Source organism: Python bivittatus, unplaced genomic scaffold (assembly GCF_059951505.1).
Source record: "Python bivittatus isolate LINGU-HERP-01145 unplaced genomic scaffold, Pbiv_v1 ctg000980_np1212, whole genome shotgun sequence".
In the NCBI taxonomy this organism is placed as follows: domain Eukaryota; kingdom Metazoa; phylum Chordata; class Lepidosauria; order Squamata; family Pythonidae; genus Python; species Python bivittatus.
Window position 1 is genome coordinate 19279074 of NW_028277125.1, and position 72089 is coordinate 19351162.

General features: G+C 37.4%; 1 protein-coding gene across 2 annotated transcripts; it reads left to right on the forward strand.

Annotated features, from left to right (window-relative positions):
• Positions 1-308: 308 nt before the first annotated feature.
• Positions 309-33944, forward strand: NMD3 (NMD3 ribosome export adaptor). Of its 2 annotated transcripts, none has more exons than XM_007437673.3 (16): positions 309-402; positions 2548-2635; positions 3730-3864; positions 6009-6105; positions 11141-11221; positions 14366-14494; positions 15021-15111; positions 16003-16081; positions 17764-17860; positions 18832-18949; positions 21415-21560; positions 22543-22655; positions 24000-24072; positions 25268-25374; positions 27584-27654; positions 29780-33944. In XM_007437673.3, the coding sequence occupies exons 2-16, from the start codon at positions 2592-2594 to the stop codon at positions 29911-29913; spliced, it is 1515 nt and encodes a 504-aa protein (XP_007437735.1). In that variant the 5' UTR covers positions 309-402; positions 2548-2591; the 3' UTR covers positions 29914-33944. The 2 variants fall into 2 exon arrangements, with proteins under 2 accessions (XP_007437735.1, XP_007437736.1); XM_007437674.4 differs by having other exon boundaries at positions 323-466.
• Positions 33945-72089: the final 38145 nt, after the last annotated feature.

Below are 72089 nucleotides of genomic sequence, written 5' to 3' on the forward strand. Positions count from 1 at the left end.
TCAAACGTGAAGCAGACAGACCCCAAGAGAGAAAGCCGTGTTTCTTTGCCGTTTCATCATTTTTACGTAACGCTTTTGCCCACGCATTGCGTTTTCACAAGCTTTCTTTTTAAACTCGGTAAAAGCTATCTCACGGAAAACAACCCAACCCAACACTTTCGGTTCCCCAGTGAACAATGAGATAGAACCCGCGAGTTCTGTGCGTGGCGATAAAGGTCTGCCTGCCTAGAAAGGACGCTGTCCCACCATGCTACGAGTCAAAAGAAACCGGAAGTGACGATACTCCTACCCTTTTACTTCCTCTTTTTGAGGCGAGGAAATAGAATGACAGGCGTTCTCGCGAGAGTTGCGTCGTTTTTCTCGGACCTGGAGTGAGCGGTGGGCCGCTGCTCGTGAAAGAGAGTGAGTAAGACCGAGGACGCGAGAGCGCGACCGGTTGGTCTGCGGGCTGCGACGGAACGCGCGGGTGAGCAGGGCAGGGATTGGAGAGGGCTCCTGCCAGCTTGGCCGTTGGCTGGCGTCCCCTCGACAGCTCAGCTGCCACGTGCCGTTGGAGGTGACTTCTGCAGGCTGGCTTCGACCCCTTCCCCTCGTCCAGCCCCCGGTGGCGTCGGAGCTGAACCCAGAGTCTGTGCCCAGGAGAAGATGGAGAGGGTGGGCGTAGCAAGAGCGCTCTCTGAGAGGATCATCTCTATGCCTTACAACAGTGTTTGTCCACCTCGGCCGTTTTAAGATGGGCGGACTTCAACTCCCAGAATTCCTCAGCCAGCATGCTGGGGAATTCTGGAAGTTGAAGTCCGCCCATCTTAAAATAGCCACGGTGGAGAAACGCTGCTTAACAGTTTAAAAACCCCAGCCTCACATCTGGGTTTTTTGTTTTTTGCCCCATAGATATGAGAAATGGCCTTGTTATACAGAGGGAAAAACTATTTCTGCCTGCTTTGCCATTGAGCTAAAAAAAACCCGAATCCCGAATTAATGACCACCCGACTGTGGCACTTAGGTTGGGTTCTGCTTGTGCATAACTTTGGGCAGTTATGAGCCAGGTGAAATGAGTAATCTTGGGGGGAAAGCTGCTTCATAGAACTGACGGCCTCAGATAGCTGGGCTCAGTTCCAGGCATCTCTAGGTAGTGCTAAAAAAGTCTGAAAAACTATCTGCTGTTTCCAGTCATCTGGCACTAGAGGGTATACAATTTAGGGTATGATATATAAACCCCTTAATGGAAGGAAAGCCAGTTTGGTGTAGTGTTTAAGGCACCAGGCTAGAAACCGGGAGACCGTGAGTTCTAGTCCCGCCTTGAGCACAAAGCCAGATGGGTGACCTTGTGCCAGTCACTCTCAACCCTAGGAAGGAGGCAGTGGCAAACCGCTTCCAAAACCTTGCCAAGAAAATTGTAGGTACTAGTCCAGGCAGACACCAGGAGTCAAAACTGACTAGAAGGGACCCCCCCCCCAAAAAGGCATCAATATGAGATCTAGTGCACCATCATGGAATTTTGCAAATAATAGCACTTGGATTACTATGCTTTGCTTATGCCTTGTATTTTTGTATGTGTTTCATATAACATCGAAAACCCTAAGCCTGATTAACAAAAAAACTTCCTGGTTCATTTAAGTTCACTTAATACAGTATGTCCAAACAAATAACATTCTGGCCAGGTTTCCACCATGTGCTAACGCAGTGGCCTGAGTTCCCACAACATGCTAAATATTATAGTATGTTCTGTGAATCAAGCTTAATTCTGCAGATTTTATTCTAGTATCTCCATGTTTTCCATGCCAAATATTGTGATGTTTTTCCTCTTTAACCTTAATTCCTCTCTCTTAATATTGAACTCCTGTCTTGGTTTTTTCTTCTAACTAGCAGTCCTTGTCTTGTATGCCAAAAAAACTTGTCTAGTGCAACAGATTAGCAATTTGTTGCTTTATGTAACTGCAGTAGAACATTCTGTTAGAACTGACTATTGCACTGCAGCTGCTTATCAGGCCGTGCACTTGTGCTCCAATATATGTGCCCTATTATACAATCCAATATTGCTTCTTCCTATAAATATTTTGCAACAGAGGACATGTTTGAAATTCTACGGACAAATTTTAGGTGGTTCTCAAAAAATGGCTGCTGGGGCAAGTTTGCTGTTCACATAATGACTGCTATGGAGTATGTGAAAAATTACTAGATTTACTAGAATGCTAGCTTGCCACTTCAAAAAAGAAAAAAAATGGGGCATTTCTGTAAGCACACTAGTGTCCAACATCCCTTCCCCAGCAGTGGTATCTGTTTCTGAATTGTGATATTTTGTGACATTTGATTCTGTACCTCAATTTCTTCCTTTAATTTTAACTTCTAATTGGTTGGCTGAAACTAGCCCTGTAATTACTGTTGTTTTAAATCTTTCTTTTGGCACTTGGTATTTCATGGAATCATTGAATCCCCATCTCTTGGTTAAAATTGGAGCACATTTCTTCCCACCTTATGAATTTCAGATTGTGACAGATTTAGCCCTCATCATTCTCAATTTACCAAGGTCTGGCCTTCTTCCACTAGGTGTCAGTGTTTGTATCTTTGGAGAATCACATGTGGAACAGAAAATGGAATATATGAGAGAGCACACTACACTTCACCAGGGGAACATGTGAGTAACATGACTTTGAAAGCCAAACTAAACACATAGAAAAATACGAAGTCCTAGGAGTAAATGTATGCAAGGAACTACCTATTTGAAACAGTGTAATCAGCCTACCCTTGCATATGGAAACATAAGTTGTCAGGTGAGAAACTTGCTTCTGCCATTATATGTCAGTTTTCTGTTATTTCAAGGTGTTATACTGATTTCAAAAAGCTAAGCAGTGTCATGCCTGGTTAGTATAGGATAGAAGACAATCACAAAATCCAAGAGCTGTAGACTAGACTGCAAAATTGAAAAAAATATCTTAGAAGAAGGAAGTGACAAATTATCTTTGTATTGGTGCCAAGAAAATTGCATTGACATATCAAAGTCACCAGGAGTCAATGTTGACTTAAAGAAGCCCTTACTTTAATCCTTTGATGGGGGGTGGGGGGCAGGGGGTACAGTTTCACAAAATCTATCAAATGTCTATCTGCATGAATGGTTTGGCTTTATATTCTGAATATCCTTTCTGTTATTTCCATTCTTGAATTGGGACTCTATTATCAAATGATTGGGAATATAAGCTGTTTGGAAATTAGTACAGTATTAGTAGAAACAAATTCTGTGGCATAAACATTTGTGGGACAAAGCCAAAATATTCTGGAAGTGAGTTTTGAAATATGAGAACAGATTTAAACCTCAGAATACTGTTGTTTATTTATACATAGATTTTTATGTTGCCTACTCACTCAGTTTTATTTTCAATGTCAAGGTGCTTAAGTATTCCAGCACTATTCTAGTATTTGTCCTAAAAAAAAATGACAAAATGATAAAACAGCTGTTTCCAGTAAGAGTGTACTAATCGGTTGTGATTCAGAGAATCTGGTTTAATTCAGTGATTCAGCTGGACTTCTATCTTGATTCAGAAACATGATTTGATTTAGGGCTTCAGTCAAATCAGCCTTGAACTTGAATCTCTGAATCAAAATTACGTAGTCTTAATATTAGTCTAGCACTCTTGACACTAGACAATAAAGTTATGTGTTGTTTTCCATTATTTCCTTTTTCTAATAAAGAAACTGTGTGTTTTATTTTAATGATAATTTTATTTGTGATAGCTTATGCTGCCAGTGTGGCATTGCAATCCCGCCAAACCCAGCCAACATGTGTGTAGCCTGTTTAAGGACTCAAGTGGATATCACAGAGGGAATCCCTAAACAAGTCACTATTCATTTCTGCAAACAATGTGAAAGGTACCATCTGCTTTCTAGATTTTAAGACAACAGCTATGCTTGGATGTTATGGTAGGTAGATTTTTTTTTAATTAATTTTTATTAAAGGAGTTTTTTGGTAGGCTGGAATTGCAAATAATTCTATTATATATTACTCAAGCATTCCCACTTGCCAGCATGTAACAAACTTAGAAAACTACAGAGTCTGTTTAATTTTATGTGCAGATGAAGAATTATAGCTTATTTCTGCTTTGCCTCTGCTTAGATGTAGATTTGAAATTTACTAAATGTAACTACTACTACAACAGTACCTGTACTTGGTCAAGCAATAAAACAGCAGTCATTTTTTACTGCTTGTGAGCTCAAATTCTAAAATGTTTCACTGTTTATACCTGTTATGTAGATCAGTTAAGTTAGTAGCTGTATTGTGCACAAACTGTTCTATGCATGGAAGAGCTAGTTTCAGGATGCCTGAGTCCAAATTGAAAATGCTTGTTTTTTAGTTCAGTTTTTTTAGGGTAAAACATCAATATTTGGTCTGGTTAGAAGACCGAAACTCATGTTCTGGCAGAAGTGTTCATTTGGAAGCAGAAAAAGTCACAGTAGTGTGTGGTTGTAAAGAAAGGAAGACACTGGAAATACTGACAGAGGAGAGAATAAGCTGGTCGGAATGGTAACTCTGCTTGAAGCCAACTTTGGCAGCAGCTTAGGAGAGATAGGGAAAGAAATGGGCTGGGAAAATAGGAGAGCAGGTTGGACTTTCTAGGACATGTAGAAGAGGAAGGGTGAGCCTTGTGCCCATAATACTCTTGCAGATTTTGTTTCAACCAAAATCTGGAACAACCAATGTGTTTTTGGTTTCGCTTTTGCTGAATCATAGCACACTTGGCAGAGTTTGGCAGTACTTCTGAAACAGTAAAGGCAGTCCTCACTTAGCTACCACAATTGGGACTTGCAATTCTGTGGCTAAGTGCAACAACACATGTCCACAACAGGGTCACTTCTGCTTCCATCATTAAGCAAGTCACCTCAGGTCATTACGTGAGACATCACATGACCACAACTTGCTATTTTACTGCTGGCTTCTCCATTGACTTTGCTTGTTGGAAGCTGGCTGTGAAGCACACAAACAGCAATCATGTGACTGCTGGATGCTGTGCCAGTCGTAAATGCCTGCTGGTTGCAAAGCGCCCAAATTTCGATCACATGACCTTGGGGACACTGCATCAGTTGTAAGTGCAAGAACTGGTCATAAAGTTACTTTTTCAGCACCATCGTAACTTTGAACAGTCACTAAACAGAGCAGTCATTAAGCAAAGACTACCTGTATTTTTGTGTATAACCTTAGAATATATTTATGCATACATCAATTACAAACTCATATCTACTTATTCTAAGAATGTTTTGATCTTTAAAAGAGCAGCAAAGATGTCTCTCTTTCACCAGGCTTCTAATTGTTAGTCAATATTTACATTGGCTTTGATTAGAAACTGCATTCAAAACATCACAAATTATTTCTGCTGTAGAAGATACATTTCCATAAATGGACAAGCACCCCTGGAATAGTTTTTCCAGGAATAGTTTTTTATATAACTAGTTTTAATTTACGTCCAGAATTTTTGGTTTTTGACATTTGCATTTCTTGATTGCCTGACTTTGTCTTATTTGCTCAAACCAAGTAGAAAGATGGGATGATGATGACGATGATGACAATCATTACCATCATTATCACTATCTTCATCTAGAGTGAATTAAACTCAATTCTGTGTGTTTTTAGATAAAAACATAAGGTATTGGGTATATTGCTCATAGAAAAATATCTTGATTTTCAAGATCATAGGTTGGATTCAAATTCAAATAATATAGTTAATTTCCTGAAACAAGTTTATTGAATTCAGTGGAACTTTTAAGATTGTACTATAAGTTATGCTTTAGTGCCATTGAAATTAATTAAACAAATTAGTCATAGCTACATTTTAAAAATCCTGCTGACTTCTATGACCCTGAAACATAACACATTTATTCTTCATATTGTTTCATAAAAGTATCATGAGCCTGTGTTATCAGTACTGAAGCTGGGAGGGGATTGCCTTAAAACCCCACCCTTCACCCCCCAATATTGGGATTATGGTTCAGTTGATTTTTTTTCCTTCTTTAAATTTCAGATATCTTCAGCCACCAGCAGCTTGGCTACAGTGTGCTTTGGAATCAAGAGAACTTCTTTCATTATGCCTTAAAAAAATTAAAGCTTCTCTTAGTAAGGTTAGTCTTATATACGTCTATTATTGTATGAATTTTACTTACACTAGATACTGTAGTCACTCTTTATAAAATTCAAGTTTCAGTACCTAGAAGCATCTCTCAGCCTTTTTCCACCTTACTACTTTCAGAGTTCAGAATTCCTAGTCACTGTGTACCAACACGGTTGAAAAAGAATAAAACAGAAACAATGTAGTTGGATATGTGCACAGAAACCTTAACTGCATGAAAAGTGTCAGTTATACATCAGAATAATTCTTCAGCCATAATTTTTAGAGGTGTGCAGTGTGCAAGGGTGGTTCAGAATCTAACACAGAATCTGAACCTGTCAGCTGCTCCATAAAGGACTCTGCCTTTTCCTGGGAGGCCTACAGGCTCATGAAGTTATACCTTTGAATTAGGATGCAAATATGTGGTGGCACTTGGTTGCACCGTGATGCAGCCCCTTAACTGATTTTTTTTTCCTTTTTCCTTTTTTTGTATTTTGTATTTTTTCTTCTTTCTTCCAGCAATCTTTAAGTCCCACAAATAAAGTTCTAACATCTGCTTTCCCATACTCTTCGTCTGTTCTCTCGAAATTCTTGTCATCTTTATCAAAGTCGTTTTGTAATTCCAGTGTAGTAACTCCAGTAGATCCCTTATATTCCAATATAAGAAAATAATCCACATCGCTCTTTTGATTTATTATTTGTATATCTTTTTTAATTTTTAAGTCATCATCCAATTCCATTTGTAGATCCAATATTTCCATCTCTTTCTTGTGAGTTGTAATTTTTAAATCCACCTTAAAGTCCATTTCAATTTTATTCAGTGGGGCTTGTTCCTCTTCAGTAACACCTTTTAGTCCATTATAGAGTTAAATAGCTCAAAAACCTCTTGGACCCAAAGATCAAACATTTCCTTTAAAGTAGCTATCTGGTGCCCTCTAGTGTCCAACCTTCAAAGTCTTCTTATCAGCTCAAAATAGGAACAAAAACTCTGAGTCCATAAAAGGCTACATTAACAGCTCTGAGCAGGATGGAATCCCGCAACTCCCAACTGATCTCAAGAGACCACAAAAACATCAGTTTTTGCCATCTGTTCACTAAAAAAAGCTGTCCAGAGTACATATGTGTGATCTCAAGATCTCTCCTTAATCCAGAGAGAATTTTCAGCAGTCTGGATCCAGCATCCATCTGCCTTTTTGGCCATAATGTTCCCTGCAATCTGCGGAGCATCAGTTTGCCATTCTTCACCCGAAGTGACCCAGTTGCCTTTGGAGTTTCTCATATTAACTTTATTTGATCAAACTTGTAATTAATTCCATATATAACATGTACAGTCGTGTGAAAAAGGAAGTACACCCTCTTTGAGTTCTGTGGTTTTATGTATCAGGACATAATAAAAATCATCTGGTCCTTAGCAGTTCTCAAAAGTAGGTAAATACAACCTCAGATGAACAACAACACGTGAGATATTTCACCATGTCATCATTTATTTTACAAAAAGAAAGCCAAAATGGAGAAGCCATGTGTGAAAAACTAAGCACACCCTAACTGCTTCCATAGGTATGAAGAGGCTAAGTGGCAGCCAGGTGCTGCTAATCAAATGCTCTTGATCAACTGATCATCAGCAAATGTGACTACCTCTATAAAAGCTAAAGTTTTAGGAGTTTGCTGGTCTTGAGCATTGAGGTGTGTGAGAACACAATGCCAAAGAGTAAAGACATCAGCAGTGATCTTAGAGAAGCAATCATTGCTGCCCATCAATCTGGGAAGGGTTATAAGGCCATTTCCAAACAATTTAGAGTCCATCATTCTACAGTGAGGGAGATTATTCACAAGTGGAAAACATTCAAGACAGTTGCCAATCTTCCCACGAGTGGATGTCCCAGCAAATTCACCCCAAGGTCAAAACATGCAGTGCTCAGAGAAATTGCAAAAAATCCAAGAGTTACATCTCAGACTCTACAAGCCTCAGCATGGGGGGGGAAACGTTAAAGTTCATGGCAGTACAATTAGAAAAAGACTGAACAAGTATGGTTTGTATGGAGGGGTTGCCAGGAGAAAGCCTCTTCTCTCTAAAAAGAACATGGCAGCATGGCTTAGGTTTGCAAGTTGCATCTGAACAAATCACAAGACTTCTGGAACACTCCTTTGGAAAGACAAGACCAAAATGGAGATGTTTGGCCATAATGCACAGCGCCACGTATCAGCACAAACATCTCATACCAGCTGTCAAGCACGGTGGTGGAGGGGTGATGATTTGGGCTTGTTTTGCAGCCACAGGACCTGGGCATCTTGTAGTCATTGAGTCGACCATGAACTCCTCTGTATACCAAAGTATTCTAGAGTCAAATATGAGGCCGCCTGTCCAACAGCTAAAGTTTGGCCAACATTGGGTCATGCAACAGGACAATGATCCCAAGCACACCAGCAAATCTATAACAGAATGGCTGAAAAAGAAAAGAATCAAGGTGTTGCAATGGCCCAGTCAAAGTCCAGACCTCAACCCGATTGAAATGCTGTAGCGGGACCTCAAGAGAGCTGTGCATAAACAAATGCCCGCAAACCTCAATTAACTGAAGCAATGTTGTAAAGAAGAGTGAGCCAAAATTCCTCCACAATGACGTGAGAGACTGATAAAGTCATACAGAAAACGATTACTTCAGTTCTTACTGCTAAAGGTGGTTCTACAAGCTATTGAATCATAAGGTGTACTTAGTTTTTCACACATGGCTTCTCCATTTTGGCTTTCTTTTTGTAAAATAAATGATGACATGGTGTAATATCTCATGTGTTGTTGTTCATCTGAGGTGGTATTCACCTACTTTTGGGAACTGCTAAGGACCAGATGATTTTTATTATGTCCTGATACGTAAAACCACAGAACTCAAAGAGGGTATACTTTCTTTTTCACATGACTGTATCTAGTTTATTTTGAGTATTTGGGATAGGACAGAATAGATATTTATATAAATAAGCAAACTTTAATATTTTGAGTTATTCATTACAATCTATTACATTCCTAGGCAGAAGTGCAAATTTCATAAAGCACTTTTGTGAAGGTTTGTGATGTATTTGTTGTTGACTTAATGGTTAGAGTTAGGGCAGACATTTACAACAGTGCATATTAGTTGCTTCTGTCCTACATGACTGTAAGGTTTACCCTGTTCATCTCAGAGAAACTCTCGTGACACGTGTGTTCAGCAAAGAAGTTTACTCAAGCGTAACATAAGTAAATACAGACAAAGCCAGGGTTGGCTTGGCATAGCTTACATGGTATTTTATAGCTTCTCCGTTCCGCGCTTTTACCCGTTGCTTAGTTACAGATTAACTGCAGTAATCCCCCTTCGCCCAAATGGCAGATTCAGTCCGGTGCTTTTGTCTTTCTGATTGCAGTCTATGGGTTGTGCTGTTGTTGCCTTTGTTGGGTTTGCCTGCTTGCCTGCAAAGCCGGGAGTTCATTGATTGCTTCCCTTCTGAGCCTCTGCACTTTCCTTTGTTTGCAGCCCCCAAAGTATCCGCTTGCGGTTTTGAGTTAAGCGCTGCCACCTGTTGCCAATCAGCAGAGCATCCGCTTGCGGTTTCACTTCCCCTTTTTCTCTGCTTGCGCCTGGCCGGCGGAATTGACTTAGGCGAAGCTGAGTGGTGCCTTCGCCGGGCCGGCTGAATCTGACACATGAGTTTGTTTATTTATTCAAATTTATTAGCCGCCCAACTCCAATTGGCTCTGGGCAGCACACAAAACTGAAAAATCCATAAAAACAGATAAACCATTAAACCACACAGACAGCCCAGACCACAACAATCTTATAAACAACACAAATCAAGCAAAATGGAGGCCCCAGAAATACAATAATACATTGATACATCAACCTCAGGCCTGAGACCAACGCCAGTTTTTCAAAGCTTCCTGGAACCCCAGAAGGACCACCAAGTTGCTCACCAGTCTTGAATGGGAAGTGCAGTCCCATCCAAGACCAACAATGGTAACAATCCCCAACGCTTGAGGCCCAGACATCCACAGCCACTTAGTCTTGTCAGGATTGAGCTGAAGTCTGCCCTACCTATCCAGACCTAAACAACTTCCAGACATGGTTAATACATCAACAGCTTTACCTGTGCATATGTGCACTGATGTGTAATGGTATGTGGGAATAACCTTGAGGAATGAGGGGAAGAGATGCTGCCTAGGTAACAATCAGATAAAAGGGGGAGAAGCCTGCCACTGCTTAACAGACAAAGAAAGAAACTTAACAAGGACCCACCCTAATGTATCAGGCTGTTAAAAGTGATGGCGGGAGATTTGTATTTTTAGACTTACAGGATTCTGCTAATGTAGCCTTACAATAAAGTAGAATTAGTTCATCTGGTTGTGTTTCCTGTCTGGTTTACCTGGGAGGGGTGACAGCAGCTCAGGGCTGAAATGTAGAGCTATGTATCATCAGCTACTGATGATACTGAACCCTAAACCAGTGGATGACCTCACCCAGTGGTTTTATGTAGATGCGCAACAGGAGAGGGAAGAGCATCCAGCCCTGAAGCACCCCACATGTGCAGGGCTATGGACACAGTCTCTCCACCCAATCAACATCAGCTGGAACCAACCACTGAGGAAGGATGTGAACTACTGGAACACAGTGCCTCCTGCTCCTAACCCTCAGCCAGTCCAGAAGAACTGTGGTTAACAGTATTGAAAGCCACTGAGAGATCAAGGAGCACTAGGAAGGATGCACCACACCCATCCCAGCTCTGCCAGAGGTCATCAACAAGCATGACCAGCGCTGTCTCTGTACTGTATTGTTTGTCCATTTGTGACAGAGATGGGGAGATGATCCTCAAAGAAAAAGCCATTATGGACAAAACCAACAATAAATGATTTAGGATAGGTTAATGTAACATGCTGTCATGTGTTTTCTAAATTCACAAAAACTTAATTTCATGTACTTTCACTCATGTTAACATTAATTAAAAGCTAACACTGCTGAATCAATATGTTTCTGTCTCTGTTGTTAGTGTTGCCTTTTGAGCATTCATACACTATTTCTTCCTAACAGGTTCGGTTGATTGATGCAGGATTTGTATGGACTGAACCTCACTCCAAAAGACTTAAAGTCAAACTGACTATACAAAAAGAGGCAAGTAAACTTAAAATACTGCAAATGATAGAATTAGTGAAGAAATACAGGAATGCCTTAGCAGAAATCTAAATTATATTAGCCAGGGGAATTTGAGGATGTTCTTGTTCATGACTTGTTAAGTTTCTAATAATGATATAGCTGTGCTAAATACATTTTCTTCGGGCATATAACCTTTGAGGTTGGACTACTATAATGCTGCCTACATCAGGCTGCCTTTAAACATGACTCAGAAGTGCAGTTGGTTCTAGACAGAGCAGCCCAGCTGCTAATTGGGCAGGTAGGTTCAGTAGTGGGATGTGTATGTTGAGGTTTCTGCATTGGTTACTAATAAGCTTCCAAGCCCAATTCAAGATGCTGGTTTTAACCTTTAAAGTCGTATATGGCTTGGCATGCATATGCTCTCAGGATTGTCTCTCCTGACCAGAATTAGCCCACTCTGTGCATTCATTCTTAGAGAGGCTTGTCATTTCACATGAGATTAAGTGTATAAGAGCCCAGAAATGTGTCTTTTTGGTAGAAGGCCCTGCAATTTAGAACACTTTGCCTGTGAGGTAGAATGAGTCCCCATCTTGTCAATGTTTCACAAAGCTCTGAAAGCCAGATTGTTCTGATGAGATTTTTACAGTGGGGCAAAAAAGTATTTAGTCAGCCACCAATTGTGCAAGTTCTCCCACTTAAAAAGATGAGAGAGGCCTGTAATTTTCATCATAGGTATACCTCAACTATGAGAGACAAAATGGGGGAAAAAATCCAGAAAATCACACTGTCTGATTTTTAAAGAATTTATTTGCAAATCATGGTGGAAAATAAGTATTTGGTCAATATCAAAAGTTCATCTCAATACCTTGTTATATATCCTTTGTTGGCAATGACAGAGGTCAAATGTTTTCTGTAAGTCTTCACAAGGTTTTCACACACTGTTGCTGGTATTTTGGCCCATTCCTCCATGTAGAACTCCTCTAGAGCAGTGATGTTTTGGGGCTGTCGCTGGGCAACACGGACTTTCAACTCCCTCCAAAGGTTTTCCATGGGGTTGAGATCTGGAGATTGGCTAGGCCACTCCAGGACCTTGAAATGCTTCTTACGAAGCCACTCCTTCGTTGCCCGGGCAGTGTGTTTGGGATCATTGTCATGCTGAAAGACCCAGCCACATTTCATCTTCAATGCCCTTGCTGATGGAAAGAGGTGTTAACTCAAAATCTCACGATACATGGCCCCATTCATTCTTTCCTTTACACGGATCAGTCGTCCTGGTCCCTTTGCAGAAAAACAGCCCCAAAGCATGATGTTTCCACCCCCATGCTTCACAGTAGGTATGGTGCTCTTTGGATGCAACTCAGCATTCGCTTTCCTCCAAACACAACGAGTTGAGTTTAGACCAAAACGTTCTACTTTGGTTTCATCTGACCATGTGACATTCTCCCAATCCTCTTCTGGATCATCCAAATGCTCTCTAGCAAACTTCAGACGGGACCAGACATGTACTGGCTTAAGCAGGGGGACACGCCTGGCACTGCAGGATTTGAGTCCCTGGCGGCGTAGTGCGTTACTGATGGTAGCCTTTGTTACTTTGGTCCCAGCTCTCTGCAGGTCATTCACTAGGTCCCCCCGTGTGGTTCTGGGATTTTTGCTCACTGTTCTTGTGATCATTTTGACCCCACAGGGTGAGATCTTGCATGGAGCCCCAGATCAAGGGAGATTATCAGGGGTCTTGTAGATCTTCCATTTTCTAATTATTGCTCCCACAGTTGATTTCTTCACACCAAGCTGCTTGCCTATTGCAGATTCAGTCTTCCCAGCCTGGTGTAGGTCTACAATTTTGTTTCTGGTGTCCTTCAACAGCTCTTTGGTCTTGGCCATAGTGGAGTTTGGAGTGTGACTGTTTGAGGTTGTGGACAGGTGTCTTTTATACTGATAACAAGGTCAAACAGGTGCCATTATTACAGGTAACAAGTGGAGGACAGAGGAGCCTCTTAAAGAAGTAGTTACAGGTCTGTGAGAGCCAGACATCTTGCTTGTTTGTAGGTGACCAAATACTTATTTTCCACCATGATTTGCAAATAAATTCTTTAAAAATCAGACAATGTGATTTTCTGGATTTTTTCCCCATTTTGTCTCTCATAGTTGAGGTATACCTATGATGAAAATTACAGGCCTCTCTCATCTTTTTAAGTGGGAGAACTTGCACAATTGGTGGCTGACTAAATACTTTTTTGCCCCACTGTATGTAGATGGTGGACTTAGGTTGCAGTTGCAGTTTTATTATGTGTTTTGCTATGTTTCTATTTTTATTATGTAAACTACCTTGAGTTGCATGAAATTGGACAGTATATGAATGTTATTCTAAATAAATTAATTAGAAAAAGTCTTATTTCCCAAGAAGCATGTATAGATTTGGAGTATATGCAATACAGTGAAATGTTAAGGGATCCTCTCTTTGTAGTAGGTTCAGAATGTAAGTGTCTTCAGATTCCTCCAGTGTTCACAATTCTACTTCAAAGCAGTGTCACAAATTCAACAGAATAAATAATTGTTCTCAAGCTGTATGTCACTAAAAGTAGATATCTTTTATCATAGATTGATTTTTTTTTACTCACAGTATTGTCATCTAGCCCAACCCCTGCTTAGTGCAGGATCCTTTATAGTTCTCTGACAGATTACCATCCAGCCTCTTTTGAAGAACTTCAGCAAAGGAAAACTCATCTTTTCACTCATGTGACATGCTGACAATTTATACAATCAGGAAATTCCTCCTGATGTCTAGACTGAAACTACTTCCTTGTAGATTTAATCCATTGCTTCTGGTCTTGTCCTCCAGGACAGTAGAGAATAAATCCACTCTCACTTCTGTATGACAGCCCTTATAATATTTGAAGGTTGTTGTCATATTTCCTCTCAGTTGTTTCTTGTGTAGGGTAAATATACCTTTAACTATACATTGTAGGGCTTGGTTTCCAGGCACTTCATCATTTATCTGTGCTTTGTGAAAAGCTTCTAGCAGAAGAAAAATGGACATCCATAATGTCTCAGAAGTTTTGCAGAAGGAAAAAATTAGGGTCAGATTTATTTATTCATTGGGTTTGTAAAACCACCTAATTGCCAATTGACTCAAGGTGGCAAATCTTACTTGTTCTCCCCTAGGTAATGAATGGTGCAATTCTTCAGCAAGTCTTTGTAGTAGAGTATATTGTTCAGTCTCAAATGTGTGAAGACTGCCATCGAGTTGAAGCTAAGGACTTCTGGAAAGCAGTGGTTCAAGTTAGGCAGAAGGTATGTATGTGTGTGTGCGTTTGTGTGTGTATATACATACATACATATACAAACACATAGGGTATATATAATAGTAACTACTGAAGACATTGATCTGCCAGGATTTCATTTGATATGTATAAATGCAATAGCTCTTTCTTACCTACATACACAAACACAAACATTCTTGCCTGTCTTTCTCTTACTCAGTAAGCAACTCTGGGAATCTTTCAAACTAAACAGTGGAATAGGAATGCTTTAAATAAACAAATTGATTCCAGGTTTCTGTATGTGTTTCACTAAGACACACAGATCCATTCATGCTTTTTAGGTAGTTGGGTCCATTGAGCTTGGAGGAATTGTCTTCTGAGAAAACATGTTTGTTTTAGGGCTATATAATTATTCTGCTTTAAGTAGTTTGTACAGTCTACAGAGTTTTAGACTTCAGGTGAAATGATAGCCCTATTAGTTAACTGCATTTTTTATGCATTTAACAGCTTTACAGGAATATAAACACCACTCATGTATAATCTTGTTTTGTTTATAGACACTACATAAAAAGACTTTCTATTATTTGGAGCAATTAATTTTAAAACACAGGCTTCACCAGAACACTCTTCGGATCAAAGAGATTCATGGTAAATAATATGCTTTTAAGTTCTTTATGTAAAGCTCTTGGTGTCTTGGAGTGATCTAAATCAACATCAGCAGTGATAGACAGGAGTTACTGGCAGTCAAGAATAAGATGCTTGGTTTTTAAAGATCACATGGGAAAGATGGTGCTGAGTGAATATGCAGATACAGTTCTGTGAAAAAGTATTCTTCCCCTTTTGGATTTTCTGAATTTTGCTTATCTTTGCCACTGAATGTTATCAAAACTTGTATGAGTCCTAGTGATTTATAAACAGAGCCTGAATGAACAAATAACAGCAAAGTTTGTTGCTTGCTTGATTTATTTTATGAACAAAATCAGCTAGCATGCAATCTGCCAGTACAAAAAATTCAGTAACTGATTGTACCTCCAGTTATCATGCAGGTACTTATTTATCATACAGATCTTCATTCTCTTCATGCATGTTTATGAAAACCTCAAGGCTATTTTCATTTTCATTAATAAACCATATTTAACACATGCCTTCTTCTTTGTATCACAATGGGAAGTTATAATTCCACCAAGCATTACAATCATTTATTCTAGCTGTTGTGAATGCTCTGGAAACATCATACTGTAGTATTCCTCAAACAAAAAATATGTACAATTACATCTAAAAGCAGGTTAATGTAGTTATTTATTAAATAAATAAGCTTACTGTATGTGGCTGCCCAAAAAGTTGTTGTTGTTTTTAATTTTTATGGTGGAATTAAAATTTTTCTAAATGTGTTTATATAGAGAAGACAGCTTAGGTTAAATGTGGTCTATTAATGAATATCAAAGTAATCTTGAGGCTTTCATGAAATTCCATGAAGGTAAGATCTCTGATCAATAAGCAGCAGCCTTCATGACTTCAGTTTCATATACGTACCTACAGATGGTCTGGATTTCTACTATGCTTCCAAGCAGCATGCTCAGAAAATGGTGGACTTCCTTCAGTGTACTGTACCTTGTAGGTAAGTCTTTGTCTTTAAATTTGTTCTTTAAATTGCATAGCTGTTTACGGCATTGTAGTCCCATTGGGAAGAAAAATTAGACAAACCTCAAGTTCTCAAACTTTTTGGGGAAAAAAAAAAGTCCACGCTCTTAGCATATCTTATGATGTACTCCAGATCATCACCGACCACCTATCCCAGAAATATACATCTTCAAGTCCAGTCTTGTTTGCCTCAAGCTGTGTTTGAAGATTTACATATTACAATTCCAATATTGAGCATAGAAGTAGAATGAAACACCAGATCTGGCAATCTCCTAAACCACAAGAGTGAAATGTAATTGGAAGAAAGCTTCTCCTTTCAAATAACCTTTTTTTCCAAGATGAGATGTAGTTGTAGATTCATATTGTGGAAGCAAAATCCAGTGTATTGTTCTTGCATTACATCTTTGAAGTTTTTCTGCTTCTCTCCTTTGGAAGGAAACAAAAGTGGCAAAATTCTTTTGCTTATGCTCCAAAAATTACAATTAGAATGAGGTCCCTGCAGTTTTACCTTTGAATGAATATTCAACAGCTACAGTTGTTCAAGTATTAACCATTGTGGAGATGACAGTTCATATCTTTGGAGGATGTTGATCCTTTAAATGTCTTCTTTCCTGTGAAGGTTCTTTACTTTCCAAGGACTAGACACACCACAGCATAGCGAGCTATACACAGTGCTTTATTATGACACTCACCTTCCCCAACAACAGGCTATTGCTCTGGATTAACTCCACCCTTCTAGGATGCTCAGTCTTTTAATACTCAGTCCAAACAAAAGTCTCCAAGTCTATAAAGTAGCATACAACCTTTGCCTTTTCCCAAAAGTTGTTGCAGTAGTTGGGATGAGGTGCTGCCTCAGTGTGGTTGTTTCTTTTCCAGTTGCTGCTGAGCTCCAGTCCAAGCTCCAAGCAGGGCTCCCACCAGGACATGCTGCTCACTGTAGCTTGTGGTCTTGGCAGTTGACTAATAGTCTTCTTGTCTGCTTATAATAGCTGCCAGTCTCCAGACATCACCTCCACTTCCCATCTGCATGCTGTTTGCCTATCTCCTTGTTCCTACACCTGTCTCCACTCTGTCTTAATGTTTGTTTTTATAAGCTAAGGGCCTGGGTGGGTTGAAGCTGCCACTGGACATCAGCACGTCCTTAAAAACGCCAGGGTGTGGTTCAGTTATTACAGGCAGCTGGAACACCAATTTGGATGCTCGTGAGTAAAGTTGTGAGTGAATGAATGAGAATGGATGGATGGATGGAAATGGGGTGAGAAGCATTTCTGCCTGGCTGCAGCTACTTTTCCCAAGCACGGACAGCAATCCCAACTTCACTCCCTCACATTTCCATGTTCACTTTTACAAACTAGGAGTGATTCAAAGAATACAGCCAGATGTTTAGACTTGTAATCATTGTGAATGTTCCTTCTTTGCTATCTTATTTTATGGGGTGTGGGAGAAATTTTTAATGTGAAATCTGATTTCATCCATAACTCTAATCCAAAATATGATTTGTTTGTTGTATGCTTATGAGGACATACTCATTATGACTAGGCTTTCTCTATGGGCCAGGCCACCATGACTTGTTCAGCAAACCATTGTTTAAAAAAAACAGTGTGAACTATACCATAGCCTTGATTGCTCTGATTTGAGTTTGTTATTTTTTAATTTCAGAATTAAATCATCACAGCGTTTGATTTCTCATGACATTCACAGCAATACGTATAATTACAAAAGCACTTTCTCTGTTGAGATTGTTCCAGTATGTAAGGTATTTCCTGTCTTTGTGGATTAGGCACTGAGAATCTACAAGTCCTTTTTGCCTGGAGTGGGATGGTCCTTAGAGATTGTATTTATTCTTGCAAATATTGGATAAGATCTGAGAGGAAAAGATTCAGGCTATCCAGTGGATTCTGGATATGGGGTCCCTGTAAGAGCACTAATAAATCATTTGTGTTTGTCAGAGATGGATAATCTGTGGGTCTTCAGAGATTGCTCTTCAATTTCAGGCAGCTCTCGTTAGCTAGGAGTCAGATGATGGGACCTGTGATCTAACAACATCAGATCACAATTTTCTCATCCCTGGCTTACAGCTTAATGTCAGTACAATATTTGATACAATAAATCATAAGTAAGCACAGTTGAGTTAAGTTGAATGTACTTCCAGATAAATCAATATAGTCTTGATCTATAGCAGCAACTATATAATTTTAAAATTCTATATATATATGTTTGTGTGAATGTGTGTATTTGATCAACTTAGCATGAAGTAGTTAATACAACAGGTATCATAAATAGATTTTTTGATACTATTTAATCTCTAGCATTTTGTCATGATTGAATTCTTTCATGTTTAATTTACAAATTTAAATAATTCTGCATAATTGTAGAATATCTGACTATTAGAAGTCACTGACTGAGTTTGGACATTTAGCTTTCAAACTAATACACAATTACTCCTTGTATTCAGGGGAAGTAATGAAACCAACAACTGTCTCTACGCTTTGATATATTCAGTTCAGCTATTTGATCAGCAAAGAAAAACAATTGCAAGGTGATCTTCAACCAAAGCAAGCTGATATTTTTATGAATCATTTAAATGCTTTAGTGCCTAGAAACATATTCAATGTAGTTTTCTGACTTTCAGTTCCCTTTCAGGACTAGAATATTTTACTAAAAAATAGCTTAAGATGGAAAATTGAGAGAAACATATTATTTTTTATTTCTGTTCTCCATCTGCAGGACAACGTTGTGTGTTTGTCACCAAAACTGGCTCAAAGCCTTGGTAATATGAGCCAGATTTGCATTTGTATCCGGGTAACCAGTGCCATTCACATTATTGATCCAAATACATTGCAGAGTAAGTTTTTGATATTTTCCATATAAACTGTAATCTTGTAATACCAATAATAAGCACCCTGAATGAATCTTAATGTAAATATAGTTCTAAAGTCTTTTTAAAACCACCAAACTGTTGTAAGGCTTGAAGCTACAAATACATATATATTTGAGATTAGTATATTGTTTTCATGATTGGTTATTCAAGGAAGCTAAATGAATTTTAAAAAGGAAAACACTATAAAAAGTTGAAAACATAAAATATAATTAATGCTAAACTTGATAGTAAAATGAATTAATAAATGAAAACCTGGCAAAATAGATGCCACATTACAGTCATTTTTAAAAGAGGGCTCCTGATGACAGGATGGTGTCATTCAAGATTCATCACTAACATTCCCCTCCTTGAAATCAAAGCAGCTAAAAGACCCAAAATCCAGATAGGCAAATTTTGAAATTAACTTATCCAGGCAGGCTTCAGTAGTATATACCAAATCCATTTATTCATCTACAACTCTGAATGAAGAAGTTCATATTACATATGGACCTGATATTTGCCCTCAGCAGCTGGAGGCCCAGGTTGTCAGCTGTCTGAATTTCCTAGGTATTAGAATTTCCTATAAGAAATACTGCTCCCTGATTCCTCCCGTAACTGTCTCCAAAAGGATCTGCCTACTCCATCCCTCATTCAGAGGCCCCAAACTACTTCCCAAGATCAGGTACCAATCTGAACCCTGTGTATTACCTTTGTACCCAGAATGATAAAGATTCAGGAGACCATTGTGTAAACAGCAAACTGCAGGCTTCTTCATTATCAGTAAAAAGATTCACCTCCCTCTTGGACATTAAGAACAAAAATCAGAAGTCTCTTTTCCAATGTTCATAGGGATATATAGTTTCTAAGTAGAACTTAGTTCAGTTGCTGGAATTTTTGGAAATCCAACCTTTTGGTCTCAAGTAAATTTTGCTAAGGAATCACTCACAAAGAATCACTTTCAGTTTTATGTCTCTGACGAGGGATATACAGTACACGCCTATCTCTATACACCTCAGTTCCACTATTAGTTAATCGTAGTGGCCAGAAATCTGACACGTCACTGCATCCGGCACACTAATCTGCAGCCACTCATAGTCTCCACACATCAGTCACTTGTTACATACCTCCCAGTGTTTGAGGATATTTAAAGTGTCCTTTTAATTCCTCAGGCCCTTGGGCTAGGGGACCCTACCCCCCATGGAAGATTGACTCTATTACCTGCACTTAAAGTAATGCAATATCACCCAGTTCTGTGTAGATGCAGTAGAGGCAGGGTAAGGACTCATCACTGACTCAACTACACTAGCCTAGGACTTCAGATGGCCAGATCGGATCAAGCACAGAATGAAGCCCAAGAGTTCCTCTACCTGCTCTCTTGCTGACATATCTCTCTTACTATTTTTAATTCTGGTAAACCAAGGGCTGATTTGGACCTGTGAGAGGAAAGAGAACAATTGACAGTGTTGGTCACAGACATTGTTGGAAATCCCCCAAACTCATTTAAAAAACAATTGTAGAGGACATAGGGAATGGCGTTGAAGGACAGAAGGAATAGCTGCTACCAAAGTAATTAGTCAGATAAGCAGGGATTGAGCCTGGCCAAGAAGTTAATTTGTGAAAACATCTCAGACAAACTCCTCCCTAATTCACACAGAGATAGAAGTGGGTGGGGGGGAGCACATTCAGACTTGCAAGATTCTGTTGCTATAGCTGTTCCAGTAAAAATAGTTTTAGACATATGTAGCATTGGTTTCTTGAACTGGTCTACCTTACATGGCTGACAACAATCAGTATCCATCAGATGCCTAGGATTGGTCAATTTAACTGGTCTTCCACTCCTGCATTTTTAGCCATACATCTAAAACTGACCAAGGGATTATCTGTCTATGACAACAGAGCCACATATTGCTTCTCAATTTTCAGATGACCAACTTCACTTGAACCCAATAGTAAATTTCACATATACCCTGTTCCATTTGTTGAGGCTACATACTAATTGAGACTTGTCCATTATGGTCATGAAGGATATAAAATCCTGAGCCACTCCTGGCTGGGCAACTCCAGTTGGACATTGAAATCCCCAAGGACCAGTGAGTGATCACTCCAGTCTGAGATAACCAAAGGTAGCTTTGGAAGAAACTGTTGGGCACCGACATCCAAAACCAGCATTGTGCTCTCAAAATTAGCAGGCCATTGGATTGAGAATATGGTCAGTAAGGTGAAATTGACTGTATACTTTCCCACTCAACCTCCCTGCCCTCCATTTCCAATCTGCTGTGCCCCACAAAGTGGCCTAGTGGGCAGAGATGGGAGGAGCAAATTTCCCCTTTAATGTCAACCTGATATCTCTGATGCTAGATTAGCACTTTTATCCAGGAATATCAGCAACTGATTCATAAATCAGGTCTGATTTAGCTCTGGTCTCCTATTTTCTTTTTTTGCTCTTTCAGTTGCAGAAATAGATGGAAACACATATTGGCGCCATCCTTTTAATAGCTTGCTGCATCCAAAGCAGTTGGAAGAATTTATTGTAATGGATATCAGTAAGATCTGTGAACAGAAGCAAGGTGCTGGTGCAGGCATGAAATCCAATAAGGTAAGAATGTTTGTTTGCTTGTTTCTCTGATAGAAGCTTGAGCAAATCTTGCTTCCTGATTAATATTGTTTCACTTTGCAGTGTGTTGCATAAATGTATGATAGTTCCAATGAAGTCCTCACTCTCTTCAGAATGATTTAAATATTAGCTGGACTATACTTACTTTGGAAGAGAACTCAGCAGTTGGAGTACCACTTCCAAGAAGATCATAGTTTTCATCCACAGAGTTATGCTTAAGATTATCCCTATAACTTTTTTGCTTTTTGAAATCTTGACCAAAATTAGTCATAAGGTCAGTCCTTTAAAATGAATAGCACCTTGAAATTAACCATGAATAACCTCCCCCTTGGATTGCAGAGCATTGGATCTATGAATAAATTTGGATTTTATAATTTAGGGTTGAGTTTGGGATACTTTTATTTAGGGAAATAACTTGTACTACAGCCTTTGAATTTATGAAAAGTTATTTCTTTACTTTCTTTAGAAGTGAACTATATATAATACACTGTTTATGTTCAGTGATGTGATAAAAATTAATGTGATACAAATAGTCTTAGAAAATGGCATATGTGGTATGTTACTGCAATTTTTTGTCTAAAAGTTTGTACTGAAGAACAACATTCTGGATTAAAGTAATACCTACTCTGTGACAAACAAAACTTTACTTTGTGATGTACAAATTAAGCAAATATGCATTATGATTATTTTTATTAGTTTAGTTTGCAGTTGAGTGACAAGCTAAATGAGCCCCATGATTCAGTGTTCCTAATTATATATAAGTCACTGTACAGAATGTTATTCTCATGATATTGTTTGAAAATCCTCATGTGAAAATATTCCTCAAGGGCTACTGAATGTAGCTTAGAAAAATTGATTATTTGGATAGAAAGTAAGGTGAAATTTGAAAGAATTTGTAATAGTTTTGCGTCAGTTAATGAACTACATTTAATGCATGTATTCCTTTTATTTTGACATTTTTAAGCATACCCTTGCAGAAGCCTGGGTTCAGAAAACATCAGAGCTGAATACAGACCATCAGTATTTCTGTCGTACTCACTTGGGGCATCTTCTGAATCCTGGGGATTTTGTACTGGGGTTTGTAATATTCTGCATCTTTCCCTGCACGTATGGTTTTATTCTTGACATAGATTATAAAATTAAATGGAAGAGGGAAAAGTTGAAAAAGTAGTTATTGAGTGGCCAAATTATGAAGGATCAGTTTTTACCATCATGACCCATGGATGCCCATTGGTAGAAGATGGAAAACATTACAATGCTGAAACTTTGCAGTTTTATAACACATTCCTTGTGCTAGTCCATGGCTGGACTCCAAAGTCCAAAACATGTATTAAAATATCTCTCCTGATATTTTATTCTGTGGTTTGGTTCATAAAACATGTTAAACCTTAACCTATAGCCCAGGTTATCAAAATACAGTTGCTGTGTTCAGTATTGTGCCAAACAAATAAACTGTTTAAAAATTAATTTAAAAATTAATGTGATCATATGGTGTATATATACTACATGCTAAGATGGTGGTTGGATTCTCACAAAACTTTGAACAAAAAACTACCTGGACCACATTTTATTTTGGTGTAGCCCATTCTGCATATCTAACCTGTGAATTTAAAACTACTAGTTCCGTACATGGTTTTTCAACTTAATGTAGAAAGTTATGTTAAACCATTGCCCTATAAAGTCAAATGCAACTCACATCACTTCTTAAGAAACTATAACTTGCCTTGCTTTTAAATATTCCTCATATATGATTGACCATCTGAAATTCATTTACTCAACAATAAATGAATTTTAGCAGTCAGCAGTCCACTCTCCAGACCTGATTTTTGCCATCTGAGTTTTGTTAAAATTAAGCAAATTACCCAAGAACAATCCAACTATGCAGTAATGCCAGTTTTAGATCACATTGTGATGTGGATTTTCAGTTTGTAAATATGTTTGGGAACTACTAATAGGAAGTGTAATCCTTTTCCCTTTAGGTTTTACCATATATTTTTCTGATTATGCTTTAAACAAACTCTTGGTACAAATCATAAAGTCAAATTTGTGATGTTTTTCTTCACTTGATCACATACATGAACAGCTTTTGGATGTTCTTGGAGCTAGAAGTCGCATGGCATTTTGCTTTTAGAAAGTATCCTGTCTTTAAATTCTTGGTAAATTTCTTGGAGCAAAGCACATTGGAATTCAGTATTTTTTTATGCCTCAGAAATTTGACAGATATAGATTCTGACAAGCGTCTTCTCTTGTTAGTATTCTGGTTATTTACATAAGAATACACTTTAAATTTTTCACGAAAGTATTCAGTAATAATCCTGTTTTAAATTTTCTCCATTCTACTATATTTTGGAAATAATACTTTTGTTAAGATTGATAGAATGATATATTATTAATATGTTTTTCATATTTTTTATTTTTTAGCTTTGATTTGGTTAATTGTAATCTGAATGATGAATTTGCAAACAAGATGAATCCCCATAGTGTTCCTGATGTGGTATGGTTCTGATAATTTTTTCTTTAAACAATCCATTTCTTACAATTAAGAACATTCATAGATCATTATGACATATGGCTCCATTCTCAAATTTGACATTATTTTGCTTAATTAATTAATTTATTCTACTCTATTTATATAGCCACCTATCTTACAATACTGACTCTGGGTGACTTACAACATTTAAAAACAATACAAACAATAGTAGTCCAAATATTATGTTGGATTACAATTCATAGAATGCCATATTGGCTGGGAATTCTGAGAATTATAGTCTAATACATCTTACTATACACAAAGAATTCTGACTTTTCTTTATTTTCTATATTTATATTTTGGTATCATAAGAAATTAAATTGTTCTATGTTATTTTATCTTATCTAGCTTTAGAAATTACATTTGTTTTTCCTGTCTGCCACAGTACTCTTACAAGCATTATGTCCATTTTTATTTCTGCATAATATTAAATGATGTCACTCTCTTTGACTCCCAGAAGTGACGGAGAATTTTGCATACTTGGATTTAGGAGAATGCTTTCCCTTTCAAGCATATCCTTGTTGTATAAGAGAGATGAACCATTTAAGCCCCCAAGTTTACATGTGACCTGAAAATCTTAGATGCAGAGGTCTCGAGTAATTGTTATCAAATGGTAACTTTTAAAGTTGCCATTTCTAGTTTATTAGTAAATTCTATTAAAACACTCCATTGTCTCCTTGTTTATACTTTAGATCATTTTTTTTCCCCCCAGGATGGAATTAAAGCTAGTATTTCATAGAATTGACTAGTTGTAGACTTAGGTTCAACAAACTTGCTGCTTCCTGTGCCTTCATATCATGTTTTAGCATGTCACTTCCACTCTTGGTCAAAATAATATTGGCTCATCAGCTGAAGTATATGTGAAATAAGTGGAGCATTTGGAAAGTGATAACAAAATGAGTGACTTTTAATCTTATTCTTTGGAAGTTGCTCTGGGAGTCTCTTTTCATCTGAAGGGTAAAAGTGCTTTCAATAAACAAGACTTTGCATTTGGCCCTTCTGCGTTGTAAAGAACCGAAATGTCAGTTGTAATAATAGTTTTAGTGAAAGCATTTACAGATACTACTATGTGATAAAAGCATTGATTTCTAAGAGATCTTAATATTTTCCTATAGACTGTATTGATCTAGGACTTGTTTTTTTCCTGTTCCATTCATAGGTTTTGATTAAAAAAAGTTATGACCGCACTAAGCGTCAACGTCGCAGAAATTGGAAACTGAAAGAATTACAAAGAGACCGAGATAACATGGATACAGATGATGAAAGGTTATGGATTGTTTCCCCCCCTTTTTGTTATATTCTTATCCTTTTTCCTATCAGCTTAATCTGCTTATTCGTACACCCATGAACAAAATAAACTGCCAGAGAAACAGATTGTGTTTGGATGTCATTCAGATCAGAGTTCCTCAACTTGGTAGCTTTCAGATATATCTTGGACTTTGTCAAACTTAAATCTGGATGTTGAAGTCCAATTTACCTGGATAGAATACTGATTGGAGAAGAATAACTTGGAATATAGTCTACTGCTGAGGCTTGTGGCTACAAGAGGGTGGTGGATGCAAGATGCAAACTGTTCAAATTGGTCCAATTAATACGCAATATAGTACACTTGTGTATTCCTACTGTAAACTGTAGCTTGAGTAACTTGGGGCTTTTATCCCTTTGCCAGTTGTATTCTATAAGATGGATGGTGTTTGGTATATTTTGCCATGTTTATCATCCAATACTAATTTTAGTTTTAAATGTGGGTTAACATATAGCACAACTCCATTAACTTTTTTTGGATGTGCCAAAATAAATTCTTGTCCAAAATTCTTATAAATCAAATATTTTATGTCCTTTTTTCTGATATCAGTTTCTTGTAAACAAATTACACCTTTAAGTTTTTTTAAATAGAGGAACACTTCTCTTTTGGGGAGCATTTCCTCCATTTATATTCCACGTTAGCCATGTGTAACTCCATAATTAAGCCAGTAGTTTAGAAAAGTTGAGTGTTGGCACCCAACTCAGAGTCCTCTTTTTCATCTTCCTCCTGTACTTGTTTGGCTTTTGAGATTGTCTGCTTGTCCTCCTCCACTTGCATCTCCAGGTCTCCTCTGAATTTTTTCCAGAATTTCTTTGGCTTTATGAACCAAATTCAGACAAAATCTTTTCTGTTGGAAAGTAAAAATCACTCCCTCCAGTTTATCCCAACGAAACAAAATCTTCTTCTGTTTCAATTCCTCCGTCAAAAAAAAAATAGTCCTTTCTCTTGCATAAAATTCTGATGGGAAGTTCTTTTAGTATAATTATATCCACATTGTCAGTCTTCAATCTGATATTAAAATGCCATTGCCAAACTTGATCCCTGGTCCTTTTCTTTGCAAAGTGTATTCATACATCTCTTGGTACATGTCTTATTGCTACATAATGTGAATTTACCTAATACACCTTATCAATCTCATCTTCAGCTTTTTCTTCATCCCAGTTTAAGAATTCTCCCAACACTTGAACTACCTTTCTTCTAATATTTTCATCTGAATTTTTCAGAATAGCTCTGAATCTCAGGCAAAATTCCGTCTCCCTTAACTCCAACAAAGCCACATTACCAAGTCCTTTGCGGAGTCCTTGGGGTTCTCTGAGCTTGGTTGTTTTCTTGCAAATGTTTCGTTACCCGGCTAGTAACATCTTCAGTGCTGGAATGGGATGGGGTTTGCTCTCTGTTTATATACTGTGGCATGCCCTGCCAGTGTTGGTGGGGGTTTTGTTTTGTTCCTCTGGTAGTTCCTTGATTAGGGTATTGTTTACTGCTTGATTGTGTCCCTGGTGGTAATCTCTGCTTATCTGGGTGATGAAAGCTGGTGAGGAGATGCTGGATAAACAGCATCTACACACTATTCAAAAGAGACAATAGAAAAGAAGACAAATGACCAGAACATCTCCACAACAGCAATGTTTTCACTTCATTGGTGTCACCAAAGTAAATGTTTCTGTGCCTACACTCTCAGCCACAAAAAGCCTTCAGAACAGCCACATTGATGCTTCTGGAGGATGCAGCTTCATTTGCAGCAGTGCATTTTGCGAAGTATCCATTCTAAATTCACCACTCATCTTCAGTCAACTGTAGCTTAGGACATAAGTCACCATTGAAACAAATTATGGCTTAGTGCAGTGTGTAAACTAGCCTGCGTATAAACCCAGTCTAAGGGCAGCATGATGGAACATAACTGAAATTAAACACTGAAGATCACCAACATTGTATCTGATTTGTCTAATTCTGAGTTTTTGCAACTGATTTTCCTCTGAATACCATATAGAATAGGTCCATATGGAACAGGAATTTGATATGTTTGTAATAGTTACAGGACAGGCCTTTGAGCCAAATATTTGGTTTCCTCATGTTATGTGCATGTGCATATAGTGACCTAGAATGTGCATAGTTCCTGATGAAAACGATAAAATTGTTGACTTTATTTACAATGTGGTATTTTTACAGACAGTACCAAGACTTCCTGGAAGATCTAGAAGAAGATGAAACAATTAGAAAAAATGTCAATATTTATAAAAGTAAGTTTCCCACCTGAAATCATTTCATTCTGGAACTGGCAAACCACTTCTAAAAATGTTGCCAAGAAAACTGCAAAGACTTGTCCTGCAGTCACCAGGAATTAGGGTTGACTCAATGGATCATAATAGCAACAGCAGTAAGGATACACTGGATTGTGGGTTTCTCTGGGCATGGACATCCACAAAGAGAGCAAATGACAAAACACATCTCTACACAAACTCTGCCCCTTTTGTATTTGCATTGTAATGTGACACACAAGTATGTAAGGAGTGGAACTTCCATCATGAGTGTTCCTTATACTACAACTTACACCTAACAAAATCAAGGTAGATTATTTTGAGTTTCTTTTTCATGCTTTCTTCCTTACCAGAACTCAGTAATCTTTTCTGAAACTCCTCTGTTAATAGTTTGTTCTTTCTCTCCCCATTCCCAGAGTCATGTCAACATTCCATCACATAGTCCTACAATATAAATAGAGTGATGTAAATAGTTCATTGCATCTGTTAATGATCAACCTGATTTGCAGTTAACTAGTTGGGCGGCAAACCACAGGCACAGTAGTTATTGCACACTCAGAGAATTTGCATTATGCAAGAAAGTTTTGTCTGACAAGTTTGAGCGTGACCACTCTCTTCCAACAGATTCAGATCAGTTAAGCGTATTTTGATGCTCAGGATGAAGAGCAGGTTAAATCCTTTGCAGCTTATTGCACCTTTCAGTTAAATGTCTTAGCTACACACAATTCAGAATGCTTTCTGAATTCTGAGTTTCCCTTTAAAGGTGGGATGAGCAACTTCTCTGTAATTGGGGACACTTAAAAGAAAAATTGGTGACCTAGGGTCTCAGTGGATAAGGTAGTGTTATCATAACAGCACAGAAGCGGGCAGAGCTAGGTTTTCCAGATGGTTTCCATTTTGAGGACAGTCTAAAACTAATTGAAAGTTACAGGGGGTTTTGTGTGTAGAAAGGTTATAGGAAATTATGCCACCATTTGTTAGAGGTTTGTCACCAAAATTTAGCAGCATGATTTGGGGGGCTGTGAAAAAGTGGCACGCAGGCTGCAATTTATCATCCTTTTTCTACAAACAAGAAGCCAATAAATTGGGAATGGTTAATTAGGATCAACATAAAAGAGCTTTGTCTAATCCCATTAAATTGTTTCTCTAGCTGCCCTAATAGTTTAATGGATTCTAAATACCTGAGTAAAATTAGGATGGATTAAAATTAGGATGGATTAATTATATATGCATACTGGCCCTTATTCTCCCGCCCACCAGAACTGATTTGTATAACTCAGCAGTAACCTTAAAGAAATAATGCTGTTTTAGGCCTGGATAATCATTTTCCTACTGACCTTGCTCCTTACTTCAGCGATTAGAGCTTGTGTTATAGAAGGGAAGAAAATTCCAAATTAGTTCCCACTGAACATCCTCCCCCTTCCTTTAATAAAAAAGCAGATTGGTAACAAAGAAACGAGCTATGCCTGGGAGAGAAAGTAACATAACATTTAATATGTCAAGTACATTTTAAGATTTAAGAACTGTTTATTTCTTCAAGCCTTGCACTTAAAGGGTTGTAGGAAAGTGACCTGTTCTATAAAAGATACTGTAATGGAGTTCTCTGAGCCTGGAAATGAGAAGGCAGATTTCCAGAATAATGCAGAACAAGAACAGTCATTCATTTCTCATAAGCAGCTAGCTACCACCAGCCCTCTTAAATCAAGAGAAAGTAGATAAGAACTCAAAGGCATCAAGGAGGACCCACCTTAATGTACTTGTTAATGAAAGCGGGGCTAAAGGACACATGTATCCAGTTTACAAGATTATGTAATCTAAGCCCTTTATTTTAGAATAAATTTGGCAACAAGACTTAATGAGAACCTTCCATTTTTGGTTACTGTTAGGGGACTTCATGGGTATCTTTTCCCTTCATAGCTTAAAAGATTATTTGTATAATAAACAATGCAAAGATAGTATGGTATTTTTATTTTAGATGTACCTCCTTGTAGAAATACACAAGTTGCCAGTCTTTAAGATTGTAACATTCTATATCATGCAGAAAGCCATGCTATTTGATCCTCTAGTCATTTCTTTTTAGACTATATGCTATGTTCTTACATTGTAGATCCAGTCATTCCAGTGGAAAGTGACATAGATGATGATAGTATTCCCCAAATCAGTCTCACTGAAATGCTGGAAGACCTTCAGATATCTCAAGATGCTACAGGTGGAGAAGGTGCTGATATGCTGATGGAATAAGTTAGGAGATCTTGTTAACTGAATTTTGTCCTCCCTTGAAAAATAGTCATTAAGAAATCTGTTATAGGCATTCTTGACCTGCAAAGCCAATAATATTGGTAAGATTTGCAGGAGGTTAAGAAACAAATGCTCCTGAAAGTTTTAATGGTTAATAAAAAGGAAAATATAGTAGATTTAGGATTTTTTAAAATTATGTATCAAATTGATATGTATCTTACTGTATAAAACAATGCTTCAATGATTTCAATATCTGCATTCAGGACCTTAGGGCTGTTAGTGTTGAAAGATACTCCAGATCAGCTTTAAGAAAATTCAAATATATTTTAAACTGGTCCTTTAGATACATCATGTCTTACAGCCAGCAAATGTATGAAATCTGATTAATTCAAATTAGGAAGTGAAAAGTTTGTACTGAGATTGCTTCAGATTATTTTAAAATATTTAAATTGTTTAGAATGTAGACCAAATAGCTGGTTTAACATATTGCAGTAAGCTTTAATGAGGTTTGAATTATTTTAGCTTAGTATACTTTATGAATTCATCTCTGGTGGAAGCACAATGACATCAAAATGATGTCCTATGAGGCATGAGATTATCATGCAGATGATGCAAAGAGACAGATTATAATTTATGTAATTCATGCCATTTGCGTTATGACATCATGCTGCATGAGATGTCATTTCTCTTCTCTCCCCAGCCATTGTAATTTATAAGCCATGTTTTATGGTTTAGGACTATATGTGAATTCAGCCAATTTTAGTCAGTAAACCATGGTTAATTAAATTTTGGTTTAGTGTGATATATGAACCCAACAGTTAAGCAAAACAAATATCTTAGAAATTTATTTGTGTCCTTCACCTCTTTAGGAATTCTGGGGGTTGAAATCCAGATAGATAGATAGAGAGTGCCCAGGCTGGAGAAAACTATGCTAACTTCTCTAACAGGGTATAATTCTTCAGTCTTCTCTTGAGGTTAGAAATAGGTTCATGAAGTAAAAAGGAGCATCAGTGCTACAGATTTGAAAAATACCTACTTTGTAAAATATTTTTTTATTTGAGCAACATATTCTCATTGGTGGAAGTTACAAAAGTAGACATAAACCACATACATGCATTTCTTAAAAGTATACTGTATTAAGTTCACAGCATGTTCATGGTATAGAAAAGGCTAACTGCTTCTGATCCTGCTTTTTTGAGATGTCTTGTTATCTGTTTTAGTTGATCTTTGAAGAATACCAAGGAAGTCTTTTTTTCTTATTTCCATAAGCTGATTATGCATGCCTAGGCACAGCTTTTAGAATACTAATTCATGACTACATATACTAAACTATGCAGTGAGATTTCACAACTACTTATCTAAAATGTAGGCATGTAGAAAGGTGTGACACCTGTGTTTATGAAAGCAGAATGGAAAAATCTAGGACTTTTCTTCTTGCTGAATCATTTATTTTACAGATGTGGCGTAATTTTGGGAAACTATCATAAGGAGTCTGTACCAATAATTTTTTTCTGTTGCGTTTCAAGATCTCTCTCTTCCTTGAGTTGAGGCAGTATGGAATAGTTTCTTAATGAAATGATAAAAAACAATGAACGTAAAATAAAATACACCATAAAATAATTGAGATACAAGATTGGTGTATAATACAACATTTCAGAGTAATTAAATAAAAATGGCATCATTGCTGAAAGGGTTTTTATAGTAAAAGTGCATTTCTCAATCCATGTAATGATATTTGGAGCTATAGTATTTAAATCTCATTACTTCCATAAAATTTCACTGTAAACATTACTGGCACAGCAAGTGTTACATCAAAGAAGCCTTAGCAATTATGCTGTTGAACTTGTAAACATTGCTTCACTGTTTTAGTGATAACTACCTTTCTCTATTAAAATATCTCAAGATCTAGCTATTCATCAAGTTGATAATGTGTTTCCATTCCATCTCCTATCTTGTAAACTATAAATCAGATGTCTATATTATATTGCTTCTGCATCATAAACAGTTGAGAAATGTCTGTCTTCAATGCTGCATGGTCCACTTTATCTTTATTAAACAGTCTGTAGTGCTGAGGCATGACTAATCTCAGCTATGCAGTCTTGAGAATTCATTGTTGCCTTAAGGATGCAAATCATTTCAGAATCAAACCGAGGCATATTTATATGACAACAATTTCAATAAATGGTAGATATTAAGCAGCCCATCCCCCCTTTCTTTTTCTTTTTCTTTTTTTGCTTATTCCTATAACACACAATTTCAGAGCAATTAAATAGTACTAGTATTGTTGCTAAAGAGGATAGTTGTAGTGAAGATTTTTGAATCCATGATATCAGAAGTATAGTATCAAATTCCAGTTTGCAAGGTCTGATGCTTTAGTAACAGAACCCAGTTTATGTTAGTTTCAAACCCCAATCTCCTAAGTCGGATTGCAGCTAGCAAGGATTGGAAAACTTCCTTGAGACCAAAGGAAATGGAGTACAGTACATAACTTAGGCAAAGTAGACATATAGATTTTTTTAAAAGCTTCAACAACCCCCAATTTTTATTTTAAATCTTGAAAATTAGCAGGCAATACAGGATTCTTGTCTTGTTTACATTTTTAGAGCAACCACATCTTGGCAAAAATCCAGATGACAACCAGGTTTTTTGTATCACTTTGGTGCTAATGGGTATCCAGATGTTTACAGCCTAGATATGGTAGCCATAATGCTAACTTAGAATTACAGAGATTATAATTTCTCTATAATTAAATTAGAATTTAATTTACTAAGTTTAGTAAATTAACTAAATTAGAATTATAGAGATTATAATTTCTCTGTAATTCTCTAATTTAATCCCTCTGTTATATACTTATAGGTATATAAGTATATAACAGAGGGATAGTATGTGGACATTTGTAGCAAAAAAAAAATTTTTTTTCTACATAAGTGCAACAAGACTACTCTTATGGACCTATATCTTATAGTTTGGAAGTATATCATTGTTCAAATAAACATACTTTTCCATCAGCATCATTGCTTAATACGTTTCCAACTTTTCTCTAAACATCTCAACCAGGAACTGTTACTGAGTTATATATACACGTGCACACATACTCCTTGCATTTTTCTTTCACAGCAATTGCTTTTCAGAGTATATCTATGTAGAATCTAATCAAAGTAGTTTAGTTGATGTAAATAATGAGAATGTATTCAGAAAAACTAAAAAACAGAACACAACATAGACAAAAATATTTGATCAGCTAAGAAAAAATTATGGCTTTATAAAAGGTATTTGGTGATCTCCACTTATACCATTAGAAAAAAGGAATAAATAGACTAGGAGAGCTTGATGGCTTGTTTTGGGGTATGCCATTCTTATATATACACATTAGATATTGTCACCTTGAACCTGCTTGATCATGAGATAATCTAAAAACACAGTGCTGTATGTACATGATGCAGACTGCTGGGAGGGAAGGAAAACCTTTGCCATCAGAATCATTCTTTTGTTTGGACCATTATTATGTGCATTTATAATTTATATTATTAATATAGTATTTAAATCTGTTTGTTCAACCCTTGAAAGTTAAAACTCAGCAATAACCAAGTCAAAGTGCTAAAAATAAAGACTAAACATTGGGCAACAGAGAGAAAACTCAAAGAGAAAGTGAATCACTTTGAAGAAGCCCAAATAAACAGTTATATTGGTAAAAGATGCTTGAACATAAAGGCATTTTTTAGTAACTGCATAGTAGATAGGTCCAACTTTAATAAGTACAAGGACCCAGGGTAATGGGACAGTAGGTTCCTGAATTTTTATTTGTGTAAAAGAGCCATGAGTCTACCATCTTTTTTCTTGAAATCCTATGTTATACTTCTAACTTTATACTTACTTATTGATGAATTGAGACTCTATATTGACCTGTCAAGTGAACAATATTGTTAAACGTATTTGTATTGTAATAGCACAAGTGCTACAATTCATTTCTTTTGAGTAAACATGCAGTTAAATATTAAAAAAGAATTGTTTATTTACCCATACAGTTGGGAAAATGTGACTTATATTTTATTATTGCCACTTGGGGGAAATGAAGTATTTGTAGGACTTATTTTCTATTGTGCATTTCAACTGAGATACAGTGGCATCTGCAGCAGCTGATTTCTGGGAATTGAAATACGCATCTAGTAATATTGCCCTAAAGAGATAGAGACACCTACAATTCACATGATGAACAAAGTGGGTGAATTTATATATTACCCTATTTAACAATTTGCTATACTGTACTCAAGAGCTTGTGATCTGATTTTAATTGTTAGAAGAAATAATCCCAGCATATCTATTCTTATATTAAAGAAGAGACAAGATGTCATAACAGTATGTGCCAATTAGATTTCTTTTATATTTTAGAATCCCACAAAATTCTAGCTTTTAGTTGTGCTTGCTGGTCAGAGTGGATAATACAGAAGAAAATGAGTAAAGTTGGAGTTGTTAAACATTTTATACATGTGCTGGAGCTAAGCCTGGAATTACAATGTAACCTCTACCAAGAAGAAACTTGAGAGTCAAGTGCCCTGTATATTTCTGTTATGGGTTCTTTGGATATCAGCTGTTATAACCAAAGTATCAAAGCTTGTACAGGTAGACCTTGCTTACTGACTGCCTCATGCAGTGACTGTTCAAAGTTACAACGCTGCTGAAAAAATAACTTTGCAACTAAGGCACACATTTACAACCTTCGGAGCATCTCTGTCAGCCTTACTAGGTGGACCAGACAGGAAAGATGACCAGATAAGCTCATTCTACTTTATTGTAAAGCTACAATAATAGAATCATGCAAGTCTGAAGGTACAATTCTCCCCCATTTCCTTTACAGCTCAAGAAACTAGGAAAGGTCTCTTTTGAGCCTCTTGTCCTGCCCACTATCCAGCTGCAGGCTATGCGGTCTCTTATCTGACCATTCCCTAGGCAGCATCTCTTGGCCCAGTCTCCCAAGGTCTTTCCCCCATACCATTACACTCAGTCACATGTTTGCCATTACAGTCAGTACCCCTAATCCTGTGCCTGACCCTTTTTTTTTATTTCCTCTCTCTCTCTCTTTCCCTCTCACAGAACAGAGAGATTGCTTGAACAAGTTATCTCTTCCTGAGCTGCTTTTCTCTGCAGCACAGCACTTCCCCAAAAGGTGCTAAAGGCAAGTTAGCAAGCTTAGCTCTGTGAACTTAATTAGCCTACTGGCAGCTGCTGCCTATAACTGATAAGACTTTAATCACTTTCATAGCTTTGGCTTTTGTTTGCCTCCTAATGTTTTATTTCAGCTTTCCTTTTTCCCCACTACCCTGCCCTTTGGAATGCTCACCCCAGCACTGGCATAAATAGCAAGAAGGGAATTAATTCACATTATTTAAATCTCTTCCTCTCCAATGAATGTAAATAGAAACATTAATTCCTTTCTTGCTAATTATCCCAGTGCCAGGGTGAGCATTCCAAAGGGCGGGGAGTGGGAAAAAAGGAAAACTGAAGTAAAATCCTAAGTACAGTCACAGTCATGTGAGTTTTCCATTTAGCGACCACATCACTTAGTGACCAAGTTGTCAATCCCAATTGTGTTCGCTAAATGAGGACTATGTGTAGTTCAAACCAAAAATGCATCTGCATTCACACACAACACTTGATGAATATGGTTGGCTAGTTTGTATCTTAGTATGTTGTGTGAACCATAGCAGTTGCATTAATTCAGTGAGTCATCATAACTCATTTAATCATTGTTATGTATTGTGCAAAGCAGCCTACATATGATCCATAATTTCATGGTTATATCAATGAGGCATAACATTTCCAGTAGGCCAGTCAATTAAATGTTTTACTCTGTTACAAATGGAAACAGATTAGGAAATGAACAGACAATTCCTATAGAAATTGCAGAATTAAATGTGAAATCTGAAGGATTTCTCGTGACTGGGGGGTGGGATTTATTTGCTTTGATATTACTTCTCCCTGATGGTTAAAGTAAACAAAAATACAAAACATAAATACAGAAAAGTTATCTACAAAAAAAGCTGTCCAGACTCTACTGGAGTGGTAGCCATGACACAGTTTAATAATAACAGCAATAATAATAATGCTTAACTTTTTTTTCTTGTACCCTAAAGTTGTATTTTAATTTTCTTCCTAATATTATGATGGTTGTTGTATATGGGAAGAAATATATATTCCTATTTTTTTCCATTCAGTTTGCCATTCTTAGTTATTTAATAGAATACCCAAATAATAGCTATATAAAGAAATAATTTCAGAGACTCAAAGTAATAACTACACCAAAGTGAAAACACTTCGTTTCCATTTAAGTCTGTGTATGTGTATTTTGCAGGGTTTTTCCCTATTATCAGGGATTATAGTTTATTACAGAGCAAGATCAGTAGACTAGCTACAGAGGAAGATACAAAAGCATTTCTCTATTGGGAATATGTCCTGTTTTAATTCTGTCAAAACACAGAGCTTCTCCACAATATTTTAAAAAACAATAACGTTTTCCTGATGTTGTAATTCTAAATAGGCAGATACATAGGCTTTCAGCCTGCCTCCTTTCTGTTGCAGTAGTGTAGTCCTAACAAAGAAGTTAGATTCTAATTATGCTCAGTGCATACATCTGATTTTAGAAATTATAGTATTTGTTTCAAGGTCTTGACACGTTCAAATATATTCTGTCAGGGACTGTGGCTATGTGCTTGCAAAGGAGGCTAGTAGTGTTAGCTGTGTATCACTCAAGAGACATGGGGTTATTAAACACAGTAGCTACCAGCCAAACCCACTGATAAACTGAACTTTCAACTGCTAGCATGTACTCTTTATTACTATGTTTAACCCTTGAGCAAACATAACAATTAATGAGATTAACATTTCCCCATTTAATACAAATATGATGCTATTAGGAGAGCACCAATGCAGCAATGTGGGAACCATGTCCAACAGTACACTCCCAGGTGTGAAAATTCAATTTAGGCACACCTGACCAAGCCAACTCTGGTCAGTTTACAGTATACATGATTAGTATATGATGTTACCGTGCAGTTTTTCAAATTGAGTAACTTCAAATATTATCTAGCATTTTCCTGGGTTTTTCCATCCATGAGGAAGGAAGTCAAACTTAGGCAACAATGAAAACAAGAAATTAGAACAAGTGAAAAAACAATGGAGAAATCTAAAGGAGCACATCTAAGGATTTTCCCCACTTCTCACTTGCAATACTTTCTACTCATCTTTGAATTGACAGAAAAAAGGTTAGCATAAAATTAATTGTCTTCTGCTTTACTATGCAGTTTCCCTTCCATGCTGCAGATCGGAAGTGAGGGCTGCGTGATAAAGTGAGAGAATCACCTCCCTCAAAACATGCCAAGAAAATTTCCTGTCCTGTTTATCATCCAGGTCCTTTATCCCGTGAATTGTTCAGTGACTTCAGAGGGATAAACCAGCACTATAACAAAGAATGGCCTGGACCCCAGGATAAGGGATGTGCATAGCATCAGCCCAAACTAATCAATAGCAAAAGGGCTTATCAGCCCACTCCCTACAGGTCAACTGACTACACTGCTCTCAACATGGGCAGGGAAGTGCAGCAAACTCTTCTAACTTTTAGTTCAACTGGTTGTTGTCAACTTAAGGAGGCAACAGTATTTAACTGTGATACAGCTAATTGTGACCTAAGGTTATCTCCCACATGGACTGAGGACAAGAATAAACGCAAAATAAAGATGTCACCAGATGCAGTGGTCTGTAGGAATGACCTTGAGAGATGGAGGGAAGAGATGCTGCCTAAGGAACAGTCAGATAAGAGAGGGCATAGCCTGCAGTTGTATAATAGGTGGAGAAAGAGGCTTAGAAGGGACCCTCCCTAACTTCTCAGGCTGTAAAGGAGACAACAGGAGATTTGTACTCTCAGGCTTGCAAGATTGATATCAGCCTTCCCAAGTAGACCAGACAGGAAAGATGATCAGATGTGCTAACACTACTTTATTGTAAGGCTACATTAACAGAATCTTTCCCACGTACCATTACACCACGGTGTATTTGTACCAGAGTGAAATGCAAGTGAGGAAAAACCCTTAATCACTAGTTGCTTCCCCCTTCAGCAGTTACAAGACTTGGATGTTACAGCAAAGAGATGCATTGCCATCCAATTCAGTTATAATCTGTTGAAAGCATATTACATTATTTTAGCTATATCCTTGATTGCTTTTTGGAATTTATGATCTTGCATGTGCTCCAGTCAATACTGAAAACAAGAAATAATTTCTCACATGCATAGCTCTAATATTTAAATCAGACCATTTTATAAAGCTTAACTAGATCATGTCCCAACCACTTGACAGGTAATGAAATACATATTTTTATACTGTTATCAAATTGTCATCTGTGTCACAATTAAGAACAGACCTTTTACACTCTTGGCCTCAAGTCCATTCTGCTGGACTTGCATATTTATTTAGCTCTGCTGTTACAGTACCAGCACTAATTGATAGATTTTTTTCAAAGATAGAAACAAGAGACCTCTAAATTTCAGCAGTGAAATGAAGTGCCAAATAAAAGTTCTTCTTAAGTCATTTTTATGACAGATTAGTGTTTTAGTTCATAAGAATTTTATTAAGTTTCAAACAAGAATAAAATACACAAAAACATCAAAAGAAAAGTAGAAAAGAAATAAAGAAGTCTGAGGAAGAAAAGAAAAGCGGGGGAGTAAAAGAGACAGAAAATAAGGAAAGAACAACTTCCAACTGTCTTCGGTACAGTTATAAGTAAAATAATACATTAACTTCTTACCCTAGTGATATCAATAAAACACAATGTTTGTATAGCAAAAACAATTCTAAATATCAAATCTCAAAGTCAAAATTTCTTTCAGTTACAAGCAAAAATCCCAAGAGTAATTTCTAACAAAGTTAAAGAAATTTATACAGACAGGTTATCCCAAGGTAACTTAACACTCTAGTTCAGAAGTCTTAAATTACAGCTTTAATATCAGACTGAAACTCAGAGTTTTCCATTACTTGTTTTTCAGTTTGTATACATACTTGATCTTTTCCTTCTTCCCTCCCTCTCAATATCTCCATTCACTTTTGGTTTCACTTCATTTCATTTTCAAATAATAAAATAAAAATTAAAATGATGATTCACTGTGATAAAATAGATTGTCAAAACTAGCCTACCCTTTAGCAGCTCCTTCCCCCCCCCGCCCCCCAGTTAACACATCTGAGGGCACCAGTTTGCATAATAATTTTAGGGGAGAAAGTGATTAAATGCTTTTAAATTGAATTGTTCTATTGAAACAGATGTGGCACACAAAGCAACCAGGCTCAGTTGTAATAGGAATAGGTCAGTGTCCTCCTTTGCTATTTATTTAAGAATTGTAGAAAGAACTGAAAAGCCATGTGCAGATGGATAGGAATGAACACATACATTGTGAATGCGAGCATGGTAATAATAGTGATAACAAAAATGTTCGCCAGCACGTTTTCCCAGGGCTCCAGGTCAATGCAGCAGGTAATCAACAAGTATTGAAAATAAAGCCAGCGGAAATAATTCTTCACACGCTTCATAGTTCCTACTGCCATCAATCGTTGCTTCTGGAAAGTTGTCCTATTAGAATCAACAAAGGGCAGGTGTTATAGCTTAAGTTGTGAATAGAGGAAATAATATTGTAGAACATTCTGCAGGATTATTCATTTCCACTGAATTTATAAGAGCACAGTTCAACAAGAAGCTCTTTTGAAGTTCAGCTGAAGGAGAATCACTGAAACATAGCTATGCTAACTGTATAGCAATCTCCTGGGTTAGCAATATTTTTGAGCAGTTTTTATTGGAAAGGATACATTCATTACCATCTCTTTTATTTGTATATCACCATTTCCCTTTTGGCTTAGGCAAACTGGGGTGATCATGCATCAGAGTGCATGATCTAGGAAGAAGGCAGAGGATTAGAGGGAAGCCTACAGTACATTGACCATAATTGACCCTCAGGTCATAGGTTGTGTATGTTTTACCCTATGAATGAGCCATCCATGGCTCTTAGCTGCACTTTCTACAATCCGCAAGCCTTGGGAAACCATTCAACTTTGTTCTGAAGCCTAGTTGGAAAGCAGAAAATAGATTCTTATTTTCTCATTGCCAATGGCAACAGAGAAACATCAAACATCAGTAAGGTGATGGTAAGACATCTTCCTTCTCCAATCCTACTTCTGATCATAGATTCACAAAGTTAATACAAAGAACACTTAGCAGTGGTTACCAACAATTCTGTCTATTTAGTACTTACAAGCACCTAAGTAGTGCTTGGATCCAAGATATTTCAAAGGCTTCATTAGCCTTGCCCAACTTTGCACTCTAGATATGTTAAAACTGCAGCTTCCAGAATGTTGGCCATAAAGGCTGGAGAATTTATACAGTACACTGCTAGGATTCCCTGTGGAGTTGTCAATATATAAACAAAATAAATACCAGATACAGAAGGCATCTGCGTCGGGAAGGATTAGGGGTTATATGTTTAATTGGACCATTTCTGCAGAAGAACTCTGAGAAAGGAATTTCTTGAAAAAGAATAGGTTGGCTCTATCTCTACTGAGTTTTAGACACATTATGAATGATTGTTTTAAAGTTTGCGATGGGTTTTTATACTGGCTTGGCTCATTTTAAGGATAGTTTTGCCTTCATTATGTTGTGATTCTTATTAAAGTTTTTTTTTTAATTAAAAAAAAGTACCTTGCTGGGCAGAAAAGGAATTTACATTTTTATTTATTTTGTTATTAAATTTATATGCCCCCCATCTCCCCCAGAGGATTGGGGGAACAGGGTGCCCCCTGCCATAAAAATACCATATTCTTTGCACAAGACTATTTCCAGAGGGTTGAGGTGAAAGACAATCCTCCACTTGAAGATCCACCACTCTTTCCTTTTCTCAGCAGCCCACTGCCTCTCCTCCTACATCCAACTCCCTAGTAACATTATTCTGAAGGACTCTTCAAAGTCATGCATTATGAGGTGGCTACAGAAGTGCCAGTGCAGGCAGATACCACACCCACTTCAGAATACATAGCTGCCTTATATACAATGATGTTCCAGGCTGCAATTTAGCATGGCATCAGATGAGGAATTTGCCTCAGTTCATCACCGCTTACACTTCGCAGTCTGAAATAAGTGCTTCATTGCACTTAATGGTGGGGCTGGCCCTACGTATTTCTAATTAGTAAGTTCAATATTACCTGTATCCAGTGATGATTTCCTGAAGATTAGTCATTCTCACCAGTCCTAGGAAACAATGGAAAAGCCTAACTAGTGCTGTACAAGTACTGATAGTATAATGTAGTATTGCATATTTTCATTTTTGTGTCTTTATTTGAATGCAGTATAAGCACAATAAAATGAACAATACAATATAACCAATATCAATAACATTGTTTAATATTTATTCATTTATTTATCACGTTTATATAGCCGTCCATTTCACATAAAAGTGACTTTTTAATCAAGCTATACCATAAATTAACTCCTACCAAGTATTGTTACTGAAAGGTTCTTTCAACTTTATCAAGGTCTGAAGAAAAAAAGTGTTTTAAGAGCCATTTTAAACCTTATAACATCAGACTCTGAACATTGTTCACAGGGGAATTTATTCTAAAGTGTAGGAGCTACATGGCAGAAAGCTCTAAAAAATGAGATGGCCATTCAGACAAGAGAGAAAACTAAGCAACCCTGTTTACACAAATTGTAATCAAGTTATTCAAAAAAAAAAAACCTGCATGTTCCTGGATAGAGTACTCCAAAATGTCAGCTCCAGCAGTTTGAACTGGTAATGTTCCTGAAGTCTCAGCCAATGTAAGGATTAGGAAAAGAAGAAATATAGAATTGGGAAATGTCCAGGAGAGCGCTATTCTGCAGCTAACCAGAGACCAAAGAGCAGAGTTTAGAAGGCCTGGCAACAAACAATTACAGTATTACAGGTGGTACACAAGGGATTTGAGCATGAAACTGAGCAAACTCAGGGAGGCAGTGAAGGACAGGAAGGCCTGGTGCGATATGGTTCATGGGGTCACGAGTCGGACATGACTTAACAACTGAACAACAACAACAATCCCGTCGTCATGGGATGATGTATCATCAGTATGCTGATGATACTCAACTATATATCTCCATTCCTGGTGAGGGAAGTGATGCCGTAACCACCCTCTCGTGGTGCCTGGAGGCTGTGAGGGTCTGGATGGGGAACAACAGGCTCCAGCTGAACCCTGGCAAGACGGAGTGGCTGTGGGTTAATGGCTCCTCTGTATCCAGGACGTTGTCATCGTTGGTGCTGGATGGGGTAGCACTGCCCCAGACAGACCCAGTGCATAATTTGGGGGTCCTCCTGGACTCATGGCTCCTGCTCAAAGAGCAGGTAGCAGCTGCGGCCAGGAGGGCTTTTGCACAGCTTCAGGTTGTTCACCAGTTATGCCCTTTCCCGGATCAGGATGCCCTTCGAACGGTCACTCACACCCTTGTTATCTCCCAGATAGACTACTGCAATGCGCTCTACATGGAGCTACTCTTGAAGAGTATCCAAAAGCTTCAGCTGGTCCAGAATGCAGCCGTGCAAGCAATTTTTGAGGTCTGAAGGACCCATATAACACCTTTGCTCCGTGAGCTGCATTGGGTACCAGTTTGCTTCCGGGTCCAATTCAAGGTGTTGGTTATCACCTTTAAAACCCTACATGGCATGCGGCCAGGCTACCTGAGGGACCGCCTCGTCCCCACGATGTCAACCCGTCCCACCCGATCTCACAGAGAGGGCATGTTACGGACTCCCTCGGCAAAAGAACTCCGATTAGCGGGATCCAGAAGGCGGGCCTTCTCTGCTGTAGCCCCCGCCCTTTGGAACATCTTGCCCCCGGAGGTGAGACAGGCCCCCTCACTCCCAGCCTTTCGGAGCAATTTGAAGACTTGGCTCTGCCATCTGGCCTGGGGCGGGGAGGGAGGTTGTCAGAAATGGGGTTGGCTAGCCCCTTAGTGGCCTGGTGTGGCCTCCATCGGCCTCTTGGATTTTTTATCTTTTTTCTATCTGTGTAAGTGTGGTTCTTTTTATAAGTTTTCATTATGTATTTATGGTTTTAATTTGATGTAAGCCACCCAGAGTCCCCCATTGTGGGGAGATGGGCGGAGACAAGTCGAATGAATGAATGAATGAATGAATGAATGAATGAATGAATGAATGAATGAATGAATGAATGAATAAATAAATACAACACCACCACCAACACCACCACCACCACAAGGGATTAACTAACCACTTAGCTTTCTCAGTTTTAAGAAAGAAACAAATTCTCCAGATAGTCAGAAGATGAAAGGTACAAGTCCTTGTGGTTGTACTGATGAAGAGCTTTAAAGAAGCCTGACTGATAATGGACTGCCAACTCTCACACCATCAGAGATGTCTGCAGAGAACAGTCCTGAAAAGTAAGAGAAAGAGGTAGAAAAAAAAGGATGCAGGACAACTATGATGAAAGACTAAGCTTGTCCAAACTGAGTTTAAAGTAGTGGCAACACATCCAACAGGAAATTCTAGTGAGGCAGTTGGTGAGGGAAGTCCACACTGTGTTATCTACCTGGATCTCATTGGCATAGATATAATCATTAAATGGAAAAGAAGAAATCAAAGAGCCAAGGAGAAGGATACAAAGTGGACAGAAGTGAACCTACGACCAAACCATGAAGAACACCCACAGATAAACTTCATCATTAAGGAAATTACTTTTATCAGGAAAATGAAGACTTGCCTTTATCAACAAGGTAAGTCAGAACTAGCCTTTCATTCTGTTGCCTTACAGAGAGAGTGAGACTGCAATCCCTTTGATTGGTATATGAACTTAGGTCTCCCTAGAATCCTAGGTCTCCAGACAATTTCACCTGGATGACTGAGAATCTTCATCAACATATCTTTCTAGATATGAGTTTTATTTTGTTGTGCAAATTAAACCCTTCAGTATGGCAACAGAGTTAGCCCAAAAGAATTTTCTGCCTAAGCAGTGAACAAGATGAGGCTCATTCACATTCTGTATGTAAGCTCCTAGTTTATTATCATCCATAGTAGCAATGAGATAATTGCTACATTTGAAGCTCTTTCCTTATTTCCCATTTTCACCTGCAGAGTTTTGTAAATTCCTATCATGAATTTAGCAGCAGTGCTAAGTAACATGAGATGAACTTACAAAAATCTGCTAAGGGAGAGAAAATAAGTCATATTTCATAGGCTTTCTTGCATATTAGTGTTGATGAGGAAGATAATGACAATGGGGAAGAGATAAATGCCTTTGGAAATTGCCCCATCCTTTTACTCCCCTTATATGAAAGAACACAGAGTAATTGCACAATATGAAAATGCAGAAAACTACACTAAATCAATTTAAAAGGATTAGCCTTTCAAAATCCCTCAGTTATATCTAGTCTCCATTATTCCTCTCAAAATTGAGAAAGGTGGGATTTTTTTTCCCCAGTAAGCAAATTATGGCCCATTGCTTTGTCAATAAGGGAACAGTGACGTGCAAATATAGTCTAAATGAACATTACATGCACAACATTACAGCAGCAATTACATGGAAGTGAGAAAAACTTTATCTAAACCATAGACTTTCCTGTAAATGCTAGTTTAGAAGGCAATTCTTCCTTTTCTTGTATGCTTCAAATAAGTTTCCTAATGGTACTATTTTTGAAATCATGTTACACTTGAATTCATGATATAAAAATGCAATCAGGTTTTTTTTAATGATTTAGGACAAGGCAGAGAGGATGCATCAACACTTCCCCAAATGGTACTGAGGGCCTACTCACAGACATAATGTTCCCTCCATCTGAAGAGAAAATGCTTATTTGAATAGACTGTGTTGAGTTTTCTGCCATAAAATAGCTCCCTCACTCAGTGTTACCACCATACAGAATCTGAAGTTGCATTTGCCTCTTAGTCTATGAAGTGATGTCTTTCATTATGTCACTTCGTGGTAACTGCCCAGAGACAGCAGAAACCCTACACTCATTTATGCAACATTTAACCAGGTTTATCCCCTCAAGGGGCTCCTCATCAAAAAGAGATATGACAGCCCAGGTTCTTTGAAACATTATTATATCCTTCTTTTCTGGACTTCCTGATATTTTTAACTATTTGTTTTAGCCCACAGGTAATCACTTTTATGGTACTTCTAACCCGTATTTTAGCCGACATGTTTACATTTTATTTACTGTTTTTACAATGTATGTCTTAGATACTGCTTTTACAAGAATTTTACTCTGAAAAATGAGCTGCACATCTATTAAATGATAAAACATACAAATGAATGTAATTCTGCCAGGATTCAAGCAAAAATCTTAGGCATTTGTTGTTATTCCCTTGTTAGTTATCAGAAATATCATGTAAATATCCAGAAAAAAAGGTGTTTTTGGGGGCTGAGAATATATCTGATTATAGTGTTGGGTGCTGCAATTTGAAACAAACATTTCCCTTAAAAATATCTAAAGAATAAGTGTAAGATATAATTGTATACATGTACTGCATTATTTATCCTCACTGAAAAACATTATCAGCTATTCTTTTAGAGGATTGGATATCTTACTTCTGTTTTCATTATCAGGATGATACACATTTTTGTTAATGCAGCCAAATAAGAAATGATGCAACAGTTTTGTTTAAATTGAAAATACACCGCTGACATTAATATTCTTAAATTATTCTACAATGTCCATGTATGGACTCTTCAACAACTTTACACAATATAGAAAAAAAGTGAAGTTTTGTGTTAACAGTTAAAGTGAAATAGAACATTTTTACATTTTTCTTTACACAAAATCTTTAAGATTTACTCCATTATTTACCGTTTGCACACCTATTTTGCGCCTTTTTCATAACAAAGCTCATCTGATTATTTTTAACATTCTTTGATCCAAATTTGGCAAAAATGTTACTTGTGACTCAAATTCTTTTTTTTTATATATTGTTCCTTTAAATCTCCTACCCAAAATGATTCTCTGAAAACTAAAACCATAGGGTTATTGATTATATATAAAATTGCAAAGAATTGACTATGCCCCCTCTGCCAATTGCAATCGTTATATTATCCCAAAGTGATGGCCACAGAAAAGATTACAAAAGAGAATTTCCCCACACTGTATCATTTTTTTTCTCCTGAAATTCAATTGTAAAGTTTGGACAGTCTGGGGAAAAGAAAAAAAAACGAATTGTGTGCTTTGAGTAAAATATGCCACATATATTTTAAATGTACTCTTTCCAAACTTGTATAGCATTTCTACATCCTATATTTTGTGTATCTCACTTTCCCTGATATTAGTATTCAGACTGCAGAAAGGAAGGTAAAATAATAAAATCCAGAAACCACACCCTTCAGCAACCCACAATTTGAGGCAAATCTTGACTTCCCAAGGAGGTTGATGCCCTAACCCCTGCATTCCCCCTCCAGAAAAAATAAAATAAAAAATCAAGCAGTGATTAGAGGACAGAACTTTGAACTGTACTAGAGAACTCAGGCTAAGCTGTAATTGAAACTGAAGTGAGAGAAGAGCAAGATGCACTGAAACTTAGAAAAGTCTCTGTTTGCTTATACTGATAAGAGACTGACACAGAATTCTCCATGCAATTGATAATATTCCTTACTTCATTACAAACCATCCATTTACAATAACGTAAAATGGGGGTGGGGGGTGGAATTGTGATATCATATAAATTACATCTGCTTTGCCAAGACACTACCAAAAATAAGCATCTTTTCATTTAAAAAAAAAAAAGTATGCCAGAACATGCACGATTTTTCTTTCACAAACGAAAGGGGAGAAAACTTTTCCCAGTGCTCCTTTTATGAAGTATTTAAAAATAATAATAATAATGGAACTACCTCACCTTACTATGAATCCAGATAAGAGATTCCACCTGGTGTCCTTTGCTGCTGGACTACAGAATTAAAATCCAAGGAATGACATTCATTAGCACTCTTTCACAAGCCTGATGCTTAAACTGCTCCACACACCTAGTTGTCCGCCTACTTCAAGTCTAGTTAAATCCAAATTACAGCTTTGTATGAAGAATCTCAATGAAGTATTCTCTCATCTGGGCGGTCTGTAAGTATAGCTGTAATCCTACAAGCACCTACATGGAAGGAAACCTTTCAATTAAAGTAAAATGTACTCAGGATGTAAATAGGCTTAAACAGTACTTTCAGAGTATTAAAAAAAGAAGCTAACACTGTGACCCTTAGTCCCACTGAAATTATTATCAATCAATTTTATTTCGGTTATAGACCAGCAAATAACTAATAACATGACAATTATGCTAAAATAAAAATAAAAAGTCATGTTGACAGAATAAAATACAGTAAAGATAAAATTGTTAAGGTGAAATTACAGGGTACAGGTATTGAGACACAAAAAAAATCCTATAAAATTACAGTTCAATTTTACACTGAATAATCTAAATGCTATAAACGAAGACAGATAACTATAAAAGGACATAAGTAATACTAGAATTTATAAAACACTATGAGAATGTAAGGCTATGCTAACTTATATTATGTCTAATACTTGCTGAAGCCCTGCTAAGGTTTGTTGGAATTAAGACCATTATGTTCCAGCTGATTATAACAAAGAAATAGCAAAATAAAACATAGAGTGGTATGTGTAAATTTAAAAGGAGAAGAGGAAAAAGGGGGGGGGAGGAGGGACAAAAAGGAAAGGGGGAAAAAAGGAAGAGAAAATATATTGAGTTATGGAAGTCTAGTTAAGGCTCAGCATCACCTCACTTGGAGGAGTTGTTTATGTTTAATCATAGCTCTGACACAGAACTACATTGTCTGAAATCCCTGCCACCTGGTCAGCTAGCAAGAGACTAAGGTAATCAGCCACTGAAATTAATAGAACTACATATAAAAATGTGTTTTAAGTTGAAGGTGTGAGTCATTTCACCCTAAAGGCCACACAGTTAAGGGGACTACCTTTTAATTACCACAATGTTAAATAAACACATTCTTCCAAGCTTGATGACTTCCTAGTAAAGTTTTGAGTGCCGAATGTTATATTGTATGTTGTATTATCATTACAAAAATTAAAAGGGTGTTTAATCCCACTTAAATATACAGCTATGAAATAAACTTGTTTTGCTTCATTTCTGTTAGCCTAAGTGAAAAAAAACTAAGGACCAGGATCACTAAATAACAATATAATATATTTTTATCAGTCTGTTATTTTTATAGATTGGAGAGGGAATCAAATCCACTTGGTTTAACAGAAAATCTCATCTTTCAGCAATGTGCATTCTACTGATGTTTACTTAGTGGATGAAAACCGTAGTGTGAGTTGCACCATAATATTATTTTGTTCTTACTAAGTAGGAGTGGAAAATCTTCAGCTGGAGGAACTTGAAAATCGACAATTAGGTCAGAGCAGAAAGCAGGTAGGCTTTTGTATGTCTTCATCGTATATCTAATATAGCTAATTTTAGATGTAAGATAAATAGTTTTAAAAAACAATGGGAATATCTTGGGCTGGTAAAAGGCCTCATCTTCTAATCATTAAAAGTGGAAGCATTCACACTACAAACTAGGATGCTCTGTCTCAGCAATTGGATGGATATGTGACAACTGCTATAGATATTGCAACACCAGGCCTTTAATGGTTGAATCTGACTCTACCCAGGCATTAATCAGAAGCAACCACTGAATCATAAATGGGTAATTTTGGTGAGACCATCTAATTTACCTTAATGAAAAGTGCTCTGTACCAAGAACTGCTTGTTCTGTGAATTACTCACTGCTTTTAAGCATAAATGTCAAATATGCTGAAATATTCCAAGAGGCAGCCAAAAGGGATGCTGAGAAGTGGATGCTTGCCCTCCATTCCCTTTCCCATTTTTCAAGAGAAAAAAAAAAGCCCTCAATATGGAAAAGTGGCAGCTAATCATGACAAAGTTAGGAAAAGTCTGGTAGATCTTGATATGTTGGTGATGGTATCATTTGCTACCATAATCATAGGAATGCTCTCTATTTTCTTCTGTGAAATAGTGCTACAAGAGTCATTAACAGCCAGTGTGAAGTGTTTGGTCCATATTTCTTTATTGAAAAAAGGCTCCTTTAGGCCTGTTCTGTTTTTATAGGAGCCTTTTCAGTGGCTTCTATTGTATTCATCTTCCCCAAGTTGAGGTATTTAGTCTCTAGGAATGGTACAAAATAATAGCTTGCGGAGCACTGGGAATACAAACTAAAAAACTTAAGAGGGTCTGTGACTTTCTGATTTCTGCTGATCGATTGATTGATTGATTGATTGAATTGGTATCCTGCCTGCCTGACCATACTCAAGGAGGCTTGCAACAATTAAAAATGACAAATGATAAAAGACAGAAATAAATAAAAACCATACTATTAAAATCAGAAGTAAAATTAAATTCAGTATCATCAAAATAAATTCAGCTAAGAGTTAAAAGATTGATGAAAAAGATGGAGATAGCCTAGGGGATCTTCCCATTGTGAGAAAATCCAGTACCAAGGCAAGGATCAGACCAGCACTGCTTAAGCCCTTCCCAATTTGAGAAAAAAAGTCAGACAGACCCCTCCCTAACTCAAATGAAGATAAAATCAAGGAGGAGAGAAGTGTGTTCAGACTTGCAAGATTCTGTTACTATAGCTATTCCAATGAAATAGTTATTTTATTTATTTATTTAGACCTATATGGCATTGGTTTCTTAATCTGGACTACCCTATAGGGCTAACAAGAGATTAGTTTTTGCTTTTTTCCTGAATACTGAGAAAGTGGTAGCTAAGTACACATCCTTAGGCAAGATGTTCCATAGCAGGGCCCCCTCTACCTACCATATAGATTATCTTCTGGCAATGGGGTTGGGTAGGTGCAAGTCCAGAGACAGCTGGGGATTAAGAAGAAATCCCAAACTGGGAGTCTGCTGTTTCTAGATGAAATGTAACCCCATGCAGAACAGGCTTCACCTCAATTTAAAAATCCAGCTTTCACCTTAACTGCCGCATTTTCATTTTGTTTGGATTTAATCTTTCCTTAATTTGGACTATTACGAACATTATCAACCCGTTCAAGGGTGCTAAGTGTTTGGAATTACATGGTGAAGAGCAGCAGAGCTGGATGTCAGCAGAATAGTGATGGTAACCCATTTAAAAGCTCTGAATGAATTCACCTAAAGGGTTCATGTAGACGTAGCTTCTTTTTCTAGAATCTACCTATTGGATACGAAACAAACCATTGGACGCAAATAGACAACAGACTTAGAAGGATGTCGTGGGTGTTGGAAAGACTTGATAATTACAGGAGAATCAAATGGTTTATATTTATTGTTTTCATTGCACAGATTTTATCCAAAAACGGGCTGAAAACAAGGCTGAAAATGTATTGGTCTACCACCATCACCACTAGATATCTTGCCTAAGCAAAAAAAAAAAAAAGATGTGCAACTGGACCCAGACAATGACTTATTTTTATTTTTTATTTAAAACTTTTATATCTTATTTCCATTTTAAAGGTTTATAAGATACATAGAGGTTGAATATAGAGGTGATATGCCACAGCTCTCCAAGCATTCTGTCAACATCCTCAGGCTGCAATCCCTAGAACCCATCTAAACACCGGTAGAAGAGGCAGAAAGTAAATATAGGAACCTCTGGTAACTGCTTTGCACTCAAAGAGGCACTGCAGGTGAGTAAAAGTGAATACAGTAATTGCAGAATGTTAATAAGTAAATCATCACAGGTCCTGAAGTATGAATTATTCAGACCTTTTACCATTCCGATCGGCTTCTCGGGATTCTACTGTGTGACTGAGAAGATAGGAAATTAGTCTATCTACATGATCACCATTGTGCTGCAGAGCTTTTAAGGTGGTTAATATCTGACCACCTTTATTAGCCACGGAGAAATTTGAAACATTTTATCCATTAATATATGTCCTAATTTTAGGACATTTTAAAACATTTAGAGGAGAAATCCCCCAACACCCCTACTAACTTTCATGAATGTCATAGCAGTTAAATCTCCCCATGACCAATATATTTTTTGCAACTTATTCAGCTTTCTTTGATGGGAAGACAAGAATTCATTTGTCTTCATTTCTGCCTGTTCAGAAAACTCAAATTCCTGTCTGTCATAAGCATGTTTTTCACTGTGCCCTCTGTCAAGAGAATTGCTTAGTATATCATACAGGCATCACAGTTTAGAATATCACATAGACTGTGATAATTGGGCATCAAATTTAAAAACTAAAGGAAAATAAAATGCAATTCCTTTCACTTTTACTTTCTGATGAAGAATTTATTGTATAGTTAATTATTTCTGAACCTCCATAAAGCCCTTCAGTTCTGTGCCCTCAGCTAACTTCTTGTTGTGGTTATAATTGGGCTAGGCACCATGGCAGCCACTTTGTGTATGAGCAAGTGCTTCCCATCCCGTATGACAGCCATAGCACTCACAACATATATAGTGACCTATGCTGGCTCCCTATAGGCCTCTGGGTGAAATTCAAGGTGCCAGCATGGAATGGGACATGGTTATTGTAGGATTGCCTTCTCACAAGACCATCTGCCAGTCCCACATTCTTCAAGAGGGAGGGAGCACTCTGAGTCCCTTCCCTGAAACAATGTGACCTTATGGGACCCAAGAGACATGTCTTCTTCATGGCTGCTCCTGCTCTTTGTTTTTTTAATAGTAATTTTATTAAACATTACAATTAAAAAGATAAAAACTAATACAAACTAAAAGAAAAAGAAAAAAGAGAAAGTACAGAAAAGAGAAAAATAGAAAACAAAGAAAAAATAAGAATATAGTACAGAAAAAGAAAAGAAATATATAAAGGAATTAATTCCCCCTTCATAACAACAAGTATAAACAATTTTAGTAACTTACCATCTTCTCTTAAAATACAACAAATGATCTCTTCTTCCCATATCTCATCTCTTATCTATAAACAAATCCTTAAAACCTTGTCATTCAGTCCTGATCAGCAAAAGTCCATTAAGGGTTACCAAAGATAACAACATATCTATTTTAACTTTGATTAAATGAACCAACCTTATATTCCTTCCTTTTAACAATCAATCAAGATTCCTTCAAATAATGTCCTAGAACTTGATTTCTTTTCATTGTTTCTTTATCCCTTCTCACAAAATTCTTCAAAATTTTAACAATTCCCTTTTATAAATCCAATATAGGAAAGTTATCCAGATCACTCTTTTGGTTTGTTATTTTTATATCCCTTTTAATTATTAAGACATCAACCAATTTCATTTGTACGTCCAGTGAAACATCTTTTTCCATATCATTCTTGTAGCCTGTCATTTTTAAATCCACTTTCAGATCAGTCTCAGTCTTGTACGGTAAAACCTGTTCCTCTTGTGGAATCAAAATGCAGGACTCAAATGCAAAATAATCAAGGCTTCATTGCAGTGTTTATTAGACAGTACATACTGTAGGGGGACCCCACCAAGGGATAGTGAGAGACACCCCCTCCAGACAAAAGAGATGCTCTGATATTTATACATTTCAGGAAAGGGGAAGGGAAAATGATGCATACATATGATGATACAGGCATACATGAGTAAGTAATAGATCTCAAGTTACTTTCTATCCCTCTGTTATCTACTATCTACAAGGAAAACAATAGCCTTACTAAGGAGAAGAAACAAATCAGTTCAAGGTGCCAAATACCAGGAAGAACACATCCTCGTGCATCCATCCTGGCTAAAGTGAAGGCTTTACAAAATTTCAAAATTGTAATAGATGATAAATAAGAAGCTGGAGCAAATCCTTTTGGTAGAAAATGACAGATATTGGGATGCAGCACCTTACTTAAACTTGTTTGTAGGTCTATATCCCAGATTCATTGTTTAAGGGCAGTTCTAGCATTATCAAATCCTAGCAAGCATAAACTTTCCATAGAGAAGCCCAACAACTGAATTTTATCTAAGGCTTTCTTTTGCCATGAAGATTTTAAATGATCTTTAAAAACTAATGGGGCTAAACCTATAGGACACATGAGTAACTTTAGCCAGAAGGTAAGAAGAAGAAACCATGCTCTGGCATCCATTGAAACTATATCTAATTCTGCCTGTAAGATGGCATTTTTAATACTTTTTGGTACCATCAAAATGGCTCTAATAAACTTATTCTGAGTGGTTTCAATTAGATTAAGCTTTGCAAGGGAGCAGATCTGCAACCCATAGAGAAGCTGAGGGACTACCTTAGCTTGAAAGACCTTGCAAGCTGCAGGGATATAATGGGCTCCTTTTGAATGGCAGAATCCTAGACTAGCTGATGAGCTATGCTGTGCTACGCTTGCCCGGTAAAGAAAATGAGCATTCCAAGATAAAGAAGCATGGAACTGCACTCCAAGATATTTATAGGTGCACACCTGTTCAACTGGAGTCTCATTTATTTGCCATTTGTGACTCTTATGATGGTGTCAGGCAAAAACTAAGACTTTAGTTTTCTGATAATTTATTAAAAGTTCTTGATCTGTACAAAATAAAGCTAGTGCCCTAAGTGCTTTTCTCAATCCCACTTGTGAGGTAGACATAATGACTACATCATTGGCATATAATAGTGCTGGAATTGCACGGTCAGCCAAAATAGGTGGATGATGGGCTGAAACAGCAAGTGCTTGAATTATTGGGTTTAGATACAAATTGAAAAGTAATGGAGCTAATATGCAACCTTGTCTTATACCTCTATAAGTTGGAACTGCTTTATATAGATGTCCCCAAGGGGTGCATCTAATATTCAGAGAGGTGTTTGAATAAAGTGAATAACAGCTAACAGCCTTTTGTCAATTGTGGTATGTCTCAGACTATCCCACAATCTCTCCCTTGGTATTAGATCAAAAGCTGACTTAAAATCAACAAAAGTTGCAAAAAGAGAACCACGACGGAGGGTAGAATATTTTTCTGCCAAATGGTGAAGAACTAATGATCTAGAGTTGAATGTTCCTCTCTGAATCCAGCCTGTTCTTCAGCAATAATATTTTCATTTTGTACCCAATTCACTAATTTTAAATATAGAAATCTGGCATAAAATTTATTTATTGTGTTTAATCAACTGATAGGCCTATAATTTGTAGGGTCTTTGTTTCTGTTTATCAGTACAACAATGGCCTGATTCCAGTCAGTTGGAAATTGTCCTGTGTTATTAATGTGTGTAAATAGGGTAGCCAAAACTGGGGCCCACCAATCTTTATTTTCGCTTATTAATTCTGGGGGGATAAAATCACCTCCAGATGCTTTACCTGGTCTTAATTGGACAATAAGATCTTTAACCTCAGCTACGGATACTGGCGGCGAAGCTGGGAGGTCATTACAAGAGGAAATCACATCTGAGATTTCAGCAGATTCTCTTTTAAAGATGTTATTAAAATGATCCATTTATCTGCAGATATTTGTGTAATAGGGCCAAAATGTCTATCCATAAGGGACTGATTTATTAAACTCCAGAACCAAGTAGAATTCTTGAGCTATGCTGCTAAAATTAAGTTATTCCAATTCTCTCTTATAGCCTGCCATTTCTTTATCTTCAGAAGGTCTTTATAGGGTTTTTTTGTTTGTTTTTTGTTTTTTGAGTCTTAAGTAATTTTGAAGCCATTGAAGAATTTTCCTGGCAAAAGGAGATTATTGCATTTAAGACAACCTTTTTTGCCTTAATGCAGTCATTATCATGCCAGGATTTAGATCTTTTACGTGCATAAACACAATTAGCTGTTGTAAATCTTGACAAGGGGGCCTGAAGATTAACAATAATTAATTGATACAGTGATATTACTTGTTCATATGAATCAGATGAGCATATTTGGGTATGCATTTGAAGCAGGGACTCTGAGGTCAAAATTCCTGTCATAATTTTAGCTAAATCTTGAGACCGTTTATTTTATACTTGCCCCTTCATTGTAATGTCAATGGGGCAGTGGGCTACTTCTAATGATTCAAGATTTGTTTTAGAATCAAAAAGACAAATTAGTGGAAAATGGTCACTATCAGGGCAAGTTCCAATATAAAAATAAGCTATATGATATATGAAGTTCCGGGAGATCATAATATAGTCCACACATTTGGGCGCCAGAAAGTAAACTCCCCTTTTTGGTCCCCCCTGACAGTGCCATTAAGTATAACTAGATCTAAACTATCCACATATTGAGCCAAACGAAATCCTGCAATATCACATTTTTGATCTTTAGATTGTCTGGCTAATAAATATCCCACATCAGTTTTAGGGGGCATTTGCCACTTAAAATGGGTTTGCAAAAAGGCATCAGATTGGCCAATACATGCATTAAAATCACCAGCTATTATTATAATGGAGTCTGGGTACTGACATGCTAGCAAAATTATGTAGATATCAAATTGATCCTACAATTTATTTATTTCCCTGTGCCCATGAACTGGGGGAAAATATACATTGATAAGTAATACAGAGTAAAATTTAAATCTGAGTAGGAGAGCTAAAGCCATATTTGAGCAAGATTCCAGCATAAATACTGGGATATTGAGTTTAACAGAAATCATAGAACTCAGGCCACCTGATGGTCTATCCTTTTTTGTACTAGGAATTGCATTCAAAGTAAAGGAAATATATCCAGGTATTGATAAATCCTCCCTAGCCCATGTTTCTTGAAAAAGAAGAATATCAAAAGAAGAAATATATTCCATAAATGAAACGTCTATCATCTTTGCTTTCCAGCCTGCAACATTCCAGGAGAGGATAGAAATGCCCCCTTCTGTAGGATAGAGTCATTTAGAGTCTGAAGGTGCTATCAGTGAATTAACTGTGCATACAGAGTTTTTCTGGCATGGGGCCAGAGTTGAAGTTTCATCTAGTGTTGCCTGTTGTAATGCCACTTGGGTTTGGGAGGTAACTTCCGATTGGATGATTTTAGAGCTTTCAGTAACAGTATCCAAATCTAAATTTTGGGGAAGAAGACTAATAGATTCTGAGGGGTGTAATAAAAGGCCATCCTGTGAAGAAGGTCTGAGATCCAAAGAACATTGTTCAGCGTCTGTCTGTGAAGAGGGAAACACTTCCTCCTTGATAGTAAGCAAGGACTGGTACTCTCCATCATTCCTTCCCTGATGGTTGGAAAAATTGTTTTTTGAGTGGCAATTTCCATTCATTTCATTGTCCATTGAATAATGACAATTTGTGTCAATATCTGGAGACACAAGTTCAATAAGTGTTCTGCTGTAGCAATAGTGAGCAGTAAAGTTTCCTTAAGATTTTCTACCTTTTGTATTATATTATCTTGTTCCTTCCTGGGCAGATACCCAAAAGCCTTAATAAGATCGTCTTCAGCTGAATCTGACATTTCTTCATTTTGTAAGGGTGGCTGACTCCCACTGCCTTGCTTTTTCAAGGTTGTGTGTGGGAAGAAGGACTTGCTAACCTCTGTTACAGTTGTTAAGTGAGTGTGAAGTCGAGATGGAGCAAAGCCAGATAAAGAGTTAATTTTTATATCTCAAAAAACTCTGATAGGGAAGATTTGAAATGATGCTAAGTATGGTCTCATCTTAAATAGCATTAATGGAATAGTAGTCTGATTAAAAGATAGCAAAATCCGTTTATGGTTTTGTCCAGTAGGGAGCCATTCAATGTCACATAAATCTATCTGACTGTAATGCCAGTGCAGAAGTTGCCCTAAAGAAATTTTGATTGCTCTCCTAGAATTCAGGGAGATACAGAGAGTAACCTGATGCATCTGAAGTAAGCAGTTTTGCTTGCAGGGAATTTCCTCTTTGTATTCAGAGAGGTGTAGACTCTGGAAGGGGAGGGGGAGGGGGGAAAAGGAATGTAACTAGAGAAACAGAGAATGAAATAGGCAGAATAAATACATAAGAATCAGTGATGGGGATATAGTCAAGGCCACCACGAAATCCACAGGGGCAGCTATTGTGGTCTGCTGCAGAACCAGCTTGGGCACCTGGAGCAACCTGGGCATTTACTGATACCAAATCAAATAGCAATAGAGGTTAACTATTGTAATACTAGACCCAATTCCCAGTTGGAGGCAAAGTGTGGTGCAGGTCCCTTGGAGATGCCTGCAGAGAGGACTTGCCCAGTTATCTGGGAACAGTTTGATCCTGCTGGGCCCAAGGAAGTGGACAGGGTCTCCGGGTTTGTAAGCACAGCCACCTGTGCATTAGATCCATGCCCCTCCTGGTTGGTCCTGGCCCTCCAGGAGGTGACATATAGGTGGGTTCGAGCAATGGTTAATTCATCCTTGAGGGAGGGGGTGTTTTCAGCTCCTTTTAAAGAGGTGCTGGTATGCCCTCTCCTCCAGAAGCCATCACTGGACCCCATTGTCCTGGACAATTTTCAGCCAATCTCTCCCCTCCCCTTTTAGAGGAAGGTGGTAGAGAAGGTGGTTGTGCTGCAGCTCCAGAGGATCCTGAATGAAACAATTTACCATTACCTCCTTTTTTTGTCTATGTGTGTGTGCCTTTGAGTCAGTTTTTGACTCTTGACAACTGCCTGGACAAGTCCCTGCAGTTTTCTTGGCAAGGTTTTTCAGAAGTGGTTTGCCATTGCTTTCTTCCTAGGGCTGAGAGTGACTGGCCCAAGGTTATCCAGATGACTTCATGCCTAAGGTAGGACTAGAATTCATGGTCTCCCAGTGTCCAGCCTGATGTCTTAAGCACTACACCAAACTCACTCTCCCATCACCTCTACCTGTGGAAATTCATTTTGAAAACCTCTTTCTAGTTTCATCCTAAGACTTTTGATATATACGTTCAAGTGATAAGGAGCTTCAAAGGTTATCAATGCCTACTCAGACTTCAGTTCCCTTAAAAGCAGTTCACTGGAAACATGGAATTTCTGTAACCAGGAACAATCACATGGGAAGTCAACATGGCAGAAAGGGAGTGGGGCTTCAATCACCCAGTTTGCCTGTCATTTTCACCTTGCTGACAGGCACACTTAACAGAGACACTCCTGTCTGTATTTACACCAGAGAAGGATAATCTTCATAAAACCTCTGTGGAATAGCTAGTGATAAAATTATTTCACATACTAGACAGGTTGTTCACTTGAAATTGACACATTTTTCACTCTCATTTTGTCTATACCTTTATTTGCCTGCTAATTAATATGTCAACTTGTCCAAACTTATAATTCATTTATAGGGAGGCCCAAAGCAAATAAAAAGGAAGCCAGAAGAACTATGTAATAAGTGGCTGAAGCCTCTGCTCAGACAACCTAAAGCTAGACTGCTGTATGATGCAAATACATTTCAAATGAGTAACATTCCGGTTCACTGCTTGAATTTCATCAACAGGACATGAGACAGGTTGTTCCAAAGCTAAGAGGCTGCCACCAGGAAGTCTTTCTTGTTTACTGGATTCTCAACCTGCCCTGTCAGCCTCTAGTAGGCGGGCAGACTCTACTGGATCAGATGGTCCTGAAAGTAATGAAGACCCAAGCCATAAACAGTGGACAGCACCTTGAATTGGACCCTGAAGCCTACTGGTAAACAATACAGCTCTCATAAGATTGGTATTATTTTTCTATACTAGTACTGATCAGTCAGCAGCCATGGAACTGCATTTTGGACCAGTTATAGCTTCTGAAAAGCCTTCAAGGATGTCCCCATGTAGAGCAAATTACAATAATCCAAGCACAAGATGAAAAGGGCATAAGGTATTGTTGCCAGGGCTCCCTTATCCAGAAAAGGCTGCAAACCCCAGATGAAGTTGGGTAACAGCTTTCCTGTCAATGGCCTCCGTCTGCTGATCCAGCAGAACTATGAGTCTGGGAGGAGTTCCAAGTTGCAGACTTTTTCTTTCAGGGCAGTGTCACCTTGTCCAGGTCTAAATACGGAGAAATTCTGAAAACAGAAAGTTTCCATCATTCTTGCCTGTTCCATCCTATCTAGCCCCTGGGTCAAGACTTCCACATCTTCTGCTTGGCCTGGAGTGGAGCTGTAAAGTTGCCCTTCCCAAAAGCTTAATGTAGACAGGGGAGATGACAGCCTTGAGGCACCCCATACTGAAGTATCCGAGAACCTCTCCTCCCCACCACTTTTTTACATAATTGCAAAACAGTGCCCCCAACCCTCACAGGCAGCCAGAAGAGTACCATGATCAATGGTATCAAACATTATTGAAAGATCAAGCAGGACATGGAGGGGTGAATTCTCCCCACCTAAGTCCTATCATGGATCATTGGCAAGAGTGAACCAATTTGATTGCTATCCAATACTCAGAAGTGGACCCAGATTGGAAGGATCCAATTCATAGGGGGCTCTTTGTAACTTCTGCCCACCGTTTTCTCAACTTTATCTAAAAACGGAAGGCTGACTGATAGTGGTTTAGTCCAGCTGAGTCAAAGATCAGCTCCTTAAGGAAGAAATGTATCCCCCTCTCCCTCCTAAAGGCATTCACAACCATCTAAATCAAATCCTTTGTCTCTTCATTGGTAGTTTGCACTAGTCAGGAGAGGCAATGATCAAGGACACAGGTGGCAGTGCTTATTGCACAAAGAACGCTATCCAGATCCTTCGAGTTCACTGGTTCTAATGAATCCTATCTGGTAAAGCATCACTCCTATGATCTCACTCTATTTTAACCAGCCAGTGTCCAACTCCAAGCAAATTTGGGTGGTTTTGCCTTCAAAGCACTACCCAAAAAGTCACAGGCTGTGGGAAGTACTTCTACCTTATCACTACATGGCAGGGAGCAGCTAAGGACAATCCCATCTAGCACCAAAGATGGTATAGTCCTAGAACCGGCAGACCCCAAACCCCAAAGCCACTCAGTCTTGCCAGGGTTCAGCTGAAGCCTGTTGTTTCCCATCCAGATCTTCCCAGGCACCAGACACCAGGATAAGACATCTCCCAGATAAGATATTAGCCTTTCATCTAATCCATGTGTACAATAAAAGGAGGAAACCTACACCCTCTCTTATGCAAGAAAAAATTAGCAATAGATAAGTAAGTAATAATCAGCAGGCTGTATCTAATCAATCTGCCAGCTCTTCCCCAACACCTGCCAGCTCTGAGGTGGTACCCATTGTTGAAAAAGAAGAATGGGGAGCTTCTGTAGGACTCACTCAGGAAATTATATCAATGTATAATATCAAAGGCAGCAGATGCTTTATCAGCATCATTGGAAAATTTCTTTCTGTAGAAATTCTGGGGTATTCCTTTCTTCATTAATTGGCTCAGAAGCAGTGCTCAACTCTCAACCATGCTGCAGAGTTTGGGATGTGTTACTTCCCACCAAAGGAAATGTGAGGTTTTTAAATCAAAGTTTATTCATTTGTTCTATTCGTTAGAGTGATATGGCTCAATGGCCATCACAAGTCAATCTGATTTTAAATGTTCATGGCCTCATGAAGTTTGAGAACCCTTCTCATTTTGGCATTGTTATTTTTTTATCTTTGTCAAATAGAGCTTTTTTAAAAGTGCATATGTCCTGATTATTTTAATAATAATAATAATAATAATAATAATAATAATAATAATAATGTATTTACTTTGACAACTTCTCATTTTGAAGGGTTAACATTATGAATGATTGCTGGAACTTCATATTGCCTAATTTAGGTAACAAACTTGACTGACTTGTTGAGTGAATCTTGCACTTAAGCAGAGCTAAAGCTACCATGATAAAAATGTCTGATCTTGATTTAAATAGACTTCCTGGGTCCACTTTCCTGTACCTTTAGAAGTTTCAGAAAAGCAACATTTTCAGCAAGACCTACTATTAAAATATTATGATATGAAAAAAAATGTACCTCAAGTATTTCTTACATATTTCTTCTCTAAAGAGCTGGACTTGCTAACTCTAATATAAAATTGCAACCTTTTAATGGACAGAGATACTGGGCAGGAACAACAGAAAGGGGAACCTGTGGTCCTCCAGATGCAGTTGGATTCTGGTTCCAATCAGATCAAGTTGACAGTGATGACAAGAGTTGCAACTCAACAATATTTAGAAGAGTTAACAGTTTCCCAATTTTAAAGAAAATTCAGTCATTAAATACTGTGGTGGAATAGCCTCTATCCTCTGATTTCTGCCTATCAACCAGGGAGATTTTATCAAGAGGAAAGTGTGTGCTTAATGACTCAGAAAACTGGGTTTCTATATCTCATATCCGTGCCACACCCCTTTGAGCAATGTGTTGATTTATTTAACTGCTTTCAGGTTCTTCCATTTATCAGCTTCCCTTGCCAATCCTGTTCCCATCTTGCCTCCCTGGGCCACCTGAGAAAAATGTTCTCTTTGCCCAACCTGCTCTTATATGTGGAAAAGCAGGCTGCTTGCAAAAAATTGCAGGCTTCTGTGCCACCTTCTTTCCCTCCCATTCGAGCCTTTCTCCCAGCGTCAGCCCTGGTAAAGCTGCAACCTTGGAACAGGTAGATGGGAGGAGAATGGAGGAGACGCGTGTTTTGGAGCTCTGCAGCCACCAGCAAACTGAGTACAGCAGCCAAACAAAAGAGAGTATTTTTCCTTCAGAGGGAGTGGTTGGTCCTAAAGAGAGGAAAAGAAGTATAACAGCCCAGCAAGACAAAGCCCACCATAAAAAAGGTGCAAGAGCTCTATATGCTGGCCATTAACAGAAAAAGAAGAAGAAATCTCAGAGAGAGGGACTTAAGACCAAACAGACTTAAGAAAGAAATGTTGATGCATACCAGTAATAGTATAGAGCATAATATATAGGTAATTGTGATAGAGTAATAGATAATAGTAATAATATAGTAATTATAGTAATAGTAATTATCATAGTAGTACAGAAATAGCAATAGAACAGAATAGAGGAAGTACTCACATATCACTTTTATATGTTTGTTTTTACAAAATAAAACATCTCCCCAATCCTTATAGGGAGATATAAAGAAACCACCTATCCAGGGTCCAGTGCTTTTGTCTCTCTCTTGAGTCTGGGTCAATCCAATTGGGCATGGTTTAAAAAAGAACCCGTGGTACGACTCACTCAGATGAATGCCATAGACTTCTATCGACATTCAGACTTGAAGCAATTCTTGATACTTGCACTAAGATTCATTTGATGGAAATAATCCTTCTTCAGTCCAGACCATGTTTGCCAGCTCTCTGGCTGAATGTCAACCTAATTCTCATTCCAGCCTCACAAAATCACATACAATTTGCAATAGAGTTGCACAATCTCATGTATATTATATCAGATAGTTCCTTTTCCTGGTAATAATTCTGGATGAAAAAAAGTCACACATTAGTTAATGAGTGAAGAAATAAGAACACAAATAAATTCAGTATCAGTATCATTTAGTCTCATACGCTGGTTTTATGGATGAGTTTTTCAGGATAACTATTCTGCTTGAGAAACTTCCCAGTACTTAGTATGGCATCTAAACTATTGGACAATTTAGATGAGATACTCGCCAGATCTGTATGTTATTGTATTTGCTAATTTAATGCTCTGATATGAAGCCAGATCAATTAGTTGTTCTATCTCAGCAGTTCTCAAGAACTTCAGTAAGTTATGTTTCCCACTAACCTGTGACAGGGTTTCAATTCTGAATCTTTTTTACATTTTAACTCTGAATTATGGTCTTTCTCCTGTTGATACTAGCAGTCAAGTTGTCATTAAAGTACATTGATTCTGTTTTCTCCCAAATGATATTCTGACTTTTTGTTATGCAAAATGAAGCCTGAGGGCAAGTGCTGCATATACATTAACATTTCCAGTAGGAAAGCCAAGTAAAGCTGGATTCATACACTGTCTTCAGCCATAATATGAGTTTGTTTGAATTTGTTTTAGCATTCTATGTGAACCCAGACACTGGCTTGTATACCATGGTTTAGTTTAACATGTCATGTGAGCTACAGATGTAAAATCTCTAGAAAATTTGAAGTAATGGTAAAAAAAAGTCCATTTAAAAAAATCTAGATATTTTAGGAAAAATTGAACACCCTTTATAGATATCAAGTCATTTTTATACTTTATAAAATGTATTGTCTATAATTTGGTTCACTTACAGAAGTATGCTTGATGTATAAAATGTAAAATTCATTCATACAATAATTATACATATATTGATTAAATTTGTATTTTAAGTTTTCTTAATTTGTTACAGATTGAGCTAAATGCTAAGGAATGTAGGATCTCTTCATTTTTACCTACCAAGGGGAAGCAGGCAGCTCAAAAGTTAAAGCTGAAACCACAAGGAACATCAGCAATGTAATTAAATAAAGGAAATCATGTATTGTAGCTTTTGTCATCTACTGTGTCAAACATATACAGAAAGCATTAATTTTCACCAAACAAGAAAAAGAAAACTGAGAAAAAGAGGAGACTAAGATCCAGAATACTCGTTTTGCTACATGATGCATCTAACGTCTCGTTTTCTGAATCTGAACAATTACTCTCAGCATTTTCAAATTCTTCTGATCCTTTATTTTTAGCATGTTCATGGCATTCTCAGAACTAAAGGTTTGCCTATGCAGTACTGAGACAGGTTTCTCTTCCCCTTCACATACATACATACATACATACATTTATTTATTTATGATGTATTTTCAGACATAGACCATTTTCTTTCATGTCTTAATCACTCTGTGTGTGTATAAATTATATATATATATATATATATATATATATATATATATACACACACACATACACACACACATACATACACACACACACACACACACACAAATTCTTTTTTAAGGTTCTCAATGTTTTGGGGAAAAAAGAAAGAAAGCAAAAAAGAGTATTTTTTAAAAAAGGGAAATCTGAATTCACATCCAGAGTGTGAACTTAGCCAAGTCTTTGTGTTATTTGGCAAACATACAACTTTTAACATATGTGCTCTTACCTATTATCCATTGATTATTTCAAGGTTTACATATCCAGGATATGTAAAAAACATAATTGCTGCAGGAAACTTCGGAAAGTCCTTCTGTATTGTTCACAAGTAAAGTGCTAACTGCAGATAGTAAGGAAGATGGCCTTGAGAGATATAGGCCAGATCCATTACCAAAGCGACAAGGGGAAAAACATGGCTTAAATGCAAAACAAGCAGAAGGTATGCAAAAGCGACACAGGCAGGCACATCTCTAATTTAAATGAGTGTAAGGGGGAGACTTGCAAAATTGTTACTATAGCCAATATTAATAAAAGCAGTTTTAACCTTCCTGTGGAGTTGATTTTGGTCTACATACTGGGGCTGACATTAGCAATTGCAGCTCTTTCATTCCACTTGGCTTCAAAACTTAACAGCTTTTAATGTTGACCAAATCATGTGTGCTCCTTCTGATCCAAAATTACAAACAGGGTACGTTCTTTGCTTGCTGTTCCTTGATTGCTTCAATACAGGCAGGGAGAACTCCCAGTTTGGATGACACAGTAAATTATTTTTTACTGGATTAACTTAGCCACTTCTAGGGACTAGTAAGAGAGCAAATTTTGCACACAGAGCTAAACAACTCATAATACATGAGTTCTGGCTTATAATTTTGTGCAAACATGCCCATTATATTTGCTATGTAAAGCACTTCTCATACAAAGCACTGTATCTATGTAATGAAATACTATTTATTCATAACAAGATGATTTTGGGAATAAGGATGGAATGAAAACTGAATTAAGACGGTATGTTACCAGTAGGTCCTAGAATAAGGAAGTAGTACAGCCCCAAGATGTAGCTCTGAACTGTAGGTTGTGTGTGTGTGTGTCTGTGTGTGATTAACATACGTTTTCTCATGGGTAACAAGGATGAAGAAAACAGATCAAGTGCAATCTCTTCTGATCTTTGCTGGCTGGATTGCTACATCAAACACCACAATAAGTCCTGGAACATGTCAATGCTTGATTTGTAATTGTAAGGTAAAAAATTTTATCAGGTTAACTTTGACATGATGAGAAAATCAGAAAATCAAACAAGTCAAAGTTAGTGATAGGTTCCATGATGTTCTGAAAGTCATTGACTTGGATGATCAAATAGGCTATTTTCTAAATTCTGATAACCTGGAAAATATCAGGCTTTTGTATACGTCTAAATATAATATGTGAGTTCTGGGTATGCAACTAATGCAAAGTAAAATTGAAATGTTTTTCCAGTGCCCATTCAGTGCATGTGAACCTGATGCAAGGCCAGTGTCATGTATGGCAAAGCACAACTAATTACATTAAACTATACAGATACTGTACACTAAACCATACAGATACTGTACATTACATTAAACTATATAGATTCACTCAGAAGGGGGGGTACTTAAAAATATACACATAGGGTTAATTCCTAAACCTGGTTTGTTTACATTCAGTAGTGTAGCACTTAAACATTATTTTTCATGGTACAGTATATTACAGACAAAACTTTCCTTGCTGGCCTTTCCACTTTTTTCAGTTTTATTCTTATTTCACAGTGTCTTACAGAGTAAGTCTACAAAATGAATTGCAATAAAAGTCTAATAATCAGTATACAAAAATAATATACTGACAAGAAATGAACATTTGAGGAAGCTCTTATAGCCTAAAAATGTAAGGGATAAGCCTTCTTGGAAAAATTAAGATTTTTATGACATTCCACTCACCAAATAACTTACACATGCAGAGATGCCCTGTTTCGGCATTAAAGATAAAACTGTTGTGATTTTCTCAAGACTTCTTTTATGAATTAAAAAAGTTTCATTTGTGCATTCCAGAATGTCTCCACAGGTTGTCTTTAAAAAACCAACAATATAAGCCAGAAGAAAAATATCCACACAAGTCACTGTGATGTTAGCAAGTTCACATGATGGTTGGTCTGCTACTTTTGGATTGCAAACCAAATAGATGACAAACATTCTCCAGAACCAAGTGGATTTGCGTAGGCACAATGACATAAAAAATATAGATTAGCAGCACCACTATAAAAAACAAAATGCTGTGAAAGAGCCACCATTCAAAGGAATCCATCAGATATGTCATCGTGATCAGTTGGAATTGCCAATAGAACCAATGCAAATTGTTGATCATTCGTTTGATAGTCATCATTGTCTTAGCAACGTCCAGATGGTAGACCTAACAGTAAAAAAAGAAATAGACTTTTAAAATGATTTAATCAATGTATTTATGAAAGCAAAAATAAATTAAATGAAATTTCAGAAAAAATTGAGATGAGAAACATGTAAAATATATGAGAACATATACCGTATGTTTCCTAGTATCTTACCCATAACTCATTTTCAATCAGAAAACTTCCTCAACAAATTGTAAGAATGTTATAATTGTATATCTTGACATCAGCAAAGTACCCCATGACATGCTGACCAGCAGGGTAGTTAAGTATAAGCTGAACACATATACATATGGATACAAAGTGGCACAAAAGTCAAACTCAAAAGAATACTCATCAATGGTTCCTTATCAAACTGGAGAAAATGTGGGGTACTACAATTGTCAGTCTTGGGTCCTCTATTCTTCAATAGTTTCATTAATGATTTGGATGAAAAAATGGAGAGAATGGTTATCAAATTTGAGACTATACAGAATTGGATGGGACAGCTAATACTGTAGAAGACAGTAACAAAGTTCAAAACAAATTTGATAGGTTGGAAAAATGGACTGAAAGTAACAAAATGACATTTAACCAAGACAGCTGCAAAATTCTTCAAATGCACAGATATACTATAGGATGGGACATTCCTGGTTTGGTATTAGTGTTGGAACAATAGTTGATTTCAAAACAAAAAAGGGTGTGATGGGATAGCAAAGAATAGAAATGCAGTTTTAGGCTGCATCAACAGAAGCACTACAGGCTCCTCTCAACAACGCTAGACAAGAAGCAGACACACGCAGGTATTCATGGACACAAAGTTCTGATAACTAGGTTTATTGTAGAAAAGCTAATGAAGCTGTTACAAAGAATTTCAGGGATTGCTATGTATCAAATGCAAGCCCTATTTGTAGTGAAATCAGGTTTACATTCTTGTCCTTTTTAGTATTTAAAAAGGGCTTTGTATAGGGTTTGATGCTACTCTCTTTTGGAAGGAAGTGATGGTTTTCATTGTCCCTTGTTTTAGAGCAAACTACTATGGTTTCAGCCTTTTTGTTTCTTACCTTGTGAGAATTGATTCTCCCAAGTATAATTTCCAAATCACAGGAAGTAATTGTTCCACTTTATACTACTTTGGTCAAACCCATCTCAGGTACTTTGTTCAGATCTGTATCCCACACTTAAGGAAGGATTCCAGCACATTCATAAAATGGCAACAAAGATCATCAGGGGATTAGAAACTAAGCCCCATGAAGAGAGAGTGAAGGAGGGAAGTAATTCTAGTCCTGAGAAAAGCTGACTGGGGAAGAAATGACAGTACTATCCAAGTATCTGAAAGGATGTCACAGAGAAGAAGAACAAGACCTCTTCTCTCTCATGTGCAGCACATGAAATAATGGTCTTAAATTATAGAAAGACAGATTCTGATTTAACAGCTCAACAGTTGGAATCAGTTACCTAGAGTGATGGTGGTCTTTCCTTTACTGGATGTGTTCAAACAGAGGCTAGGTAGCATCTGTCTGGGATGTTTAATTTGGAATGCTGCACAAAAGATTGGAGGCAATGTCCTAAATGGACCTTTCCAGCTCTACAATTCAACAAGCCAAGATGCTATTTATTTACAAATCTTTATTTTCTCTACCTTTTATAATCTTGATGGCAGCTTACAATAAACTAGCATGATGAAATATTTTGGTATGTTAATCTGCTAACTCCCATTTTCGTTTGCTTGATTCTTTAACATTAAACTTCATGAGCATAGCATAAACATTTCTGTGATGCCAGCATGTTTCATTAGATTATGCTGATTCTATAATCCTATTCCAACCCATCCTGCTCATATTTAATTCTAAATTTCTGTACATGTCAGTAAATTCTATTGAAGAAGAGAATTATTAGCACTTCTAAAAGAAGTGTTGCAGTTCTAGTTCAACAACAACAACAACAACCATCATCATCATCATCTGCCAGATGACACCCCAGACTTAACAACTGTTGATAAGACAAAAAAGTCTGGATAGTGGACATTGCAATAGAATAGAAGAGAAAGAACTGGAAAAAATCACAAGATACAAAGACATGCAAATAGAAATAAAACAACTGTGGCAAAAGAAAACAAAGGTAGTACCAATAGTAATAAATGCTTTGGGTGCAATCCCAAAACATCTGGAGTACGACTTGAAGTCCATCGGCATTGACCAGAGTCGCGGAACGAATTAAGTTCGTGACCCGAGGTACCACTGTACCTTTAATGCCATCAAACAACATCTGCCTATCCCAGGTCCTTGGGAAGGACTCAATAGGTGGATAAAAATGTCAAATCCAGTCTAAACAACTGGCTGACTGTGCAACCAACAATAATTTATTAAATTCATATGCCTTCCCCCCCAAAAGTTGCCAGGAGGCATATAAATTCAATAACAATATTATTAGTTTTGTAAAGCCATCAAGCAATTTAAAAATGCATTTTCACTAATTGGCATATGAGGCTTTGCCTCTCCATATGCTCAACTTGTATATTTGTAAATAATTTATAATTATGATTTATTTACTGGGTTACGTACTTCATTTATATACTTACTTTCTGTTCATATTGTATACTCAAGGGAGATTATAATTTAACAATGCATACACAAATAAAAAATACAAAAGATAAAGTAGATAAAGTAAATTAAAATACAAATAATATTACAATATGTCTCCAGTAATCTTCTTCTAAATGAAACACATTTTCAGGTCAGCACTTTCCCCATGAAACACATTACTGTGGAGAAGTAGAGCCAGTGATGATATTATGTCTCTGTAGCTGGTTTACTTTTGACATCTGGTTAATCCACTCCTAGACTCATATGTATGATGGTCCAATTTACATTATCTTTACTCATTAAAAGTAGGACAAAGTAGGAAAGACCTTGCTGGGGCTGATGTGTGGAATTTCTGTCTCTCACAATGGTTCATGGCAAGATTTTGGAAGTGGTTTGCCATTGCCTGCTTAGGATTTCCTAATACTATTTAATAAGATATCAAAACTGAGAAGTTTATTATCTATGCTGCACAAGCAACTTTCAACATTAATTTCTGTTAAAGTAAACCAAACCTGAAGTGCTTATTGTCTAATGGCAGAAGAGTTATTTAAAAATTACCAGAGACAGATGAAGTAAGAAAACGGTTCTTGTGGCATTAATGGGCAAGGGCAGATATGATGGTCAAATTATTGCAGGGAAAAGGAATGCTGCTGGTTGCTGTCAGATTGTATCCTCATTTAAGCAACCACAATGGCTTTGGTAACAGTCTTCCTATGTAAAAGTTACTGCTGAGAAATGAAAGTTGGTGAATGGGAAAAGAACAGCTATCCAGCCTGCCGATCTTGCCTGAGAACGGTCTCAGGCAAAAGTCTCATGTCCTCCTATAAGGAAAGATTGTATAGGAAAGATAGTAATGCTGGTTCCTGTCAATATAAACAAGTGAATATATCATATGTATATCATATGTAGCAAAATCTTCATAAAGCAAGACATATATCTTATGTATCTTATGTATAGAAAAACACATGTATAGGAAAGATAAAATGCCCATTGTTTTAGCTCTAGATAAAGAAACATCTGTTTAACTATAAATAAGGAAATTTGCCATAACTCTAAGATATCTGTTTTAACAGAATTTGTAAGGATGAAGGATTGTACAGAAGGAAGATGTTCATGCTGGTAGAGCAGGAACTATTGTAATAAACTAACACATTCCATTCCATTGATAATGATTGGCTAAAATTTTAAACCAGAAAATACCTATAAAAGGGAGATGGAAAGGCAGTCCATTTGTGGCCACTTATCCAAAGCTACTTGAGAACTTTGGATTGAATAAATATATATTCTTTGACCTCCACTGATTGTCTGGTGAGTTTTATGAAATTCCTGGCTTGGAATGAACAGAGAAAAGAAGGGGTCTAATCTTTTTGACAATTTATGGTGAGCCAGGCAGGAGCCCCAAGCTAACCAGGTGAGTGCTGTAAGGATTTGAGGACCCACAGCCGGCACAGGGCTATTTTTGCTACAGTGCCTCCTGGCTGCTTCTCACCAGGGTAGTAAAGGGACTCTTGGCTTTGTCAAAGCTTCCTATTGGTAAGTACCTTTTAAAATTCTTTTACTGTAATTTCAGTGATGAATGTTTGGTCATTCTGCACCACAAAAGAAAAAAAAAATAAAGTTGTTGTAGGTTGAATGTGTTACTTTTTAAAGGAGTGGTACCTCGTTAGGGGGTCTCCGGGTCTCCTGGAAGGAACCTAAAACCCACTGGACATGTGTGATACACATGTCAGCTTTAAAATAAGAACATGGATGGGGGGGGCAGCAAAATCCCGGCTAAACTCCTTGCTTGTTGGAGTGAAAGAAAGCTTTCTGTTCAACCCAGTATGTCAAAAATGTGTGCTAAGGCTTTGTGTTGCAAATGGACCAAATATTTAGATAATTGTGGCAGGTAGATTTGGAAAAAAAACACTACTTTTCAATTTTGTCAGTTAAAACTGTTCCGGCTCTGTCTTAAGGACTTGGCACTCGGTAGATTGATTATTGATATCTATGAGCTAACTTGTCAGGTGAGACAAATATACAATTGGGCACTTACTAATTTATTGCAAGTCCTAGAGGAAACAACTAAAAGACTTCTGAACTGACCAGAACTTCAGAGTTCTTAGCAAAGAGCTGGTAAAACCCCCCAAGCTTATCACATCAGGCTCATAAAAGCTGAGGATTATAAATGCCGCTTTTGTAAAACAAGCAACACCTGATATCAGGCAATTTTTTTTAACAATTGTATCTAACTGGCCAAGCTTGGCTACTGCAGAATTGCACAGAATAGCCAATTTTGTTTTTGATCAAAGAAAGAAAAAGAGAGAGATTTTCCATTGTCAATGTTAATGTTGATAGAAACAAGGTGCCAGTATTTTCCGTTTACAAGTATTTGTGTAAATCTGTGTGCATGTGTATTAAAAAAAAAAAGTCAGGTCGAGAAACTTTTGAGTTGTAGCGAGAAAGTTTAAAAATTATGTGAGTCTGTCCCTTTGAAAGCTGAAACTCTGTTAGCAATAAAAGAATGTTTGAAAAGTGAATGCAGGCTCTGGCCACACCTGCACCCACCGTTCATTCTGATGCGTGTAAGTCTTCTGTATATTTCGTGCATTGTGATATAGGTAAGGTCAGTGCACATTAGAAGAAAGTTAAGACATTTTTGTTGTGTGTTGTCTGCCATTTACACTGTTTGAAGTGTGTCTGTTTTTATTGTGCCATATTGAACTTCTTTTATCTGCTGCCCTAAAAAAGCTGTGAGTATAAGTGAGATGTTCTCACCTCTGTGGTCAGGGTTGCTTGTCTGATTTCCTAGCTGCATGGGAAGAATTGAAGACTGTACACGCCCAGTGGGCTGTACTTGTTGGGACCTGGGTGAAAGAATGTGTGTTCTAACTAAACTAGGATTCTATCGCTTCTTCTCCTTTTTCCCTTTGTTGTTGAATACACTAGGAAAACTGTGGATAAAGCATGTTGCTGTTGAGTTGAATTGAATTGAATGAAACTAATGAATGTCATGGAAAATGTTTGTGAGGTCTTTAGAAAAGCATGTGAATTAACTGGTTGCAAGCTTGAAAAGTGTGGGAAGTCCTGTGCTCTGTTAAGATGTGTGGCTTATGAGTAAGTGGCTGGGTGATTGTCGTCTCTCCAGAACAGCTTCGGCTGTGAGGGCTCAGAAAGAGAGCTTTGGTGCTGGCATCTGGCTTGGTGCTCTATGTTGCTTTACCAGTCGCACGCTCATCAATTTCAATCCTTTGAGTCTGCACTAAGATTTCACTGAGTGTCTCTACATGTGCAGAGTGCAAAGCATCTGAGACTGAGATTGAGTTATCCTTGCATTTCTAAGACTGAAAAATTGATTTCTGTTGAATTACCATCATTTAGAAATTACAGCTTTGTTTCCAGTGGCTCTAGTTCTTTTCAGGCTACATTTGAAAAAACAAAAAAAACCAGGAAGACTATCAGATCTTATCTCCAGGGAGCATTTCCATCTAATTACAGCTGCAGCACAGCAGCTACCACCCAGAAATTGGCTCTTGTTAACATTACACTAAATGAGTATATGGGAAAGGGAAGGAATCGGCTGATGAAGTTGTTTCACAAGCTGCA

Coding starts and splice junctions, on each gene's coding strand:
- NMD3 (XM_007437673.3), top strand. CDS start 2,592: ATGGAATATATGAGAGAGCACACTACACTTCACCAGGGGAACAT. Junction 14,495..15,020: donor TGGTTCAAGTTAGGCAGAAG/GTATGTATGTGT, acceptor TTTTGTTTATAG/ACACTACATAAAAAGACTTT. Junction 21,561..22,542: donor CAGGCATGAAATCCAATAAG/GTAAGAATGTTT, acceptor GACATTTTTAAG/CATACCCTTGCAGAAGCCTG.